Here is a 72,089-nt window from a genome sequence, read left to right on the forward strand (position 1 = left end):
CAACTCTGATTAATTCAAATAAAATATTCAACTCTGGATAATTCAAATAAAATATAAAATAAAGTAACTGCAGACAATATAAAATATTTGGGAGTCTACTTGTTAAGACAAATCCAGGAACATAATTACAAAACACTTTTTACACAAATTAAAACAGGTCTAAACAACTGGAGAAATATTGTGGACAGGCCTAACTAATATAATAAAAATGACAATTTACTTACATTAATTTGCTTATAAATTAAGACAACTCTGAGATACTACTACACACCTGTCAGAGTGGCTAAGATGACAGGAAAAAATAATGATGAATGTTGGAGGGGATGTGGGAAAACTGGGACACTGGTGCATTGTTGGTGGAGTTGTGAATGAATCCAGCCATTCTGGAGAGCAATCTGGAATTATACCCAAAAAGTTATCAAACTGTGCATACCTTTTGATCCAGCAGTGTCACTTCTGGGCTTATATCCCAAAGAAATACTAAAAAAGGGAAAGGGACCTGTATGTGTCAAAATGTTTGTGGCAGCCCTGTTTGTAGTGGCTAGAAGCTGGAAAATGAATGGATGCCCATCAATTGGAGAATGGCTGGGTAAATTGTGGTATATGAATGTTATGGAATATTATTGTTCTGTAAGAAATGACCAGTAGGATGAATACAGAGAGGACTGGCGAGACTTACATGAACTGATGCTGAGTGAAATGAGCAGAACCAGGAGATCATTATATACCTCAACAACGATACTGTTTGAGGATGTATTCTGATGGAAATGGACCTCTTTGATAAAGAGAGCCTTAATTGATCAAAGATGGACAGAAGCTACACCCAGAGAAAGAATACTGGAAATGAATATAAACTGCTTGCATTTATGTTTTTCTTCCCGGGTTATTTATACCTTCTGAATTCAATTCTCCCTGTGCAACAAGAAAACTGTTTAGTTCTGCACACATATATTGTATCTAAGATATACTGCAACCCATTCAACATGTAAAGGACTCTTGCCATCTGGGGGAAGGGGTGGAGGGAAGGAGGGGAAAAATCGGAACAGAAGTGAATGCAAGGGATAATGCTGTAAAAAATTACCCTGGCATGCGTTCTATCAATAAAAAATTATTTAAAAAATTAAAAAAATAAAAAATAAATAAAATAAAATAAAATAAAAAGTTATTATAAAATAAAATTAAATTAAAGAAAAAAAAAAGAAAAAATTAATTTGCTTATTCAATGCTATACAAATTAAACTACCAAAGAATTCTGAAAAACAATCAAAATTAATTTGAAAGAATAAAAAGGTCACGATTATTAAGGGAATCAATGGGAAAAATGTGAATGAAGTGCTTTTGTATTTTTCTTAAATTTGATCAGAAAAAACACCATTTCCAAAGTACTAAGTAGGGCATAAAAAGAAGATTGTATCTGAAACTATGGATCTCTATTCTGTAAAGCTTGTCTCTTTAAAAGCATGTCATAAGGGGGCAGCCAGATGGTGCAGTGGATAGAGTACTATCCCTGAGTTCAAATCCAGTCTCAAACACTTAATACTTACTAGCTGTGTGATGCTGGGCAAGTCACATAACCCTAATTACCTCAGCAAAACAAATAAATAAATAAACAAAGAAAAAATAAGCATGTCATAAATTCATAACATTACTTTTATCCTAGTTTTTTTTTTTCTGTTTCCTTCTAAATTTCTTTGTGACTCTTTCTGTGGATTAAAAAAAGTTTCAATGGCCTTTTTTTCTCTATCATTATTACTAATTCCCATCACCTTTCCAGTCATGCCTTCCCTTCTCCCAGTTAAATATATTAAATAATCTTCACTCTCCAAGGCTAGACCAGATCTATCTCCCTATCAGGATTCTAGGCCCACTTAGGAGGAGTCAAAAATAACTTCTCTACCTTGTCCACTTGAGCCACCATTATGGGTGTGTTCATCTCACTGATAGCTGCCAAAACTAGTAAACCAGTTTTACTTTACCAACAAATATAAATTAGATTTTACAAAGGGATATTTATTTTAAATATGTAGAAAAAGTACAAATATTTACTCCCTATCATCTCCATCTTTAGTGAGACTGAACTCAGACTTAACTCAGTTTCTTTGTAACATTAGTCCTATCAAGTTCATGTCCAAATTTAGCATCAATCCTGTATGAGTTTTTGATCAGCTACCATTTTGACTACAAAATATAGCATGGAATCAATTCCCAGACGCATGAACTCCAGGATGACTTACTCTCTTGAATTCAAAACTCAAAAGATTATAGCTTCGAACTTCTTACATCTAATACCAAAGAATAAATACTAAGGCCCATATTAATGGGGCTACATATTGGCTTCAGAAGAAGAAGATCCAAGGCCTCTTTGCTTATAGCATTGTCTTTCATCAGATGTCATTCATTGGCAAAAGAATTAAAACAAAGGAAGAGATCCACCAGAGAGAGGCCAAGAAGCTATGTTTGGTTATTGCCCTTTGAAAGCATTCCCAGTTCTTGTTCTGAACCTGCAGTCAATCAAAGAGATTGCTATTCACCACCTGGTTAACAGATATGAACTAATTACATAATATCTGCACGTGCTCCAAAATCTTCAAGGCACTTCCAATACACAACATCATGACTCTCCCCAAAACTCTCTTCCTCTTCCACATGGGGAATTACATCATCAGTATTCTGTGCACTCTTGTAAAGACTTCTGTCATTGGTCAATCCTCTATCACATTAAGAAAGCACATTGTAATAAATAAACATAATCAAGCAAAACATCTACACAGTGGCCATGTCCAAAAATATATACTTCTTTCTCTGCCTTGAGTCTATCATCTCTCAAAGAGATAATTCTCACACTTTTTTAAAAAATGTAAGATGTCAACCACATATGAAAAAATGTTCTATTACTAAAAATAAAAGAAATATGAATTAAAACAACTCTGAGGCTTTACCTTTTACTTATCTCATGGTCAAAGATGACAAAAAGGAATATGGCAAATGAAGGACTGAAGAAAGATAGGCCCAAAGAGATACTAAAGAAGGGAAAGGGACCTGTATGTTCCAAAATGTTTGTGGCAGCCCTGTTTGTAGTGGCTAGAAACTGGAAAATGAATGGATGCCCATCAATTAGAGAATAGCTGAATAAATTGTGGTATATGAACATTCTGGAATATTATTGTTCTGTAAGAAATGACCAGCAGGATGAATACAGAGAGGCTTGGAGAGACTTACATGAACTGATGCTAAGTGAAATGAGCAGAACTAGGAGATCATTATATACCTATATATGATACTGTATGAGGATGTGTTCTGATGAAAGTGGATTTCTTTGACAAAGAGACCTAACTCAGTTTCAATTGATCAATGATGGACAGAAGCAGCAATACCCAAAGAAAGAACACTGGGCAATGAATGTAAACTGTTTGCATTTTTGTTTTTCTTCCTGAGTTATTTCTACCTTCTGAATCCAATTCTTTCTGTGCAACAAGAAAACTGTTCGGTTCTGCACACATATATTGTATCTAGGATAATGTAACCTATTTAACACGTATAGGACTGCTTGCCATCTGGGGAGGGGGTGGAGGGAGGGAAGGGAAAAGTCGGAACAGAAGTGAGTACAAGGGATAATGCTGTAAAAAAATCATCCATGTATATATTCTGTCAATAAAAAGTTATTATAATAAAAAAAAAAGATAGGCACACTAATGCACTAATCATGGTCTTTGAAATGATCTGACCATTCTGAAGAGAAAGGTGGAACTAGAACAAAAAAAATCACTAAACTGTGCATAATTTTTAACCCATTACTAAGCTTATATCCAAAGATGGAGGGGAAAGAATCTGTATTTACCAATAAAAAATTTTATAACAGCATGTTTTGTTAAAATAACAAATTGAAAACAAAGTGGGTGGCCACAAAACTGGATAATAACTGAATGTTATTACATATGAATGGACTGGAATATTAATTAGCTACAAAAATTATCAAAAAATTAATTCAGTTGTAATATTTTATATTCTCTGAGAACTTTCAAAACATCTCACATACAGTCATAAATTTTCACTCTGAACAAGGTTAACAACATCTCCTCCTCAGTGTTCTAGGTGTTCACTTGAGGAGTTGAAGTTATTTTTCTCTAAAACTGTTAGCTTGAATCCCTAATGTGGTGGGTTTTCCTGAATACTTGCCAATTATTAGTCCTTTAACAATTAATAATATTTTCCTATTCATTTAACAACAATTAGCTTTTAACAAAGGGATATTTACTGAGTAAATATAATAAGAACAGAGGTTACAATATTGGATGGCATTATCCTTTATACTACCACATTCACTGGGAAGAATGGACTCAAACTGAACTCAGCTACTCACTAAAAAGTTCACTTTTAAATGTGATGAAATCAATGAATGGATGAGTCTGCATTTCTGCTACTGCTGGGCTGGTTCAATTGAATTCAATGCTGAGCTAGATTCAATTGGCGACTATATCACCTTTCCATCTCCAAGCCTGCCTTTCTGCCTCCATCTGATCCAGACTCTCCTTCTCTAAATTTCCTGCCTATCTCAGCGCAAATTCAGGTCATGGATTATTGGCTCAATATTCTGACTCTTCAAAGTTCACAAAGTTGTAACTGTCTCCAGTATCTCTACTCCAAATCAAGAAAACTTAAGAGACAAAAGCAACAAGAAAGTAATGTATTTATGGGCCATTTGGTGGAAGCTCACCAAGGTCTTAATAATCTTTGTCTCCTCATTTAAACACGACCAGGCAAGAAAGAGAAAGAGATAAAAGTTTAGCATCCAATCAACAATGCCTTTTCACTATCTGATTAACAAACCAAAACCAGTTACAGAATGTTTGTAAATGCTCCAAATTGGGAAACTGAACTTTTCCCATTACGTCATCATATCTTTCAAGTAGCAGGTTCCTAGCACACTTCATCTACTCTGGGTATATGTGAATGTCATTGGCCAGATTTGACTTACAAAAAAGGACATGGGAAGACTTTTATGAAGCAAGAAGAATGAAATGAGAGGAGCTAGGAGAACTATTTATACAGTGATTACAATCTTATAAAGAAAAACAATTGAAATACTTAAGAATGATGATCCATGCAATGAATAATCAATAGATCAAAAGCCTAATTCCTACCTCCTAGTAGAGAGGGTGAAGGATTGTAAATACAAACTGAAATATGACATTTTCAGACATGGCTGGTGTGTGTATTTCTTTTGGTAGACAATAATTATTTGTTATAAAGAATTTTGGTTTTGGTTGGGAAAAAATGATTTAGGAGGAATCGAGTATTTGTATGATTATTAAAAAAAAAGAAGGAAGGATAATTGAAGAGGAATGGAAAAGAAAGTAATACTTTTTTTAAAAGAAAGAAAAGTGTCAATGAATCATTATACAAATAAAGAGCAGAAAGTTCAAAAGGGGATAGGCAAATAAACAGGACAGTGTTGGAACAACCATGTTAAATTTTAAATATACCCCCCCCAAAAAAAATTTTTTAAGCCAAACCCTATGTAGTGGAAAATTGTGGTTTCATATGCACTCCTTTTTTCTGTTCTTCATTTTATGGGGAAATGTCAATGTCTGCGGGTGTTTGTCAAGTTCATAATAATAAAAGACAAATTTTTAAAAACCTGTCACCTCTCTCAATAGGCTAACCTTTAGTCAAAGGGGAAAAAAATTAAAAAAACAAAAAACAAAAAAAAACAATCTCACAACTAGAAAATCAGTTGAGCCAGCAAGAGTTAATTCCAGGGCTAGATTCAATTGGAGACTATACCACCTTTCCATCTCCGAGCCTGCCTTTCTGCCTCCCTCTAATCCAGATTTTCCTTCCTTAGTAGGAATTAACCAGCTGTTTCTAATGATCTGTTTTGCATTTGAAAGTGGCTTGGCCCTTTAAGAACAGAAGTGGACCTCTCTCCTCTCCCCTCTCCCCTCTCCCCTCCCCCCTCTCCCCTCTCCCCTTTCCCCTCTCCCCTCTTCCCTCTTCCTTTTTCCTTCTTCCCTCTCCCTTCTCCCCTCTTCCCCCTCTTTCCCTTCTCTCAACTCTCCCCTCTCCCCTCTTTCCCCTCTCTCCTCTCCTCTCCCCTCTCCCCTCCCCATTCTCCCCTCTTCCCTCTCCTCCTCCTCCTCTCTTCCCTCTCTCCTCCCCCTCTCTTCCCCCTCTCCTCCTCCTCTCTTCCCTCTCTCCTCTCCCCTCTCTTCCCCCTCTCCTCCCCCTCTCCCCCCTCTCCTCCCCCTCTCCCCTCCCTCTTCTCCCCCTTCTCCTCCCTCTCTCCTCTCCCCCCTCTCCCTCCCTCTCCTCCCCCTTCTCCTCCCCTCTCCTCCCCCCTCTCCCTCCCTCTCCTCCCCCTTCTCCTCCCCTCTCTCCCCTCTCTCTCCTCTCTTCCCTCTCTTTCTTCTCTTCCCTCTCCTCCCTCTCTCCCTTCTCCCCCTCTTTCCCTTCTCCCCTCTCTTCCCTCTCTTCCCTCTCCCCTCTCTCTCCCCTCCCCCCTCTCTCCCTTTTCCTCTCTCCCTCCTCCCCCCTTTTCCCCCTCTTTCTCCTCTCCCCCCTCTCTCCCCTCTCTCCCCTTTCTCCTTCTCTTCTCTCTCCCCCTTTTCCCTCTCTCTTTCCCTCCTCCCCCTCTCCCCTCCCTCTTCCTGTCCTCCCTTCTCTCCCTTTTCTCCCCTCTCTTCCAGCTCTCTCCTCTCTCCCTAACCCAACCACCTCATCACCCCCATCACCCTCTTTGAAGTAACTGGAGCTGAAAAGTTCCAAGTGGTGAGATCTAAAAGTTGGCTCTTTGCTTTTCCAAAGGCCACATGTGGATCACAAGTGTGGGAGGGAAAGTCAAAGGTCACATGGCTAGCCAGAGTCACTTCTAGATTAAAATGGGTTGATCAAATAAGAAACATGGGGCCCAGAGGAGGAAAGAACCTGGAGAAGAACCAGGTCCTAGATCTAGAGAGAGAGAGAGGAACAGGTTGAAGACTCTTCCTGAATTTCAGTTTGATGGAGTAAATAGAGCTGACCAACTTAATGTTCTGTGCCCTGGTAGAAAAAAAGATTCTTACTCCATCTTTGCTGTCCCACGATTCCCATATTGTATTAGATCCTACTTTTTCTGGCATTTCTCCTCCAAACTGTATATTCAGGATAATTCAAAATCCTTTTTCCTAGGCCCTTTATTTCTTCTTCAGATTTGGTCCTAGAAGGCAGTTGTTCTTAAGTAAGGAAATGGAGATTTGAAGAAATTCAGAAGAGGCTCTAGGGGAGGAGTTAAATAGCTTGCCTGAAGTCTTCCATAAGATCAATGAAATAGATAGAAACCAAGAGGCTTTATTTCAAGTCAGGCTTTTGGTTATCTGCCTAGTGCAGAGATACTCAAAGAATGAATGTGGACTGAACCATGGGCTAGGTTTGGTAGGAGATCTAAGTGATACTGTGTTAAATATGTGAGTGGGAGAAAGATGCTGAGGAAGACAATTTTAATACAGACGCATGTCTAAATAAGTTTGTCTTTTAGAATATGAGATCTTCCTTTGAGAAGAAGTTAAGCGCTGCTTCTCTAAATGTATAGAATGGTATCTCTATTAATGATGGGGATGTATTTCAGCAAGGGAAACTGATTTCAATTTCACCTTTAACATTTGATACCTATATAAATTTGGGCAAGTAATGCCATCTTTCTGCACTTCAGTTGTCTTATCTATAAAATGAAGGTATTGGATCAGAGGACCTCAAAGGTCTTTTATAGTTCCTAATCTACAACCCCACAGACAGACTTCATTGGCAGAAACTTCACAATCAGATATAGGGTCCAGGGACAGATATAGGGTCTATCCACTTGGATAGACTTGGAATCAGCTTGAATTCCATCTTCTAGATTTATTAGCAGTATAACCCTGGGGCAAGTCACCTGATTTCTCTCAGCCTCAGTTTCCTCATCTGTAAAATGGGGGTAATAATAGCACTTATCTCATAAGGTTATTGTGAGACTAAATGAGGTAACATATGTAATGTAGTCCATTTTGACAACAGGTCCTCTCTTCCTGACTCCAGAGCCAAATGTAATTGAGAGACCAATCCTAGGTTGTGGATTCACTCTTTGCCTGAGCTGGGCCATATGACCTTCTAATCAAAATAAATTGCTTTGTCTTGACCTATAACATGGAGGTCATATATGCTCATCATTCTGGCCTGTACAATCCTTTCCCCAACCCACCTTCAAAAGTCCTATACTTGGGAAAATGCTATCTCCTTTTGCTCCAGCTCTGTCACTTATTACTGGTAAAAACTTGGACAAACCTCTTTAATTCTGCAGGCCTCAATTTCTTCGTCTGTAAAATGAGGAGGTGAAAGCCGATGACCTCCCATGTTAAATATCCTAGGATAGTGAGCAGCCAAACACATTGACCTGTCACTAGGAAGATCTGAACTTTCTCCTGATGCTCTAAAACCTAACCAACTTTGTCAGGAGTTTTATTCCCAGAGGACTTGGTCACTGAGACAGGACAGTAGTGTAACAAAAGAAAGATATCCTGTTTATCTAGAAGTAGGGAATATTCTGCAAAGGCCATGGAGAATCATAGAATAAGAAGGGATCCTAGAGGCCACCTAATCTGACCTTTCCCTTTCCCTCTACAGTATCTCCAACAAATGATCATTTATGGGGGGAAAAAAAGACTTGGGAAAAACCCTCGCAGGTCTTCACCATAGTGACTCCTTGTTATCATGGACTAGAACCTCAGAAGCAGACAAAATTGAATGGATTGTTGAGTAGCTAAAGGATACTAGAGGACTCAGAGAAGGGTAGAGGAAATAAACATAGGAGAATAGGATGGCCTAGCCTGAAATAGTATTTTTAAATGAGACTTCTGAGCTTCACATAGAATGAGAGAGATGCCTAGGTGGGTGACATACATATGGTTGCAAAAATGTCCCCTCACATAAGGCTAGGAGATGTTCACACAGCTGGGGAGAGGCCCTGAGAACTTCACTGCCCCAAGGCAGCCATCTGGCCTCCCACTTAAGAGGCAACAAGAAAAAAACAACAACAAATAAGACTTCTAAGCTGAGCTTTGAGCTGTTTCCTAGAACTGCAAGTTTCCTTGCTTAGATGTCCCTCTGGAGAGGCCCCCAAGAGAGAACAGTGGCGGGACCCAGAGACAAAGCTTCGGGTGGGATCATAAAATGGGCACTCACAGCTTACTGGATGACAGACATCCCAGGCCTTCAGACATATTTCTTCTGATCAGCACATCTGTTTCAAATTCTCCCAGTTCCCACCACAATGCCCAAGGCAGAAACCCCACAGAGTTGTTGACAGCCTCCCTCCACATCCCACCCTACCCCATTACCCATTATCCTTAGTTCACTATATACTAGGACAAGCCCCAGGGACTGCCCCAGCTCTGAACCCAATTCTTATTTTCCAAATCACCAGATCTCTAACACTTCCCATCTGACTCATTCTCAAGGTAGATAGGATAAAGAATCCATCAGTGACTGAAACAAGGGGCCAAGATTTAGCCATTTCCCTAATGCTGGATATCCAGAGGCTGTAGATATAATGAAAAGGAATTTTACATTTAGGATGGGAAAAGACCTCAAAAATCATCTAATCTTATTCCTTCATTTCAAAGATGCAATAATTGAGACCTAGGGAAGTTATACTTTACCCAAGGTCACAGAAATAGTGTCAGAGGCAAGATTTGAACCCTGGCTCTCTGATTCCAAAATTAGTGCTTTCTACCATGCTGCCAGGCTTGGCCCTGAAATTTACTGTGTGACTTTGGGGAAATTTTTTTTTAGTTTTCTGACATCCCACGTCCTATTTGTAAAATGAGGAGAATACTTATCTTGACACACTTTCTTTGCAAGGTTGTTGTGATGAAAGAGTTTGCAAACTTTCAACTCTTACTGTATCAACGTGAATTGTTTTCAAGCAAACATAATCCAATCCTTCTTCCATCCCACTTTCTCACTCACTTTAATGATTGGTCTGTTTCTGATTTTAAGTTAATTCTGTAGCTCTTAGAGTTTTACCTTCTTCCCTTAAAATTGGGGTAAATGTACATCTCTTCAAATATTTTCCTGTCTTGAAACAAAAGAATTGGCAAGATGATCTCTCATGGCCCTAAGAATGGGCTAGATGATCTCTCATGGCCCTATCCACTTCTTGGATCCCTTAAAAATGTCCAGGATTGAAAATTCTGTGGCAGGTGATTGTAACATGTAGAAGGGACGCTTGAGCTTATGTGACTATTTTATGTGACTCTGGGAGGAAGGGGGTACAGGAATAGCTAAATGCCACTGTATTTCTAGAAAACTTTCTTAGAATCCCTACTACAGATTTACCAATAAATTAGTCGACATCATTTCTAATGAAAATTTTGTTATTTCCACATTTTTATTGCAGCAAAAAACAGTCAGGAGATCAAGAGTACAATGGAAATTCATCTTTTTGGACCTCTATATCCTCATTTCTATAAATTGAAGGAGTTGAACAAAACCCCAGCTCTAAATCTATGGGTTTTTTTAGGATTAGATCTGTATATTTACAATTAACCAGCTCAAGATTCACTCTCTTAAGGAAGCTTTCCTAACTAACTCCCCACCTAATTCTGATCCCTTTTGTGCCAGACCAAGTTTCTCATTTGGCTTATAAATATATAATTTATATCTTGTACTTCCCCATATCCAAGTTTATAATTATTCTTTGGTTGTTTCATATTTTTTTTCTAAAGTTTTCTAAAAATATTCTGTTGGTTGAGCTATTTCAGCTCAATTCCATTCCCAGTGGCAGAGTTCATTCACTCTGTGTATTGTCTGGTATATTCTCATCTATATAATTTCTATGATGTCTATTTGTTATAGGCTTGAATAAATAGGTTTATTTGCTATTTATTAAAAAAAAAAAAGAATAGTCCTTTTGTACCCTATTAGTACCTAACTAGGACAAAGTTGTAGGAAAAACTACCCTTCAATAAATACTAGATGAATGTTATGACTATCATTCATTTCATTGGTCTGGGGAGGCTGAAATGAGGATGATTATGTTGACATTCAGAATCTTGGTCCCAAATGAAATATTGTTGACATTGAATAAATCTGTGGGAATAAGAGTTGTCTATCACAGGAAGCAGCCGCATTGAGCAGGGAGCAGACTCTGGTGCAACCAAGCCACAAAGAAGAGAGGAGGGAATCATGTTAGGAAATAGGAAGCCAGGGTCTTCACCGCTGTCATTACCTATAAATCATATTTCAGAGTTTCTCCACATAAAGGATTGAGCTACTAATTCTAGAAAAACCAAAAGAGTTCTGGTCTTCTCCCAAAACACCTTGGCTAGAGATTCTCCACCCAATCTGTGAGGAAAACCTCAGGCAGTCTGAAGAGGTCTAGTTGCAGAAGCAGATGTCAGCCTATTACAGAGAGGTGAAAATATCAGGTAAAGTGGTCCAAGAATCAGGTAGCAGTGCTCTTGCCTCTCTGCCTGAGGTATTTTCTTATCCAGCCTTTGCGAATTAAGGAAGCATTTCATTGACTCACAATATGACCTAAATAAGACTTCTTTTCTTTGCCTGTATCTCCATGGAGGAACAAATAAAATAGGGAGGCAGTAGAAAAATTGGTGATTCTGGAATCGAAGACTTGGGTTAAACAATATAATAGCTGTAAACAATGGAAGGAAACTAGGAAGCCCAGTGAATAGAACACTAGAGGGGGAGTCAGAAAAAAACAGGAGTTCAAATCTAGTTTCAAACATTTACTAGCTGTAACATCCTGGGCAAATCACTCAACCCTCAATTTCTGCATGTGTAAAATGAACTGGAGAAATATCGTTGCTAAGAAAATCCCAAATTTTCAAGAATTTTGAATTCAAGAATTTGGGGTCAAGAAAATTGAATATGACTGAACAACAACACATATGAGAAAGACCTATCAAAATGAAAATGGAAAATGAATGTGTAATTATAATATCAGACTTATGAATATGAAAATGCATCTCATTTCCTTAAAGATAATTAATAATAATAATAGCATGTATATAATGCTTTAAGATTTTTTGCAATTTTAAAGATTAAAAATTTAAGATTGCATATTATCTCATTTGATAAAAGGTGAAAGATTATAGGTGTAGAATAAAGGTACATACATGCTTAGACTTAGTTAATACTAAAATGCTTCCCCTACTCCCCAGAGTTTACTTTTGCTAAAATGCTTTCCTCCTTTTTTTTCTTTTCTTTTCTTTTTTTTTTTAAATTTTTTGTTATGAGATGGCATTTTGGATGGAGTAGGAGAAAGGAATATTTTGTGAAATATAAGTGATATCAAAATAAAAAGTACCAAAAATGTGTAGAACTGACTACCTAAACTATAAAACACTTAATGTGGCTAATTCCTAGGATTAGTTGTTTCAGTGTCAGGAGAATTAGAAAGAAAATAATAGTGTCTCCCCTACTGACAACTTCTCTTATGTATTTATTTTAGTCAGTGTCTGACTCCTTATGACCTCATTTGGGGTTTTCTTGTCAAAGATACTGGAGTGATTTGCTATTTCCTTTTCCAGCTCATTTTATGGATGAGGAAACAGAGGCAAACAGGATTAAATGATTGACCAAGTCACACAGCTAGTGTCTGAAGCCTGGATTTGAACTCCTCTTCCTGATTCTAGGCCTAGTACTCAGTCTGCTCCATCCCCTAACATGCTATGTATGCAATGAGTTGATAACTGTTAAAAGCTGGAAGGATAGAAGTGGGCCCCTTAAGGTTCATCTGTTCAAAGCTTCCATTTTACTTTTAGAAGAAGATAAGAGCCTCAGGTCACAAAGAATTGGTTACAGGGCTCCTGGATTTCAGCCCAGTGTTCCTTTCACTGCGTTGTCTCAGAGTCAGAGGTCAGATGAAAGCCCAGCTTTGCTGCACATTATTTTGTGTGACCTTGTGGAAAGGGCACAAGATCTGGGGTCAGAGGATCTGAATTCTAATTTTAGATCTGCTATTTACTAAGGAGAAGGGGCTTTGGACAAACCACTCAACCTTTCTGCATCTCAATTTTCCTAATCTGTAAAATGAGATGGTTGAACACGGCCTCTAAGGTTCCTTCCCGAATATACATTTTTTGATCCCATAGCATTGAATTCTGAGGACAGGGACTGAGGCGGAAGATTCCTCACAGTCAATTAAGAGAGGATAAAAAATCATCCAAAGGGCACTGAGTAGTACCAAATAGCAGTTCTCTATGTCATTGTGGTTAGGGGTTTCCAACACAGTCCCCCAAAAAAACCTTGTGCCAAGATTTAGTTCAGGCTGATCCTAGCTTGCTCACATCGGGATTAAGAGGTTTCTGTTCCTATGTGATGTCTTTCCTCCCTACCAGTCTTTCCTCCCTACCAATGCTCCCCTTATTGTTCCAGCACCTTTGCTCCCAACTACACCTGTCCATTCTTTCCCCCTCCACCCTTTACCCTGGCTCAGATGACTATTACTATCCCCCACCCCCACTCCTACCCCGCCACACACACCCAAGACTCGGAGAAGCCCAGGGCAGCCGTCGCTTTGATCCGGGGGCCCTAGCTAGATAAAAGTCCCCGGCGGCTGTCCGCCAGCGCCAGAGGGGAGAGCGGAGCCGGGAAGGGGAGCGAGGTAGGAGGAGAAAGCCAGTGGCCTAGGAGCCCCATCAGCAGGGCAACTCCGTGCAGGGCACAGCCAGCGGTGAGCTCGGGGCTCCAGTGAGTCAGGAGCTAGAAACTCCTATTATGTCTAGGGTGGAAGGGTGGGGATGTCGGGAAACTTTCTCAGGAGCTGATTCCCGATTCCCGAATCCAGATAGGCAAATGGGGGCGGGGACGAGGGTACGCAACCCTGGGGAGCTTGGTTGTCAGAGGAATCTTCAAGGCTAAAAGACCCGCGAATTAAAGCAACGAAACGCCCCCTTCCCTCCAGATGTTGCTAGCGCTCTGAAAATGCCAGCGGCCCCAGGTGCTGCTCGCGCTGAGGTTGGGTAGGCTGGCAGAAGTGGGGAGGGGGCCGGAGGAGTTTAGAGGATTCCAGGGATGTCATTGTCCTATTGCTCCAGGTGCGCTCTCCAGCTGTGCCCTCCCTTAATCTTTCAGGGACCGTTCTCCAAACTTGAGGTGAAAGGAATGGATAGGGGATAGAGAACCAGCGAACTCCAGTCTCCAAGCTTTGTCCCCGCCCTGGGAGATGTTTTTTGTTTTTGTTTTTTGTTGTTGTTGTTGTTGTTGTTGGGTTTTTTTTTTTTTGTTTTTGTTTTTGTTTTTTGATTTTTGTTTTTTTACCGCCAGCTCTTAGGAGTTCTGGGGAGAGCGGGGAAGAGAGTTATTTTTTTCTCCCGCAGGTGACTTCCCCCCTTCCCGTAAGAACAATCCCCTCCTTACTTTTCCCTCAGCCCTCTGTAGGGGGAGGAAGGGGCGGGATAGGGGAAAGGCGCCTGGCTGGCTTTCCCTTAATGGGAGCCGCTGTGGCAGCGCTGGGAGCCACAGCCGTGCTGCCCCACACCAAGCCGGGGCCGGGAGCGCCTCCGGCGGTCACGGCGGGGTAATCCAGGCCCCCTCTGTCATGTTTGCGGTTTAGGAAGAAAAGAGGATGCCTCCGCCTAGAAAAAAGCTAGATCACCGCCTCCCCCGCCACCCCCACCCCAGACACACACCCCCCACACCCCCGCCCCTGAGCTCCGTGAAGGCCCGGGAGGCGGTGGCTGCACATCTAACGCGTGGGCACCGGGACAGCCGCGGGCCCCGCAAACTACGCCCAGGCTCTGCCCCTGCCGCTCATTGGAGCGGGACCGAGCCAAAGCGCCCAGACCCAGAACTGCCCTCCTCTAGACGCGGAGCTGGGAGCAGGACGCGGGGAGTAGGGTGCGGGGAGAGAGTAAGCATCTGCCTAGGACAGCCTAGCCCAGCCCAGACCAATCCAGCCCAGTCCAAGTAGAGGCTACCCAGTGCCTGCACAGCTTGGGGTAAGAGGACCGAGCCGCGGGGGCCAAGGAGATCGCTTCGACGCCTAGCGGCTAGCGTAGAGCCCAGAGCCCAGAGCCCACCGGTGACACGGTGGAGCGGAGTGGATCTGGACACCTTGGGAAGGATAATCTCTTCGAAAGAGTAAGGATCTGGCTGGAGCCCAGAGCCCAGTCCAGGACAGTAGAACTACAGCCGGGTATCCACAGACCTTGCGGCGCCCGGGTTCAGATTTCAGAGTCCGCGGGGGCTCACCCGCTGATCCGCTTCTTCTGCAGGTGGCCCCGAAAGACAGGACCAGCGCTGGCATGGGCCAAAGAGCGGTGCGAGTACTGCTCCTCCTGGGCTTATTGCACTGGGGCCCCGGCAGCGAGGGAAGGAAAACCTGGAGACGGCGTGGTCAGCAGCAGCAGCAGCAACAGCAGCAGCAGCAACAGCCGCCTCCGTCTCAGCCCCAGACCCAACCCCAGGCGCTTCCTGGCCGGGAGCTGGGCGAGGTGGCAGGGCAGCCAGTGGAGAGCTTCCCGCTGGACTTCACAGCCGTGGAAGGCAACATGGACAGTTTTATGTCTCAGATCAAGAGTCTGGCACAGTCTCTGTATCCCTGTTCCGCGCAAAAGCTGGATGAGGACTTGCGGCTTCATCTCCTGCTCAACACCTCGGTGACTTGTAATGACGGTAGCCCCGCCGGGTAAGTGACTTCAGAGCCTGAATCCTCTCATCTTCTCCCCTTCCTCCAAACCCTAGTCCCACGATCCCGATCTCTGCAGGTCCTTCGGATCTCCAGTGGTTGCACATTCACCTCTCCCTAGTTTGCAGCCCTCTTCCAACTCCACTCCTTTCAGCAGCAGGTGGACGCAGTTTCAACCTTCTCTCTCCTAAGGAAACTACAAGAGAACAGAAGCAGGATCTCAGCCCATCCCACACCAGTCTCTGCCCCCACTCCCCCCCTCCCGCATACATCCTCCTTTCCCCACTCCTGCCTCCCCCCCCCATCTATGTAGTAGTAGCAGAAGACTTTAGTCAGCTCTTTTTTTAGAGACCCTGGAGTTTTTTCCCCCAAGAAAGAGGGGGAAGAAAGTGAGCTAGAGCCCTTTCCCCTCTGGTCCTAAGTCCATTCCTTTTCCTGGAGTAGACTCTAAGTAGAAAAGCATCCTTCAGATTTTCCCAGTTTATGATACTTAGGGAAAGACCCTAAACTTTGAAGACTTTGAATCCAGTCTAGCTCAAAAGTCCTGAGTCTACCCATTATCCTTTGTCTCCTCCAATACGAAAGTAATCCACTCAGTTTCCCTGCAAGAAAGTTAGTTGCTTCGAAAGGATGCCAAGATATCTTAAGAATAAATTCAGGTTCCTTTCCATCTGAAGAAAGTAAGAGAATGTAGAGAAGAAAGTCAGTGACAGAGGTACTTCCTTATCTGAAGACTGCTTCATTAATCTACCTGACTTGGCTAATGAATATTTTTTAAAAAAGAAAAAGAAAAAAAAAGGGGGGGGGACCTAAATATCCGTATCTTCAGGGCCCAGCACAGTGTAAGCCCTTGGGTTTGTTGGAGTCCAGTATTCCACCTTCTGAAACTAAATAACCAACATTGGGGATATTATTTCTTCCTCTAGGTGAAAGAACATGACTGTGTGTTTGGGGTGGGGGATGGAAGGTGGGGAGTGAAGAAAAGATTCCATTAAGTAGTACCTTGAAGAGAACGGAGGGGAAGTAGGACCTTTCTATATTTTGAGAGTCAGAAAATGAGGCTCAAAGGTAACTTGGTGAAGATTATGCAGCAAATTAGTGACAGTCATCATCAACAGCTGTTTACCAAATGTCTTTCAACCCCATGAATTGAATATCCATGAAGTGCACAGATTTGGGGACTGGAGGTAAGGAGTAGGAGGAATAGGAAACACTCTGCTCTGGCAGAGAACTCTAACTAATGAGGTGGGGGGGGGAAGGGAAGAGAAAAGACTGGACAAACAAATGACTACATCGTGGGACACAGCGGAGAGGGTGGTGATAAGTCTGTGAGCAAAACTGAACCAGGATTCCCTCCCCTAAATTCTTTTTCCTACTCTTAACTCTCAGTCATTCTTTTCCATCCTATCTTCCCCTACTTTTCTTCTCTTAGGACCATGTTTGTCCTTCCTAACTACACCTCTGACTGGCTGGAATATGCAGACCACTCCTCTTTTTCCTCCTTTAGTTCTCATTCTAGGATTAACTGGAGATCAATGTAGAAGGTACCCCTTGCTTCCTTCCCCTAGCAACAATGTTCCAATGTAGAACACAGCTTTGTAGAATATTCTCAAGTTTCCATCACAAGTGTAGGGCATGAAGAGTGGGTTATTATCTATTTTATTTTATAGCTAAGGAAATGGGATTTTAGAGGTCAAATTAATTGCCCAAGGTCACAAACATTTTTTTTTCAGAGCTGGCCTGGGAACAAAAGTTTTGGATTGCCTCTACCGGGTTCCTTTAGAACAGGAACACCCTTTTGTCTTCCCTTAACAACTCTTCCTTTGACCTGGCTCTGCCCTTCCCTGGTATAAGGAATCTGAACCTGCCCTAACTTCTTCCTAAAACTAGCCCCAGGAGACCTGTTTCTTTCCTTTCCAAAACTTATCCTTCTTAAAAGTTTTTAACCTTCAACTTGCTACAGGTTTACCTAGTCTCTTGCGCCCCCATGTGGCACAGGGCTGCCCTGACTTGGTGACAGGTGGAATAACCCTTTCTTATCTGGTGATAGAGCCAGGGGAGATCTAGTTGACCTACTAATCCTATTTCTTTTACAGCTACTACCTCAAGGAGTCTAAGGGCAGCCGGCGCTGGTTGCTCTTTTTGGAAGGTAGGTCTTGAGGTGAAGAGTGGGGGTGATGAGGGTGGGAAGAAGAGGATAGCAAAAGGAAGAGGAAAAGGCTAAAAACTGGGGAACTCAAAAAGGGTAAAGAATGATAGTGAGGGAAAATCCTTTTGAAGGAGGGCTAAAAGGCTGGCAAACCACTAAATATGGATCTAACCTGGCAGGCGGCTGGTATTGCTTCAACCGGGAGAACTGTGATTCTCGCTATGACACCATGAGGCGCCTTATGAGCTCCAAAGACTGGCCCAGAACTCGCACAGGTCAGCAATCATACATACACACTTTCACTTTGCATGGCTATCTTTTCCTTCACTCTCCTTCTATGTGGCCTCTCTTTAATAGCTCCCAATCTTCCTTTGGACTCTAGACCCCTTTCCCTGAAAAAAGGTAGGAACTAGGTAACTTCCCACTGCCTAGCCCTAACTCCATGATTTTTCTCAGGAGTTGTGTTTAGGAAAGTAAGAGAATTGGCAGCTTTCAGCTCTATTACTAATTTTTTATGACTCTGTCAGTTCCTCAATTTTTGCAGCTATAAAAGGGAATCACCTTACATTTTGAGATCTTTGGACTAAAGAAATGAGAAATTCTCATTATTAACTTTTTAAACTATTCTGTCTAAAAAGACTTCTCAGGTCCTCAGAAGCATCCTCTGTTTATATAGCTTTTCTTCATCACTCCTAATCTCCTGTTTTTTCTAAACTTACAAGGTTACCAAATATCCTTTGATAAGGATAAAAACACAAAGTGTCTTTTTATATAGTTAATGTTTGTCTTAGGCTAGAGGTAGCAACTGTTCTAATATTCCACTATCCCTAGAGCCTAATTTGACATCTCCCTATAGTGCCAATATATCTGCACATCTTCTATCAAAAATTTCAAGCCTGACTAAAAGTCTCCCTGTTTTTCTCTGCTCCACTCTAGGCACTGGCATTCTCTCATCTCAACCAGAAGAGAATCCACACTGGTGGAATGCCAACATGGTGTAAGGGATAAGTATGGGGGATAAGGATTATTCCTTATGGGAGATGGGGTAAAATCACAACATGGAGAAATTTTAGAGGCATATCCAACAGAAAAGCAGAGCTTAAGTTTCCTGAGGGAGGTGTCAATTTGGAATACAGAAATGCTACTTCTTGCCAGTCTTATAAACATTTTCTTTTGCAGCTTTATCCCCTATTGCTCTAGTGATGTCTGGAGTGGAGCTTCCTCAAAGTCTGAAACCAGTGAGTTCTCTTCTTCTGTCCCTTCTCTCTCTTTTCTTTCACGGCCATAGGGATCCATAGTTATTCTAACCTAGTCATGATTCCCCTAGTCTTAAAATCTTTTAAATCTCCTCCTGGGTCTTTGTCCTTAGTACTATCTTCTTCATTTAGGCAAGTAGTCCTGACTTTTGTGGGGCATGGTAGACATAGTTTTGTCTTCAAAATGTGGGCACTTGGGATAGCTAGATGGCACAATGGATAGAGCACCAGCCCTGAAGTCAGGAGGAACTGAGCTCAAATTTGGTCTCAGACCCTTAATACCTCCTCCTATCTGTGTGATCCTGGGCAAGTCACTTAACCCTAATTGCCTCATCAAAAAAAAAAAAATGTGGGCACTCAATTTGGCTTTGTTCACCCAAACTTAAAATTCCCAAAGAGCCCAATTTTCCAAGTGAGGGATAGCCGTTTTAATGAATGAAGCCTAACTCTTCATAGGGCTGGAGTAGAGAGATGGCATTGGAAGGACCATTACTGCTTATAAGCAATAATGCTTCTCTCCAGCAGAGACACTTCCTTTGATTTACAGATGAGTATGCTTTCATGGGAGCCCTTATTATCCAGGAAGTGGTTCGAGAACTCCTGGGCAAAGGGTTGACCAGTGCCAAGGTACTGCTACTTGCTGGAAGCAGGTGAGTACCAGGAGGAGGAACATGAGGCTAAGAGCGGGGAAAGAATAGAATATGTAGAATGTAGGGGAAATGATTGCCAGGAGCTGCTAACCATCCCAAGGATTACATTAAACTGGGGGCAGGGCAGGATAGAAAACAAAGGGAAGGACTGGTCAATGCTCAAATAATTTGTTTCATAGGAATTCATTTTTTTAAAAGCACATGTTAGAGTTATCTTATTTTACCTATTATACCTGTTACTACTATACTTTTAATGCCATCCCAGTAAAAGCTTTTGTTTTGAGTTATTTGGACCAACTAACTAACTATTCTAGCTAAGCCCATCAGTTACTAATCCCAATTGGTTTTAAGGATATGCATATCTTTGAAAATGGTAAGGGCTTGCTCCAAGTACTTGACCTACAAGTACAACATGAAGATTTTCTCTGGACTTTAGAGATCATCTAATTCAACTCCCTGATTTTGCAAATGAGAAAGTGGGCCCAGAAGAAGGGATAGAGAGCTAAGAATAGGACACAGGTCTCCCCATTCCCAAGATGGTGATCCTTCTATCCCACTAGGCCTTACTTCTGAGGAAAAAAACACAATTAGATATGACTATGTTCTGAGAAAGTATGGGATGGGATGAATGAAGAGAAAGAAAGAGATCATTAAAAATCACTGGATTTACACTTGAACAGGATCATATAAAAATTCTAAAAATAAATTTTGTTGATATATTTGTTAGGGTTTGGTTTGGGTTTGGGGTTTTTTGTTTTGTTTTGTATTTGTATTTGTATTCTCATTGCTTAGCACAGTATCTGGTATGTAGTAGACAATAAATGAATGCTTGTTGACTAACTGATTTTTTCACATTACCAGAATTTCTCCCATGATCCCTCTTCCCCAATCCTCATTTTTAAGGGAAAATAATAACTAAAAAAAAAAAAATTACATGTTTTTACATGTACATTTCAATACATTTTAAAAGTCTGAATCTATATGCAACGTACCACAACTATGGCTCTCCTACTTCTGCCAAGAAGTGGAGTGGTGGTGTCTTTCCATACATCTTCTTGGAGACATTTGTCCAGTGCTATCATTTTATAGAGAGGACACAGCCAGTGAGGTGAAGTAATTGTTCAAATTCACATGGCAGTGAGTAGCAAACCCATTCAGGATTCAATTTGAGTACCATTATTGCCAAATTCAGAGACTTTTCCAATGACTCTCTTAAAATAAATGACATCAAAATATGCAATGACCCCAAGACTAAGTGATCTTTCTAGAAATGGCCTTGGCTTACTTGTTTAGCTGGATCTGCCAACCCTGTGTCTTCTCCCTCACTTGCAGTGCTGGAGGCACTGGTGTTCTTCTGAATGTGGACCGTGTTGCAGAGCAGTTAGAGGAGTTGGGCTATTCAGCCATCCAGGTTCGGGGTCTGGCTGACTCTGGATGGTTCCTGGACAATAGGCAGTACCGACGAACAGATTGCATTGACACGATTACCTGTGCACCCACTGAAGCCATTCGCCGAGGGATCAGGTGACAGCCTTCTCTGCCCTCCTTTACTACCCCTCCCAAGTTATTGACATCCTGCTGCAGATGCCCATACCCCTCCCCTTTTTTAGCATCAGACATTACTGCCCTTTGAGCCCTTCTTCCCAAAATAGAAGACCCATCCTGCCCAGAATACAGCTGGGGCTTGAAGAATGACACCCCAATCCAGGGCTTGGATTTGGAAATGCTTTGTGTTTCCAGTCTAAGTCAGGGATGAGTGCCTAGAAGGAAACTCTTAGCAGTAACAAAGACCGAATCAAGTACAAATTCCAATAGTTGAGTTCTTTGGATTTGGGATAGTGTTGGATTAGGACCATGGCCCCAGTGATGGGAGGTGAGTACCCATAGAATGGTGGGCAGAGTTGATTAGAGGGAAAATTATCTAGCTGTCACCCTATATGGGATCCTTCTTCCCCCATCCCACAGTTGAGGGATTGGAAGAGGTTCTCAAGAGCTGGCCTGATTCCAAAGTTCCTGGCCTTCCAGGTACTGGAACGGGGTCGTCCCCGAACGCTGCCGGCTACAGTTCAAGGAAGGCGAGGAGTGGAACTGCTTCTTCGGATACAAAATCTACCCTACCCTGCGCTGTGAGTGGGGGTGGAAGCTTGGGGCTTAGGAGGAGGCATGATGGCAAAAGATCTCAAAGCCCCCACTTATTCTCCCTGAAAATTCGGAATACAAGTAAACAGTTGAGAAATCAAACTCTGGGAATGTGGGAAGGAGCTCATAGTCAGCACAGAATCAGTACTCTGTGCATTGTTTAAGGGATACAGAGGAAGAAAAAGCCGTGGCCCCTATGCTCAGGGAGTTAATAGTCTAGCTTTGGTTTGGTTTCTTTGGTGTGTGGGTTTTGTTTTGTTTTAATCTGGACCTGTAATATAGTTGGTATAAAGGGACGTTTAGAGTGAAAACTCTCTCCAGTGAATAGCTAGGCAATTCACCTACAACTTGGAGAGTTATCTAAGAGATTAAGTGACTTATCCTTGATCACACAGCAAGTAAATGCCAAAAGTAGAATTCCTGATTTTGTGTGTATGTTGGGAAGTGGGGGGGGGGGGGGGGGGGTTGAGGTGTCACACAGATAGTAAGTATCTGAGGCTGATTTCAACTTAGTTCCTCCTGACTCCAGGACTAGTGCCCTATCCATTGTACCACCTAGCTGCCCTTACACTCATTATTCATCCCTATTTGAGATAGGGTGTGAACTATTTGATTAAGGAGACCAATATGCCTCAAAGGAGTTAGTGTATACTTAAAAAGAACCAAGAAATTTCTAGCACCCAAATGAAATAAACTGATTTCTGGGGTAGTCAACTCTGAGCTAAGCAATCACTGAAGTTGTTTTGATTGCTGTAGGAAGCTTCAAATGAGGAATCCAATACAAATCTGTACCTTCTCTTTCAATTTATAGCCTTAGAAAAGTTAATTATTGTTACTTTCATCATTAACAATAACAGACAATTAATTAGTACTTTAAAGTTTGTAAAGCACTTTTGTATATATTATGATTTGGAGCTCACTTTGAAGAAAGAGAAGTACTATAGGCTTTAGTGTCCCTATTTCTTACATAAGGAAATTAGAGTTCAGAAAATTTATCAATTGCGTAGGATTGCACAGCCAGGAAATATTTGAGATAGGGTGTGAACTATTTGATTAAGGAGACCAATATGCCTCAAAGGAGTTAGTATATACTTAAAAAGAACCAAGAAATTTCTAGCACCCAAATGAAATAAACTGATTTCTGGGGTAGTCAACTCTGAGCTAAGCAATCACTGAAGTTGTTTAGAAGGAATTGTCACTGAGGGACTACCACTGAGGATGTTTAGAATTGGAGGGAATAGGAGTTCAAGTAAGGGGTAATGTGAGGCTCAAATGAGATAAGAGATGTGAAACACTTTGCAAACCTTAAAGTACTATATAAATATCAGTTATTATTAGCCTTCATCCTGTTGATAACTTTATTCCTTGAGCCTTTTAATGCATTTGGACTCAGCTCAAATAATGACTTTACAACAACATAGTCTCTGATTTGTAGTAGTTGCCTATTTCCAAAGTGTGGATCCTCACATTGAAAATTTAACTATGGGCTCCAACAGGAGTAATTCCATTAGTACTTCCAACAGGAAGTAATTCCAACTCCTCCCTCTTCCTACCCTCCCACCCCTCATTCCAGAATTGTCACTCGTTCTCTAAATTTCCTTTCAGCACTAATATTAGAGTGTATAAGAGAGGCATTGTGTTAGAATGGAAAGGACTCGTGAATATAGAGCCCTGAACCTAAGTCTTATTTTTTAGTCTCAGTTGTACCACTTAACTAGCTGTGTGACCTGGGATAATCATTTTCCTTTTTCTTTGCCTCTATTTCCTCATCTGTCAAATGAAGGGATTGCATTAGATCCCTTCTAGTTCAGACATTCTGTGGTTCTAGGGTTCTAAAACCCAAAATAAGGGGAAATTGGGTTTCTGTATATAAGGCAGGAGGGTGGGATGAGGCTGGGATGCAGGATAAAAGATCCATCAAAATGGGGTAAACTTTCCAAGAAGATAGGTCCTCACAGTCAAATTGTAAAGCAAGGAAAAGATGCTTTCAGAAAGAAATTGGAAAGATCTTCCAAGAGAAGGGTGTGGAGCAAGAGCATGGACCCAAAGGTGGGAATAATTTTAGTTGTAGGCAGAGGACAATAAATACTTCCCATCCCTAAAGGAAGGTAGGAGAAAACTAGTAGGGTATTAGGGGGGGAATACTTGGAGTTGTCTCTAAGGAAAAGCAGGTGGGGATGTAGGTGTGGAAAGACTATACTCTGAGACAATATATGCCTTTGCCTTGTCCTAGGTCCTGTGTTTGTAGTACAATGGCTGTTTGATGAGGCCCAATTGACTGTGGATAATGTACATCTGACGGGGCAGCCTGTGCAGGAAGGGCAATGGCTTTATATCCAGAACCTTGGCCGGGAGCTTCGGAATACTCTAAAGGATGTGTCGTGAGTATCTTCAACATGTAGGTGGGGGCACAAGGTGAAGGACAAGGTCAAAAAACATGGGGGTAGTTTATCCCAATCTCCTAGATACCATGCCCAGATCATCTACCGTTGAATTCCTAAGTGGTTAAGTAGAGAAAGCAAGACCCTTCAAGGAGATTAAATATTTTCCTAAATTGAGACAGAATATGGTGGCAGGTGAGAGCCAGTTATTAGCCACTACTTCTAGTGCTCCTTGTATGAAAACCCCTGCTCTGAGTTCCCTGGTTAGAAAAATATCTTAGAATCATTCAGAATACAGTACTGGCCCTGGAGCCAGAGAGACCTGAAGTTAAATCCAGTCACATATGTTTCTTAGCTGTATGAGCCTGGGTAAAGCACTTACTCTGTTTGCCTCAGTTTCCTCAGTTCTAAAATGAGGATTTTAATAGCAACAGGGTAATTGTGAAGATCAAATGAAATGGTTACATTGTTCAGTCATTTTCAATCATAGTTGACTCTTCATAATCCCATTTGGGATTTTCTTGGAGTGGTTGGCTATTTCTTCACCAATTCATTTTACAGATGAGGAACCTGAGGCAAATGGAGTTAAGTGATTTGCCTAATGTCATACAATGTCTGAGGCCATATTTGAACCCAGGATTGTTGTGAAGATTAAGAGTAGTTCCTGGTACATAGTAAACACTATGTAAATGTTAATTTTATTATGATTATAATTCCCTATCACATGCCCCTGGTTCAATTTAGCAAGTTCAACAAAGATTTATTAAGTAGCTGTTGTATAGAAAGCCTTGTGCTACCTGTTGGAAAAACAGACAAAAACAAACTGATTCTTGTCCTCAAGTAGCCTATAATTTATTAGATAATATGAAAACTCTTTAAAAGCAAATTGAATGAGAAAATATGAAAATAGTAGTATTTACTGAATGCCTATAGAAAGGCTGAGCAAGGACCTGAGTAAAGGAATGAGGTTTCCAATAGGATAATTCAGATGAGATCTCCAGGAGAAAATAGATTTTGAACAGAAATTTGAAGGTGATGGAGTGATGTATTAGGGAAAAAAGAATATTCCTATTGTGGAAAATAGCATGTGCAAAAGCATTGATATAAGGGAAAAAAAACATTCATAAGTGGAGGTCAGTGAGCAGATTCATATGAATGGAAGAAAATAAGAATTTATTAAGTGCCTACTATGTACCAGGCATTGTGCTAAACACTTTTTTTGGAGACTATCTGGGTTAAGTGGTTTGCCCAGGGTCACTAGACTGATTTGAACTCAAATCCTTCTGACTTCAGGGTTGGTGCTCTATTCACCTAGTTGCCCCATTGCACTAAAATTTTTACAAATATTATCTCATTTGATTCTCAACAAATCCATAGGTAGTAATTCTATTATTATTCCTAATTTATAATTGAGGTAACTGTGAGGCAGACAGAGAATCACACAATCACTAAATGTCTGAGACTAGCTTTGAACTTCACTCCTCTTGACTCTAGGCTCAGTAGTCTAACCACTATACCACCTAGCAGCCTCTAACTAGAAAGAAACATCTTTGTGGAAAAGATCTTTATTTTCTGTTTTAATTTTCTCGTGTTCTAATTTTTCTCTCCCAACATGACTCATAAGAAAATGTGTTTTTTTTTATGTATATTTATAAGCAGAAAAAAACAAGTTAAAAAAAAAAAAACAACAGAAAAATGAAGTTAGTGTTGATATGGTGTACATAAAGGACAATGAATTTGGAATGAGAATACTCAAGTTCAAATTTTAGATCTGTCAACTATTAGCTGTATGAAATTGTTCTTTCTATTTCTTTATTTGTAAAATGAGAGCATTGGACTAGGTTATTTCCAAAATACCCTCCAGCCTTAAATCTGTGATTCTACACATAGGGGGCAAAGAACTGGTAGAAGAGCATGAGAGACTGGCCAAAGAATTTGGAAGATAGAATGCATCTGAGTACATTGTAGTAAGAAAGAGGTTGAAGTTGGCCCCAGTGGTGACTGATAATCACTGATTATGTCTCCCTTCCCCCATATAGGGCTAGTTTTGCCCCTGCCTGCCTATCCCATGAGATCATCATCCGAAAGTAAGTATCTCAGGACAATAATTCAATTCAGTTCTCCCTACGAGCTTCCCTCTGCTTTTTCTCTTCACCCATCTTTCTGCCACCCCCTTGCTCATTCATCTGTATGCTTCAATCTTTGCAGCCACTGGACAGATATTCAGGTGAAGGGCACTTCATTGCCTCGAGCACTTCATTGCTGGGACCGAAGTCTTCATGAGAGCAACAAAAATGGCAAAGCACCCCCCTTGAAGGGCTGTCCAGTTCACCTAATTGACAATTGCCCCTGGCCCCATTGTAACCCCTCTTGTCCCACCATCCGAGACCAATTTACAGGACAAGAGATGAACATAATCCAGTTCCTCATGCACATGGGCTTTGATGTACAAAAAATGGCTCAGCAACAAGGGTTAGAGCCAGGCAAGCTCCTGGGGATGCTTAGCAGTGGGACCTAAATGAAATCAGTATGTGGAAATGATTCATGGCCAGCACAGGAGAGGGTGATCTCCCCCCTGCCCCAAACTCTTTGCCTCCCTCCCTTTTTCCACCTCACCTCACACCACCAGGCTCACATTCTTACTCTGTGCCTATTGCCTCTTAGATCTAGACACATGTTTCCCATTGGGGCCAACGGAGCATTAAACCACCTCTTTGTCCTCCACTGGGCCTTGGAATCACAGAATGTTTAAGGAAGAGCTCTCAATGGACAGTCAAAAAAAAATCTTCATTATAACCTGCTCAATGTGGATTATTCAGTTTACTCTAAGACCTCCAATGAGGATAGGAAGAGAGCCCATTCCCTTCTGAAGCGTCCCATTTCAATTTTAGATAGCTTTGTTAGGAAATTGTTTTCCTAATAGCCTAATATTTCCTAATAATTTGTCTGATTTTAACTTTTACCCATTGCTTCTGTTTCTGCCCTCTGAAAGTCAAGCAGAGAAAGTCTAATCTGTCTTCCATGACAGTCCTTCAAATACTTGGAACTATCATGTGTTCTCCTTCCCTAACCCTACTCCAAATCTTCTCTTCTACAGGCTAAACATTCCTAACTTCTTCAACTGCTCTCATGGTATGGACTCTAGGCTTCTTATCATCCTGTGTACCCTTCCCTGGACATTATCCAGTCCATCCTAAAATGTGTCATCCAGTATTGAACACAATATTCCAGAGAGGATCCAACAAGGGTAGAATATACAGGCCCAGTCCCCTTCTTATATCTTTTTCCTCTTAATGTAGACTAGTATTATATTAACTTTATTATCTACCATCTCCTACTTTTGACTCATCTTGAACTGGCAGTCAAGCAGAATCTCCAGATCTTTTCCCAACATAGCATTGTAAAACTATGCCCTTTCCTCCATCCTATCCTTGGAAAATTGACTTCTTTAATGGAAAGGTGAGTCTTTACATTTAATCTTACTTCAATTTAGTTTGACTTAATCTTATTGGTTTTCAACAACTGGTTTCTGTCTAGCCTATCTTTTTGGATCCTGCCTGTCGTAAATGACAGTGTTGTCATTAAATTCCTGCTGTGTCACTTAAAAATTTGATTACTATGACTTTGTCCTACTCATTGATAAAAATGTTCAATTGGACAAGGCCAAACTCAGTTCCCTGGGGGGTTTTCCTAGATGCTTCCTGCAAAGTTTTATCATTGAATTATGAATGACTACTATTTTGAGTTTTGCCACTCAATTTTGCATCCACTTAATTATATTGTTACCTATCCCACATCTCTCCAATTTTTCCATGAGAAAAATGTGGATATTTCATCAAATGCTTGACTAAAATCTAGTAAATGGTATCCATAGCATTCTAATTTGCTCTTTCAGTAATCATGTCAAAAAAAAAAAGGAAATAACATTTGTTTGGTATGACCTGTTCTTAATGAAGCCATGCTGGCTCTTTATGATTGATATCCCTTTTTCTAGATATTCACTGATTGTTTGTAATGTTCAGGCTAGCTTTCTGGAGGTCTTCCAAAAGGGCCTTAGTCTTAGCAAGATAGACACCACAAGAATGGACAAGAATAGAGTCCAAAGTCTTATATTGTCTCTTATAGTCTATGTCTGTCACAGTCTGATCCAGTCTCAACCAGTCTCCCCCTGAGTCTGACTTTGTCTCCACTTTAAATACCCTATTACATCATTACAGTACACTGAGTATGTGTGAACTAGAGAATCATTATATCACCATGCCAAGTACTAAGTATATGTATACTAGAGAACCATTATCTCATCAATTCCATTGAGTTAACACCTTGTTTCAAGTATACTTCTCCAGAGTTCCAGGTCTCTACAGTTGTTCTCTTTAAGATTCATTCTAGAGTTTTCCCAAGAAATGAAGTCACACTTGCTGGCTTGTAGACAATTTTTCCAACCCTTTTTAATTGGGCTAATGATTGCCCTTCGTTAGTCTTATGATATATTTCCCATTTTTTAAAGTCTTTCAAATACCATTGACAGATGGTTCTTCCATCACTGGAACCCCTTTCAGGATCCATGGAGTCCATTTTGGCCGTGGTAACTGATTAAGGACATCTAGTTATTCTTTTACTCTTCCCTTCTTCTTCTTCAATATCAACTCCCTGCTGTTTCCCTTTCTCTGTTATTATCAATTCAGAGTTCATCTTCTTTGTCAGAGAATATAAAAGAAAACTAGAATTAGAGACCCCTATTTTATGTTATCAGTTATTTTTGTATATGTCAGTCATATACACACCCCTCAAGAATCAGTCCTAGGTCCTATTTAATCTTCTTTTGTCTGAATAGATTTTTTTAAAAATACCATTTGCTTTTTTTTATCTTTAGCTTTCCTAGCTATCCTCAGCCTATTCTGAGCCTTAGCACTTGCTAACACTATATTTATGGGATAGTGTCTTGTTCTTATATTCATTCTCTATCCCTTTCCCTTTTTTTTCCATCTTTCTATATCTCTTTGAAATTTCATTTGGCTGGTTCACAATATATCCACATTGTTGTCTTTGGTCATCTATTTTTATTCATTGAAATTGTTTCCCTTAGTGACTTCAATCACCAAGAAATTCTTGAGAGTATTTCATTCCCCTAGGCAGATATCCCCCATAGAATTTTAGTCCATGGGATCCTACACAGTCTTTTCTCTGAGTCCTTATTACTGTTTTTCAAAAATCTAGGATGCATTTCAGTCCCTACTTGCCTTTCATCTTTTTCTTGATCAAAAATTCTAGGAGGGAGTAGTTATCTTCTGTATAATATTCCCATCATTTCCACTCACTCTTCCTACTTCCTTCCCTGGCTGAGGTGTCTGGTCTTAACTCTTCCTCCCATTGCTTCCAATGCAATCTGTCCAGAGACTGACTGCTCATCAAATGAAGCAAGACCCTCATTGAACCCCCACCTGGCTCTGCCTCTGACACCAGCATGGTTTCCCCTGTTATCCTTTTCTATATTTTCTTCCCAGAACCTTTGATCCATGGGGCAGAGCCTAAAGCACTGGATTCCTCAATTCCACCAGAAGCCCTAAATCAATCCCTTAGTCCTCATCTTCCAGCCCTCATGCCCTTTTGTATTATTTTATAAAGTGACTTTTTTATTACTATAATTTTTTAAAAAGGAATTAAGCAAGAATATAAGATGAATGATATTGTTTTGTAACATATTTTTTTTAAATAATAAAAAACCAAAGAACCTCATCCTACTGCCTTGTTTATTTGAAAGTGCAGTTTTGTTTCCCACTGGTTTTCTTATTAAGAGATGATAGCAAAGAGAAGCCTAAAGTCTACTTTGGAAAGCCTAAGATTAGAGCATCATCCCTTAATAGGTTTATGGCATCCTTGCTACTCAGTCTGGAATACCAAGAACTGGAATGGCATTTACTTCAGGTGAAACTCTCTTGCTTTTAGACCCTGCTTTTTTTCTGGTAGGAAATTCAACTTTGTCAAGTTTCAGATGATGCTTACTTTGTTAGTTCAATTGAACAGATATCTATTAAGCACTTTCTTTGTGCAAAATATTGTCCTAGGTTCTGTAGATACAATGATGAAACAAAACAATGGATGTATGCTAATAACTATCAGAAAAAGCCTAAATTCCTTGGAGGAAGTTTAAGCATGGACTGAAGCTTTCAGGGAAGATGGTTCATTTCTGACTGGGAAAATCAGAGGATGTTTCGTAGAAGAGACACCACCTGAGTTGGTCTTTGAAAGAAGATAAGAGTATTAATGGACAAAGATGGGGGTGTATGTGGTAGGAGGAAGACTTTTCCAGTTATAAATATGGTGGTGACATGTCTACTACAGAGTGACATAAAATAAAACTTATTACTCTAGTTTTGTTAGAGGCAGACTATAGAGGGTTTTGAATGTTAGGCTAAGGGACTTGTATTTTATTCTACAGGGAGCTACTAAAGGATTGGGCTACTAAAGGATGTAATCAGACCTATACATCAGGAGGATTACTTTGGCAACTGTGTGATAGATGAATTGGAGAGAAGAGAGATCAGAGTCAAGGAAGTCAATTAGGGGGTTGTTATAAGAGTAAGAGGGATGAAGCCACTACCACTAGTAGTGGTAACAATGGAACTTGAAAACAAAAGATAGATGCTTGAGATGCAATTGCCAAAATTCGGCAACTAGGAGGGTGATAGGAGAAGAAAAAAGAGTCAGGAATTGCTTCCTAGTTTTAAGTCTAGGTAACTGAAGAATAGACATTATCAATGGAAATAGGAAATTAAAAGGAGATTCAAACTTGAAAAAAAAAAGATGTTGAGTCCAGGTTTGTATATATTGCATTTGAGGTTCCAGAAGGATATCTAGGCAGTTAAAAATGCAGGCCTGGGAACCCAGGAAATAGATGAGCTATATATACACAAATTTAGGAGTCATTTGCACAGAGGGGATAACTGAAGGCAAAGAAGAGAGTAGAGAAAGAAAAGAGGGTAAAACATAAAACTTTTGGAGATACCCACAATTGGAAACTGAAAGGAGAGAAACCAGTGAAGAAAAACCCAAGAGGAATTTGTCTAAGCAGAACAGGAGAGAAGATAGTCATAGAAGCCAAGGGAGGACAGAGCAAGGAAGAAAGGATGGTCAATAAGGATGTAGAATGAATGGATGATAAAGTTGTACCTAGCAATTCTGGTCCCTGGAGTAAGAGTACAAAATATGGTGAAATGAACTTTTTTTTTCAGGTTCCTTATCTTTATTTTTCAAACATTTGGGGTTTTTTTTTGTTTGTTTTCTCCAATTATAGATAAAAACAATTTTTACCATTCTTTTTTTTTTTTTTTCAAATTTTGGATTCCAAATTCTCTTTCCCTCCTTCCATTTGATGTACAATCTTCTCTGTATTAGGAGTTCTGGAGGTAGGTGTGCCCATTGACCTCTTGTGGAGGGTCACATACTTGTACTTTTGGAATAAAGTAATTTCTTATTGGTCCTGTAATTAGACGGCATGTCAAAGAGAAATGGCAATCTGGTCAGAAAGAATGGCCAGTTCTATGGGCCTTAAGAAACTAAGAGAGATGAATTCTATTCTCTTTGAAAGTGACCCCTATGAATGACTGAACAAGTTGTATATGATTGTGATGGAATATATGTGGCAACGGAAAACACATTTCAATAAAAGTTATTCTGTGAAAGAAAACACAGACCAAAAAAACCTCCAACACAAATGATAGTTTTTAAAGACAAATTCATTAGGGAGCAAAACCTCTGACCCCAGGTCACAAGGTTCTATTGAGGGGACATTGAGACTCTTGCATGCAGTTCATCTGCCAAGAACAAGAAAGAAGAATGGACTGAGGAGGAGCTCACCTAGGAACATGGAAAGGAAAGAGATTAGTAGCTTTCCTTTTAAACTAATTATTCTTGCTAAGTGCTAAGTTCAATTGCTTCTTCCTTCTGAAGGTCACTGTACTATCAGCATCTTTTTAACTGTATTGCCTAGCAAAGCACTGTCACCCGGTTCTATTTATAACTTTAATGAGTGGTAAGGAAAAGTTAGGAAACTCTTTCTAGAAGTTTAGTCAACAGGAAGAGAAAGATTAAGTGGTAGCAAGTTGAAGGGGAAAAAATTGTGGAAGTCTAAGCTTGTTGATAGATACAAGGGAAAGAGAAACTGAAGATGAAAGTTTGGAGAAATGATCAAGAAAGCAGGTCTGAAGGAGTTGGAGGAGATGGGATTAAGGGCACAGGGAGAAAAGTTAGCTTTAACAAGGAAGACCATTCAGCTCCAAGTGGACACATCAGCCTCAAATGGCACAAATTGGTGTCCATCTTGGTGACATTTTTCTGTGACTCAATCTGCTGCCATACCAATTAACCCTGCGGGTATTGATTATCACCCTATTCCTTTGAATAAAGCATTCAATATCATATCCATATCCATATCCATTCATCTCTAATAAAAAACTGTTATCTGTAAAGTGGTCAAAAACCACTTCCATCTTTCCTGGATCCTAATGAGTCCCATTAAAGTTTCTGCCTATCATTCCATATCAAATAGGATCTTAAATGATGCTGTTAATAATGTACTCTTCTTGTTACTAGGAGTTCTGGAACTCCTCTTGCAGAGAGTCACACATTTGTACTTTTGGAATAAAATAATTCCTTTTTAGTCCTGTGATTAGAGGTTATATCAAAGAGGAATGGCAATCTGGTTAAGAAGAACTGTTACTTCATTGCACTTTGAGAAACTAAAAGAAATGGCTTCTACCCACTTTGAAAGCAATCCTTTTAAATGTCTGAATGACATGTATATGATTATGATGGAATACTATTGTGCTGTAAGAAATGATGAGCAACTCTAATAAAAACTTGGAAAGATAATACATGAACTGATGCAAAGTAAAATGAGAATCAGGAAAACATTCAATATAGTAACAGCAATATTGTATAATTATCAGATGTGAATAACCAAGATATTCTTAGCACATAATGATCTAAAACAATTCCAAAGGGCTTATGATAAAAATTGCTATCCATCTCCAAAGAAAGAACTGATGGAGTCTAAATGCAGATCAAACCATACTTTTTCTTTATTTGCTTTATTTTCTATGTGTATTTTCTTTCACAACATGATTAACATGAAAATATGTTTTGCATAACTGCACATATATAACATATCAAATTGCTTACCTTCTCAGTTGGGGAAAGGAGAAGAAAAAAGGGAGAGAAAAAATTGGGAACTCAAAAATAAAAAAATAAAATAACTGTTAATTGTTTTTATATGTAATATGAGGAAATAAAGTATTAAATTTCATTTTCCTTTTTTTTTTTAGTCATACACATACATTAATTTTTAATACACATTTCTTTATGAATCAAGTTGGGAGAGAAAAATCAGAATAAAAGGGGAAAACCACAAGAGAAAAAAAGCAGAAGAAGAAAAAAAAAGTGAATATAGCATGTATTGATTTACATTCAGTCTCCTTGGCTCTTTCTTTGGATGTAGATGGCATTTTCTATCCAAAATTTATTGGGATTGCTTTGAATCACTGAACCACTGAGAAGAACCAAGTGTTTCAAAGTTGATCTTCGCACAGTATTGCTATTACTGTGTCCAATGTAACCCTAGTTCTATTTATTTCACTCAGCATCAATTCGTGTAAATCTTTCTAGGTCTTTCTAAATCACCTTTATCATCATTTTTTATAGAACAATAATATTCCATTTCTTTCATATACTATAACTATTCAGCCATTATGATGGGTATTGATGGATATCTACTCTTTTCCAATTCTTTGCCACCACAAAAAAAGTGGATCTTTTTCCCTGTTTTATGATTTCTTTGGAATATAAACTCAATAGTAGCACTGCTGGATCAAAGGATATGCACAGTTTTATAGCCCTTTGGCACAGTTCCAAATTGCTCTCCAGAACACTTGGATTATTTCACAACTTCACCAACAATGCATTAGTGTCCCAGTTTTCCCACATCCCTACCTACTAAAATATTAAATTTTTAAAAAGAAAATGACACCTTTTATTGAGCCACAATCAATATCTATTCTCCTATGGATTTCCAGCTGGAGGAATAGGAGGATATTTCTTGTTCTTCATCTTCCAAGGGCCATTGCAACTTGAGCACATGTGCTTCCAAAAAAGAATATATACTCATTAGGCGAATCTGAGACTGACCAGATTAAATAGGTTAGGTAGAGAAGTGGTACAAAGTAGGATTCAGGATTTGAATATCACTTAGTCCTACATTCAAATTCTGCCTTAGACACTTATTGACTAAATAGCTCTTGGCAAGTCACTTAAACTTCTTATTCTCAGTTTCCTAATCTGTAAAATGGAGATAATAATAGCACTTACCTCTTTATGTTGTTGTGAGAATCAGATCAGATAATATGTAAAGAACTTTGTAAATCTTAAAAGTTATATAAATGAGAGAGATCTGCTACTACCAGTATTGGACCTCAAGTCCTTGCTTGCCTCTTCTGCCTTGCTTTATTTACCTGAGTTCAGGTTATCAAATGAAAATCCTGAAAGATGGACATTTCCTAGCTTTAGTTATTAATCTGTAAATTTGAGAAACAGCAAGTTCCTGAGGCAAGGATAACTTTCTTAACAGGAAGTGCTTCCTGAAAGTATACTGCTTCTTGGAAGAGACAATGTAACTGCTAGGAGAAAGGATCAAGAAATTCTAAAGCTGTACTCTGCTTGCTGGAAGATCTAGATTTGTGAGTTTTAAAGACAGCTAAAGATAAAGTTTTAAAGATTTTTTTTTAAGTTTCAAAGATAGCTGACTAAACATAGTCAGTGGAAAAAATATGTTTATTTTGTATCTCCACTAAGTAAGTGCCTTTACTATTTGGGAGAGTATAATAGGAATCAGCTTATTGTTTTATATTTTAAACATGCATAACTATATGTTTGGGACAGCTAGGTGGCACAGTAGATAGAGTGCTGAAATGAAAGCCAGGAAGACTCATTTTCCTGACTTCAGGTCTGGCCTCAGATACTTACTAACTGTGTAACTCTGGATGTATCACTAAATCTCTTTACATCAGTTGCTTTAGCTCTAAAATGTAAATAATAGTCACACCTACTTTACAGGGTTATTGTGAGGATCAAATGAGATATTATTTGTAAATGCTTAGCACAATGCCTGATACATAGTAGGTGTTATTCCCTCTCATTCCCTTCCACTTATCACTGTTGGTAAAATAAAGTTTTTTTTTCATTTGTGAAAAATTAGGTGTATTGAATCATCCAGCCCAAACTCATACTTAAAATTTATAATCCACATTTTTGTGATGTTTACTGGGGTTAAGATTAGGACAGTTGATTTTGATGTAATTTTTCTCTGTGCAGTGCTACCATAATCTTGGTTTCATAAGTATCATGAAATAATCCACGGAACTCAAGTGGCTCAGAAAAAATGATAACAAAAAATATGGTGATTAAAAATTATAAAGAAGGAGAGGAACTCATCCCAGGGAACAGAACTGGTCTAAAGGTGCCCCAGAAGTTACATCTGCCAGAATTCTGGTCTAAAAGGAGGACTGGAAGTGATGAGGTCTAGATTTGGGGTACCCAAATGAAATTAGGGTTTAATTCAGGTCTAGTGGCAGGTTCGGGGTACAGGGAATCAAATACAGCTCCCCTGCAACCTCTTTGGATTCAGCACAAGGATATAGAATTAAATGAGGTTTAATAGCAGTAAAGGAATTTACAGACCCCAAAACCTAGATTGATAAAAGAGGTTTATTATGGAGTTTGGAAGTAAGGTTAAAGTATAGTTAAGGAAATAGGTGAAGGTAGAGAGAAGAGGGCACCAGAAACAAGATTTCAGTGGGCAGAGAGTCCTTGGTGCCAGGCATGGTGCTGGCATGTTTTATCCATGTGCAAAGAGAGGACTCCAGCTTGACTCTTTTATAATGAGAGATTCAGCTAGAGGGGCCCATGGATGGAATCCCAAGTTGACTCCTCGATAGATTTTGGTGACTGGGACAGCCCAAGTTGACTCAGATCCGATGGGAGGCTGGGAGAGCCTAGATCTCCTATTGGAATTCAAAGGGGTGCTTTTGACCAGGATTTGTGAATCCAAGGTCCTAGCTTCCTGAATTGATAATGCATCAGCTGGGAGGGGTTGGGAATCAGAAAGGAATAAATCATTCTGAAAGGACTAGTTTCTTAAAGGTCCCACAACTTGCATCAGAAGAACTCCATGCTTTTGGAATATAATTCTTGGACTTGGTTTCCCAGAATGCTAAGGACTTTGAGATGTAGACAATGGGAAATGAATCCAAGAGAGAGGTCAATAGGGAGAGCTGAAGTTTGGAGATGAGAAGAAGACTCACTTTACAGAGCCTTTTTATCTGATAGACTCTGAAACTACAAGAGATTTCCTGCCCATCTCCAGACAAGTATGCGAGAAATGGTAAGAACCAGGCAAAACATTTAAGGCAGTACTACTATTTATTTGGATACTTTTATCCACTGATAATCCCAATAGAGGAATTTCTTCCAATAATGAAGGTTGCAACTCTTCCACAACATCTCATTTTATGCAGCTCTCACATCCTCCAATAAATTTTCCAAAACAGCTTAGCCAGGATAATGGCCTTCCCTTGGCCTTGCATGGTCACCAATGTTTCATATTTGTATTCCTCTGGTTATTTATTGCTCTTGCTATATGACCATCCCACTCTAGAAATCAATTATTCTTCAGATGTTCTCTAAAATGGCAAGCTACCATCAATGACATCATTGCAATTAGAAAAAACTTATTTCTTTAATGAAATAGGCTGAAAAGACCATGATACAACTTTATTCATTTTATGCATGCCAATTTCATAATTTTTGGAATCATTTATCTAAGAAAAAGGAAAGGATCTCATGCTTCCTTTCAAATGATTATTCATTTCATGCTCCCTAATCTGTATTTAGTTTTGTGGGAAGAAATGAATTAGATAAAATAGGGCAGATGTCATTATACTCTTCTATTTGCACCTTTATTTTAGGGGAAATTTACTTCTACACACTGAATTTTTCATAAAGATGTTTTGATTGCCCCCAATTACTAAGTCACTCACTCACAAGTCTGTCTCTTCCAAATGAGGCACAAAATAGTCTACAGTCTTGGAAGACCTATATTGCACCCTTCACAGCAGTCTCTCCCCATAAACCTATGTAGATGTGGCTCTAATTCCAGACTCCTGGAACATGTTCATTGTTGGCATTAATTGAGTCATTCACAAATCTGTGAATATTTAACAAAGAAAAATTTCAACAATGATTCAACAGCACTTAGCTTTTCAGGATATGGGGATTTCCTCATCTCCAAATAGTAATGTGTCTGGTCAATAGATAATTAGAATATGATGACTGGTGTGGTTTCAGGCAACAAGTCTAAGAGACCTAGACTACAAGTGGCTGGAAATTTTTATGCCTATTTATTAGGAATCTATATCAGGGAGCTAATCAGATTTTGTGTGGGAAGGAAGCTTTATCAGCTTTATCAAGAAGCCCAGAAGAAGTTGTGTCAGGAAAATACTGGTTCTATTCTAAGATCCTTTTGATCTGGTTATTCCATGTTTTTAAAGATTTTTGTTCATAAAGACCAGGTTAAGTGAAGTCTTTGGCAGGCATCCAGAAATACCACATCAAATAACCATTAAGGTTATGGAGGTACTAGCTCCCCAAAGGAGATACTTTCTACACCACTTTTGAAAAACATTTGATCATCTGCTTTGGGGCCCTAGTTGCTATTGAATGAATACATGATACAGAGTCATATAATCACATTCCATCCAGAGTTACGTGTTATGAGTAGAGGAAAACAAGAAGTTGTATAGGACAAAAAAAACCAACCAAACAAAAAACCAACCCTATTGTTGAATTTAAATTCTGTATTTAAAGTCATGCTCAGCAAAGTCTCCCAGGTATTAATGACCTTTAGAAATATTGTCACTCTGCTAGAGATCCTAATACCTTGTATCCTTGGATAGCCCAATGAACCTATAAGGAAAGACCTGGCTTTTGGAATACCACTTTGTCTAGTTCACAGAAACCTCTCATTTTGAAAAGCATGTGAAACTGTACTTCATTGACTATTGTTGATCTGCTAAACGTTGATATTGTGAGGGATGGGGTCTAGACAAGTCCTCCCAATGGGCTAAGCTATAAATTTCATGAGTTAAAGAGTTTTGAGAATTGGGTCAGATAAATCTTTATCTATACTAATTCTTAGATGGTGTCAAGGTGTAGTCTAATGGCCTGGGGCCTGGAGTTAATAGGACTAGACAATAAAAAACCCTTCCTTTTGGGGTCAAGAGGAATTTTATCAATGTCTCCAATTGCATACTATTATTAATAAGGCACTTCAATATTACTCAGAGACATTCTAGTAACTCTATTAAACTAAGCAATTACTACAAAAACAGCAGAAAATGGGCAGTGGATTTATTGTTAATTTGTTAATGAGTACCATGATGCCATACTGTGCTGAGGATAAGACCTTATAATTTTCTAATTAAGGATGAGGCTGCTACTTTTATCCAACAGAGCTTCTCTTTTCAAGGTTTTGTGTTAACTACTTTCATGGTTTGACCTATTCCCAACTGAATAAGAGGTATACCTCTACTAAATAACAGTTTTGTCATTATGCTCCTAAATGAAGTGAACTGTGAAAGCTGTCTCACAAGATGGAGACAGTGTTATAAAAATTGAGTGAAGGTCGGCTGTGCCCCAAGGCCACATTTCTTTCTCCAGAGATCACATGGTTTACAAGAAGTGGGTTCTTTTCTTTGTGAGATTAAGTTGGGGCCACTTTGGCACTGAAACTCCCATATAAGGTAATTTAGTAATCCTAAAGATGTGGTTGGGTTGAAAGTTTTTCCTCATTTATGATTTAGAATGTGAGGTCATTTGTCCTGGCTAATCAGGGCAAAGATCCAGCTTATAGGGAATGTTACCCCAGGTCCATATATAATTCTTGTCTGTTAACTGGGTTTCAACTATCCTTGCCTAACTGCTTTTTGGAAGGGAGACACCCTTTCTCATGAAAGCATAATAAAATTCCTTTCTGTTTTTATTTTGAGAAATCGCCTTAATTTATTCAATTTATTTGAGCCAGTGGCCCTTGTCCCACACACTCCTAACTATGGGAGTTGTATGGCATGCATCTTAGGAAGTCATATCTATGACAATTCAGTGCCATCTTATTAAAGAGGGAAATTCTCAACTCCAGCACTTTTTCAAACTTAGCCTCCAGAATGAGATGAAAAATTGTTGATGAGACTTTTTTCAGTACTTCAGAGCTTACAGGAATTATTAGATTCCTGGCACATGAACTAATGGACAATGGATTCCTTATGGACTATTTCTAGGACTTATGGACATGTGTAAATTTTCAGGTTGATTCATGCATGTTACATTAATACTAGCCTGTGTTATATTGCTATGTGCTTATGTAAATTATGTATAATGCCTCCCATATTGATGAATTTATGTATACCATGTATTCAGGGAAGGCGTGATCACCTTTTAGGTGGGGTTCTCACCTCCTTGAGAAATCAGGGAGGTCATGACCACCCTATGTTCTAAAACAAAAGAAAGAGGGAGATGTTGGAATCTTTACAAACTGCTAACTAATTAGAGTTGATCTAATCTTACAAGAAGATTTTGGCCAGAACCTGAAACAAGGTACTAAGTAGAACTAATTAGTACAATGCTTGTGTTTACACCTTTGTGTTCACACCTCCCTTAAAGCTCTTTGGGCCAGAGAGCGCTATGGGAGAAAACCCATAATCCCATTCTCTCAGAAGATTCACATATAAGGCCAATGAAGAGAGAGAGCTATTCCAGAATATATTTTCCACTTGGCTGGCTGGTCGCAGAGGAGAGTTCAGCTGGACTGGAGAGGAGCAACTCTGGTGCAGACAGAGAGCACTTTGACAGATTTCAGCGGAATTATGCCAGAAGCCCTCTCTCCCAGGCAAGGCAGAATATTTTCCACTTGGCTAGCTGGTGGCAGAAGAAGAGTTTTCAGAGGAAGAAGCTACGAGTGGAGAGTTCAGTGGACAACCAGATTCATCTTCATCTCACACCACTGTAGTTGGTGGCTGGGCTCCTGCACTTCCTCCACTGAGACCAAGCTGGTCTGAAAGACTCATCAGAAAGCTAGCCGAGCCCCAAGTGAAGAAGACAAGAGATAGGTGACTATCTCCATCTCTTCTTTATTCTATTTCTGGCTCAGACTCTTCTGTCCTTCAAGGTTCTTGCTCCCTCATATCAAAAGATCTATGAACCCTGGTGATACAACTTAGATATCCTTTTGAAATGTCTTTTTTTTCCCTTTAAATGGTTTGGATAATTTCTTTTCAGAAAGGATGCTGTGGACCAGGATGGTATTGAGAAATGTTTTTCTTTCTAATGTCATGAGAAAGGAGAGACCATCTCTAAGTAATTATAGTAAATGTGTATTTTTCTAGGGAGGTTGGGGTGGGAAACTAGCTTCGTTGTAGCAATACTCAGTTTCTGGATAAAGGTAAGGGAGAGTCCTTACCTAGCTCTTTTGAAAGAAAGAAAAAGTCCCTCAGGCAAGGCAAGAAAGATTAGTATTTGCCACCCATTGTGAGACTCCTGGTAGGAGTCCAGGGAACACTGAAAGGGTAGTGGTTAGAAAAAGTCTTAAAATTAATACTGGCACAAGGACAGGTCCAATCTATTTTATTGAAATGACCCTGGCCCATGATGCAAATCAGTCACTATGCCAGAGATGACATCATCGGTGCTATGGCCTTGATGTAGTCTGGATTTTTCTAGATAATATTGTTCACTGTTACTCCTTTATAAGGAAAGATCCACTATGAAATTCAGATTTAACAATTTCCTCTATATGGACTGCATCATTAAAATACAGGATTTGGTTATTCAGAAAGGAAAAGCAAAACCCAGGATTTCTGTTTTCATTCTTTTCCATATTTGTTCATTCATTCAGGGACTATTATATTACTGATCATCTTTACAGCCATAAAGATCATCTTTATTGCTGTTTTTCTGTATTATGCTAAGTTCTCTCTCCAATGCTACTTACATACTAGACTTCATTAAACCCCAAGATTAGTATTGTCAAAATAAACAGCACTAAAATTGATGATAAGTGCTAGTAAATTATTTAGAACAGAGACATTAAATTTACAGTCTGGAAGCAATAAGCAGTCTGCAAAACTTCTGAATAGAACCCAAATCAAATTGAAACTTAATTGGGAAATAGTTAATAAAAAATAACACAATACAGATAATGTTAATATCTAAGTATTAACTTAGTGGTATGCTAAGTCAATATGCAGCCCATAGGGATACATTTCTATTCAAGTTTGAGACCATGCTCTAGACTTTATAAAACTCATGCTTTATGCCCTTGCCACCAAGGGATGTAGTAAAGTAGGGGAAGTACTATGACAGAGACTGGTCAATGATGTATCCTTGCCTTAGCAAAATAAATCTCCTCTTGTTAAGAAGGACCAGAATTTAAGAATTCTTCAAAAGTGTTCATTGGAACATTGCTTTTTTTTTTTTAATCTATAAGACAAAGAAAATAGATATAGGATGGAAATTTTTATTCAAAATAAAATGATATTTGCTTATAATTATTTGTATTTAAAATTCATTTAAGCAGATAGGAGAAAGAAAATATTTATTATCAAATATATTTTTGTAACCAATAATATGGAAATCACATTTTAATGTTTATACTTTTTTCTTGTTCATATAGTGTAAAGTTTTTTTGTTTTGTTTTGCTTTTGTTCAAACAACAACTGTGGTCCTGTTAAGGTACTTTCTTGTGTTAAAGTATGGCACATTTTGGCTAGAAGAGCATCTGTACCTTCAACCATAGTTGTAATTTCCAATTTCCCTAATAACCTCATCATATATTCTTGATGGTTGATGTTTGAATCACATACTTAAAAAAAATTATCATACAGCTATTAATGAGGTTCTGTTGTACAAATTTTTGTTTTTGGTGTTTACTACCAATCCAAATCTTATTTTTTTTTGTCTTTTAAAAATGTGAGCTTTTCTTTTTATTATGTTCTTGATGACACACATATATTTCAGTATGCAAGGAAGAATAGGTAACATGGATTGAATTGCTGGTTGCACCCCAGGGAACACAGTTGGAGTTCCCCTGGAAATTTCTTTTTTTTTTTAATAACTTTTTATTGATAGAACCCATGCCAGGGTAATTTTTTTTTACAGCATTATCCCTTACATTCACTTCTGTTCCGATTTTTCCCTTCCCTCCCTCCACCCCCTCCCCTAAATGGCAAGCAGTCCTTTACATGTTGAATAGGTTACAGTATATCCTGGATACAATATATGTGTGCAGAACTGAACAGTTTTCTTGTTGCACAGGGAGAATTGAATTCAGAAGGTAGAAATAACCCAGGAAGAAAAACAAAAATGCAAGCAGTTTATATTCATTTCCCAGTGTTCTTTCTTTGGGTGTAGCTGCTTCTGTCCATCTTTGATCTGAATTAACTCTCTTTATCGAAGAGATCCACTTCCATCAGAATATATCCTCAAACAGTATCGTTGTTGAGGTATATAATGATCTCCTGGTTCTGCTCATTTCACTTAGCATCAGTTCATGTAAGTCTCGCCAGTCCTCTCTGTATTCATCCTGCTGGTCATTCCTTACAGAACAATAATATTCCATAACGTTCATATACCACAATTTACTCAACCATTCTCCAATTGATGGACATCCTTTCATTTTCCAGCTTCTAGCCACTACAAACAGGGCTGCCACAAACATTTTGGCACATACAGGTCCCTTTCTTTTCTTTAGTATCACTTTGGGGTATAAGTCCAGTAGAAACACTGCTGGATCAAAGGGTTTGCACAGTTTGATAACTTTTTTGAGCATAGTTCCAAATTGCTCTCCAAAATGGCTGGATGTGTTCACAATTCCATCAACAATGTATCAGTGTCCCTGTTTTCCCACATCCCCTCCAACATTCCACATTATCTTTCCCTGTCATTCTAGCCAATCTGACAGGTATATAGTGGTATCTCAGAGTTGTCTTAATTTGCATTTCTCTGATTAATAATGATTTGGAGCATATTTTCATATGTCTATAAATAGTTTCAATTTCTTTGTCTGAGAATTGTCTGTTCATATCCTTTGACCATTTATCAATTGAAGAATGGTTTGATTTCTTATAAATTAGAGTCAATTCTCTCTATATTTTGGAAATAAGGCCTTATCAGAACCTTTGATTGTAAAAATGGTTTCCCAGTTTATTGTTTCCCTTCTAATCTTGTCTGCATTTGTTTTGTTTGTACAAAAACTTTTCAATTTAATATAATCAAAATTTTCTATTTTGTGGTCAATAGTGATCTCTAGTTCTTCTTTGGTCATAAATTCCTCCCTCTTCTACAGGTCTGTGAGGTAAACTATGCTATGCTCTTCCAATTTATTTATAATCTCATTCTTTATGCCTAGGTCATGAACCCATTTTGATCTTATCTTGGTGTATGGTGTTAAATGTGGGTCAAAGCCTAGTTTCTGCCATACTAATTTCCAATTTTCCCAGCAATTTTTGTCAAATAATGCATTCTTATCCCAGAAACTGGTGTTTTTGGGTTTGTCAAACACTATATTATTAAAGTTACTGGCTGTTTTGTCCTTTGAACCTAACTTATTCCATTGATCAACTAGTCTATTTCTTAGCCAATACCAGATGATTTTAGTAACTGCTGTTTTATAATATAATTTTAGATCTGGTACAGCTAGGCCATCTTCATTTGATTTTTTTTCCCATTAATTCCCTTGAAATTCTTGGCCTTTTGTTTTTCCATATGAACTTTGTTGTTATTTTTTTCTAGTTCATCAAAGTAGTTTTTGGGGAGTCTGATTGGTATAGTGCTAAATAAATAGATTAATTATGGTAGTATTGTCATCTTTATTATATTTGCTCGCCCAATCCAAGAGCATTTAATATTTTTCCAGTTGGTTAGATCAGACTTAATTTGTGTGGAAAGTGTTTTGTAGTTTTGCTCATAAAGTTTCTGATTTTCCCTTGGCAGATAGATTCCTAAATATTTTATACAATCAGTAGTTACTTTAAATGGAATTTCTTTTTGTAACTCTAACTGTTGGGTTTTGTTAGTGATATATAAGAATGCTGATGACTTATGTGGGTTTATTTTATATCCTGCAACTTTGCTGAAGATGTGGCCAATCCAAATCTTAGGTCAAATTTGTCTGGCTTGTTTGATATATATTGGATAAATTTACAATGTACTTTGGCAAGGCAGCAATGGCTCAGTAACCATTATGTATACATTGGGAATATTATCGCTGACATGTTTCAATCATGTCAAAGTCTTTGTGACCCCACTTTGGGATTTTCTTAATAAACATATTGGGGTGATTCACCAGTTCCTTCTCCAGCTCATTTTACAGATAAGAAAAATGAGGTCAAGTGATTGCCCAGGATCTCATTGTCTAAAGCCAGATTAAAGTTCAGGAGTCTTCCTGACTCCAGACCTGATACTATGGCGCCACCTAACCACCTTCTGATAATTTTAATAAAATTTAATTTGTAGTATTCTAAGTCAATAAGCAGTCTACAGGGATGCATTTCTATTCAAGTTTTATGTCATTGCTAGATGATTCTAGAAAAAAAAAACTTGTTCTAAGATAGATTTTGCCACTTTTCAGTTTTCTAGTCAAAGGAAAGATACTTCCTTATATCTGGGAGTTGATTATGTGACATGATTTTATTGAAGAAAGAACACACCCAGATGTTATTCTACATACTTTTTATGGATAGATTCTTTCACCAACACCATCACAAGCAACAATAAGACCAATAAATATTTCTAAATAATCTAGAGTAATGGATCATTTAGCATTGCCTATTATAGCTTTTTGGTCCTCAAAACTTGTACATTTTTGAATAATTCTAAGCATTGATTCACCAAATAAAACTTTTTTAAAGGAGAACTGTGCTCAGTAGCTGTGGAATTACAGGAATATGAGCTGTGGAATTCACAGTAAGGCCAGATTGAAGTGTAATATTAAGCTGTTGCAAGAATCCTCACATTGCTTGAGAAGTTCACCTATCACCAAAAATTACTTTTACATTTGAATTGTGGCTCTTCATTTTTTTTTTTTACCATCAACTTGGGTCCAATAAGCATCATGTTGCTTATTATCTTTCAGATTATTAGTTGTTAAATAATTTTATTAACACTGAACTTAGATGAGAAATGCTCTTCTGCTTTACTTTCTACAAATGTAGCATTTATGTCATTGAATTCATTATCTGAAAGCTAACCATTGGATAAGTTGAATGAGGTATTTCTTATTAGTTCTAAAATCTCTTCATGAGACAATCTTTTGAACATTTTATCAATGAAGATGCAAACAAGGCTAAATTATTCCAAAATACCAGAAAAATAAAGTAAATAAATTTGCAAAATAGTGGATATAAGAAGCTAAAATTTTACTTATATAGAGAGAGTATATATTCTATATATATTCACAAACTGTTACAAATATTTAATAAATTCTACCAATGCTCCAAAGGAGAAAGATTAAGCCCACAGTCACACAGCTAGGAAGTGTTAAGTGTCTGAGGTCAGATTTGAACTCAGGTCCTTCTAATTTTAGGACTGGTGTTCTAAAAATTGTAACTCTTAAAAAACACAGCTTTAATGACTATTACAGATATCATAGAAGCTATTGGATATGTTTCCTAATTTAAACCTATTGTAAAACCTGTGGGCTATGATCAAGGTTCAATTTGGAAAAAAAAAATGAATGGGTCTTCAAAAATGTATTTACTATCCAAGGTTATAAAAATATAGTTTCATAATAAAAAATTAAAGAAAATGTATCAGATCTTGTGAACTCAATGTCAATGTAAAACAAGTAGCTGTAGAAAAAGAAAGATATGTTGCAAGTTAAAATTTTACTTATAGATGTAAAATTATAAAAATTATTTTGTCTCAAATAATTAGCAAACTATTATATGCTCATGAAACATGGGATTTATCAGAGGAACAGGTTATTTGGTTTTCTATGTCTCCTCATTCTTTCTTCTTTTGGAGAAACATAAAGGGGCTACTACTGTAAGTCTAGAAGACTGTAGATCTCTGCAGAGACAAAAACCCACTAAAGAGAAAAGAAAAAGGGAAAACAAGAGTCTTTGCCTCTTAAAAATTGGGTTAAAGTCTGATCTATATTCCAAATATTTCTAGACCAAGTACATATGTCTGTCTATATAAATATAGGAGAGAGAGAGAGAGAGAGAGAGAGAGAGAGAGAGAGAGAGAGAGAGAGAGAGAGAGGAGAGAGAAACAGGCAGAAGGAGAATCTGAGGATTTTTCCCCTTTTCTATAAAGATTAGACATGGGATAAATTCTGGCATTCCTTGAAGCAAACTTTAGATGAGGACCCAAGTCAAAAAAGAGATTTTAGTATGTAAAGAGAGTTAGTGACTTGTGCAAAGAATATGTCTGCTAAAATGACATCATCCATATAGAAACTACTAAGTATCTACTTCCAAGAAATGGGAGGCCTGGAGTATATGCAGATGGTTTGTGTTGGCCTGCTACATGGTTGTAATAAGCCTTTTCCCTTTGACTGTGTGCTCAGAACAGTTGGCACCTTTGTAACAGGTTGAGTCAATACTTGTTGAGGCTTTGGCTGAATTGGAAGGAAAGGGTGAAAGTGGCTCTTCACTGAGCCATTGAAACAATGTGACCATGCTGTTAGAGGGAAGGGCTTCCTCCCTCCCTCCCTCTACTTAAGCCCTGGGAAACCAAGAAATGAACCTGGATCTTTGGCCATTTTGTTCATTCTTTCTTTTCTAGATACAGGAAGTAAGGTATTTGATATGGTCAAGAACACAAGACAAGGATTATAGGAGACTAAGAGTCCAGGTAAGAAGTTGCAGTCAACCCAGTAGTGACACATTCAGGAGATGGTTCCAAGAGTCCAGCCCAGCAGAATCCAACAGTGCCAACAACAAACTTGAACTTGGTGGGCCTAATACTTTGCAGGAACTGAGCTAAACTGTGAGCCTAAATTTCATCCCCCTCCCCAGAAACTGAAGTGTTACAGTATCAGGGAGGCATTGGGGCAAATTGTGTGTGGGGGGGGGGGATTTGTTTGTTTTTTGCTTTTTCTATATAAACAAAAAAAAAAAGCAAATTATAAATTGTAAAAGTTAATCTAATGCTAGGTGATTAAGTAGAACTAGGTTTTAGTACCTGACACCCTAAAAAATGGGGGAATACAGTCAGTAGGGCTTGACCAGTTTACAGAAGAGGCAAATCAAGTATTTATTAGTTGTGGATTGTCTATATAAAAGAACAAAATTATTATAGCATAGAAAATGTTGGTTTTAATACAATAGAGAAATAAGGCATCAAAATATTCTGAAAAGATAGGGGAAAAACACTGAAACTTTGTAACTCAAAATTTCACCTTATCAACTTAGTTTTTGAAGTTGTCACTATCAACAATTTCTACTTCTTCTGATGCTTCATTAAAAAAAAAATCAGTTCTCATTGTTTTATAGTCACAAATTACAAATACCATAACTTATACTTGTGAATTATAAGCAAACTTCCAAATCTGGCTAACATTTGTTATTTTTAATGTAATTATTTATTTGAAACTTAAATATAAAATAGGAAAAGAAAAAAATGTTGTTATGCACATAGCAAAATACAAGAGAGAATTCAAAATATGTAACATTTCCAATTCAATAAAGAGTATATAATAATAGAAAACATTGTATTCAGAACTGTCCATCTTTGCTTCTTTATAGGTTTTCTGAGATGCTTCATTTTTACCATCTTTATGAAATTCTGAAAACCAAAGGTTTGTCCTTATTGAAATAAGATTCTATATATTCTTTTCTTCTCTGATAATGCTATGATTTCAATTTGTAGTGCTTGCTCTGAGATAATTCTCCCAACCAACACTGGCAGTGATGCAATGGGTCCCTAGAAACGAGGGTTTCTAGTACTGTATTGCCACTCACAAGCCTCCACCAGTATATTTTTCATTAACATTTAGTCCACAGGCATAAATTAGTTTTTTTAAAAATGATTTACAGCTCTTTTAGTGGTGGAAAAGAATTGGAAATTGAGGGTCTGTCCATCAATTAAGGAATGGCTGAACAAGTCTTTGTCTATAATTGTGATAGAATACTATCATGCTTTAAGACAGGGTTTTTTAAACTTTTTCTACTTGTGACTTCTTTTTGCCTGAGAAATTTTTGAGCAATCCTGGATATATATGTATGTAAAATAGGTATACAAATTAAATATTTACTGATAATAAATCATAAAAAATTTATTTTAAAACAATTCTTTTATATGCATATTATTTTACCATTTATTAAAGATGAAAGTAAATTGTCATATTAATAAGATGGATGTACTTGTGTATTGTATTGCACTGTGCCTGGTACATAGTAGGTGCTTAAAAAATGTTTATTGACTATTAATTGTTTGAACATTGTAAAAACAAACAACTTTGAAAAACTTAAGATCTTTCTCCCACCAATACAATGATCAACCACAATTACAGAAGATTGAGGATAATCAATGTTATCTATCTCTTGACAAAAAGGTGAATTTGGGGCAGCTAGGTGACATAGTGGTTAGAGCATCAGCCCTGAAGACAGGAGAACCTGAGTTCAAATCTGACCTCAGACACTTATCAGGAAGTAATGTATTTGATATGGTCAAAAACACAAGACAAGGATTATAGGAGACTAAGAGTCCAGGTAAGAAGTTGCAATCAACCCAATAGTGACACATTTAGGAGATATTCCAAGAGTCCAGCCCAGCAGAATCCAACAGTGTCAACAACAAACTTGAACTTGGTGGACCTAATACTTTGCAGGAACTGAACTAAACTGTGAGCCTAAATTTCATCCCCTTCCCCAGAAACTGAAGTGTTACAGTGTCAGGGAGGCATTGGGGAAATTAAATGTTGGAGCAATATTTGATACTTTTTACTGTTGCCAACTTTTTCCTGCTCTCCACATTCATTTGCTCAACACCACAGTTTAAGAAGCTTTGCTTTAAGAAATGATAAGCAGAATGCTTTTAGAAAACCTGAAAAGACTGACTTGAACTAATGCTAAATGAAATGAGCAAACCAAAAGAACATTATATACAGTAACAGAAATATTGTATGAAGATCTACTGTGAATAACTATTATAATAATATAATATTATGTTAATATTATATATGATATTAGTATATTATATATTAACACGATATATATTAATAATATAATAATATTATTATAATAAGATTTTTTAGCTAGACAATGATCCAAGACAACACTGAAGGATTTATGATAAAAGGTGCTGTTTATCTCCAGAGGAAAACCTGATGGAACTTGAATATAGATTAAAAAGATATTTTCTTCTTTACTTTTTTTTTTTTTTGGGGGGGGGGGTTCATCTTACTGTGTTGTCTTCTTATTTCTTTCACAGCGTGGCTTACATGGAAATGTGTTTTGTATGACTATACATGTATACCTATGTCAAATTGCTTGCTTTTTCAACGTAGGGAAAGGGGAAAGAGAGAATTTGGAACTCAAAATTTGAAAAAAAAAATGTTAAAATTGTTTTTTCATGTAATTGGAAGAACATTAAATTTTTTTAAAAAGTGATTTGCTAAAAGTCTTAACCCAAATTGTTGGCACAAAAAAATTTTCCCTCAAATTGGAGACATATTTTCCCTTTGCACACTAGGTCCCTATGGAAATTTGGGCATTAACTGAAAATACAAATGTAGTGAACCACAGGCATAGAGAATAAATATAGTAAAGAAATCCTAGCCCTTTAAGTTCTTTTCTCCCTTTTAGATAAAGCTCCCTATTGCCCTATCAGATAGTTCCAAAGTTTATTAGTTCAACTGAATCCACATAAGGAACATTTGTCCACCAAGAGAGAGCTCTTTGAAGCTGCCAGTGTTCTTATGCAACTTCCTATATATATATATGTAGACAGATATATATATATAATCCGTTATCATCAGGTTCCTATGATTCTGATGACTTCTATTTCTGATATCCATTAGTTCTGGCCACTATTATGATCTTTGTTTTGCCTGAACCCTCTAGGTTATTGTTTATATATATGTACCTTAGAGTACTCAATAGCCATATGTTCATTGCCATAGGAGACAAGGATGATACCTCACCCCTATCCCAATCTGGGGAGAAGCGCCTTTCCTATTTCTTAGTGTCTCTCTATATATTTTGGAAACGAGGCCTTTATCAGAACCTTTGACTGTAAAAATATTTTCCCAGTTTATTGTTTCCCTTCTAATTTTGTCTGCATTAATTTTGTTTGTAGAACCAGTATTCCTTTTGGAATATATTGATTTTATTTTATTTTTTAGATGTTATTCCCTTCAAATTCAAATCACACCTGTGTCCTCTGTCTATATATGAATTTCCATGTAGGAATGTAAACAGATAAACATTATTAAGTCATTTATAATTTCCTTTTCCTGATTATTTCTTTATGTTTCTCCTGAGTCTGCATTTAAAAATCAAATTTTCACCACAAATGCTTGAAAATCCCCTGTTCCATTGACTATCCAATTTTTCCCCTGAAGGATTATACTCATTTTTGCTGGATAGGTGATTCTTGATTGTAATCCTAGCTCCATTGCTTTCTGGAATATCATATTCCATGTCCTCCAATCCTTTAATTTGGAAGCTGCTAAACCTTGTATTATCCTGACTGTGACTCCACTATACTTGAATTGTTTCTTTCTGGATGCTTGCAACATTTTCTCCTTGACTTGGGAGCTCTGGAATTTGGCTATAATATTCCTAGGAGGTTTTATTTTGGGAATATCTTTCAGGAGGCGATTGGTGGATTCTTTCAATTTCTATTTTACTTTCTGCTTCTAGAATATGGAGGCAGGTTTTTTCCAAACATAGTTTTCAAGTAGACCAATAATTTTTAAATTCTCTCTCCTGGATCTATTTTCCAATGAGATATTATAATGTCTGGGCTAGCTTTCTGGAGATCTCCCAGATGGGCCTTGGTCTCAGCAAGATAGTCACCCATGAGGATGGTCAGGGATAGAGTTTAAAATCTTTATTGTCTTCTTCACAATCTGTTCACTCTGACTGACTGTGTCCCCAGTTCTCTCAGTCCTTAAATGCCTTATTACAGTTACATGTTTACAGCATATTGAGTACGTGTGAACTAGAGAGCCATTACATCACTATACTAAGTACTAAGTATATGTAAACTAGAGAACGATTATCTCATCAATCACACTAAGTTAACACCTTGTTGTAAGTATTCTTGTTTCAAGTATACTTCTCCAGAGTTCCAGCCTCTACATCTCCCGCTTTCTTTTGTTTTAGAACACAGGCGATCACACCCTCCCTGACTTCTCAGGAAGGGAGGTGAAAACACCCAAAAAGAGGTGATCACACCCTCCCTAACTTCTCAGGGAGGCAAGAACATCAAACCAGATATTGTTAACAGGTTTCCTCTGGACTGAAGGGTCTTACTTTAAACAGGTATACATAAATCCATCAGCATAGGAGGTATAACACAAGCACATAGTAATATAACACAGGCTAGTAGTGATGTAACAAACAACATGAATCAACATGAGAAATTATACATGTCCAAAAGTCCTAGAAGGAGGGTATATAAATAATAATCACATATACACTTCCTTCAACAGCCAAGAGATAGTCCAAAACCAATCTATTCTCCATTACTTCATGTGTCAGAGAATCCAATATTTCCTGTAGATTTTGAAGTCCTGCAGCAGTCTCATCAACATTTTTGATGTCCGTGAGTCAATTGCCATACATATTGGGTTAACAGTCATGTTTTTTCAGTGGCACATGAAGTCAGGGATGTAACTATCTGATATTTCTTGGGTCTTTTGCTTTGTTACAAGGGTCTTCTCCATTTCTGTCTGATGGACAAGATGAATATGGCTCGTTGACATCCATTTGATTCCTTCTCCATCTGTAGAGATATAAGCAAACCCTCTCCTCCAAGCAGATAACCTATCTGGTCCCTTCCATTCACCACTTTTTAGATCTCTCCACATCACCTGGTGATTTAAAGATAGTGGAGCTACTCGCACTGGACACTGACTTTCTGGTGGGTTATAAAACCTATCTGTTGAAGCCAGTGCATCATTAGCAAAAATTAAAAAATTAATATTGTAAAGAGCTAAATTTTAAAATTCTCTAGGGTTACCTGTGGCTCTCCCTTTCTTTTATTTTTGGAGGAGCATCTTGATGTCTCTGTTTCTCCTCTCTACTATCGCCTGTCCTTGAGGATTAAAAAGTATGCCAGTAGTGTGTAAAAGCTGATACTATGCACAAAAGTGTCAAAACGTTTAGAAGTATATACAGATCCATTATCTGTTTTTATTGCTTGTGACACACCCATAATTGCAAAAGCTTATATAAGGAATTCAGTGACTACTTGAGCAGTCTCTTTTGCTGTTGATATTGCAAAAGTAAATCCTGAAAAAGTGTCTGCTACGACATGGATAAAAGACAGATGACCAAAAGAGTTATAATGGGTTACATCCATTTGCCAAATTTCATTGGGTCTCAAACCATGAGGGTTCTTCTCTGGAGGGAGTGTAGGAGCATGGAAAAGAAGGCAAGCTGTATAGGCTTTTACTATACTCTTAGCTTCCTCTTTTGTTATTCCCAAATTGCAAACGTAAAGCTCAAGCAGCCTGATGATATTTAGAATGAGATTCTTGGGCTCAGTGAAATAATGGAGTATTGGCTAACATAGTTAGAAGGTGATCCGCCTTTGAATTTCCATAAAAAATAGGACCTGGAAGTCAACTATGAGAGTGGACATGCAGATACAAATCTTACTTGGATGCTTTCATTTGCTCTTGAAGTTCCTTAAATAGCTGATATATATTGGAAGTTATAAATTTAATTTCGCTGTGGCAATTCTTTGTACCACACCTGCTGAATTGGCTAAATCAGATATTATAATTACATCTCCTGGATAAAAAGTAAGAGCTAGCATGATTGCATACAATTCATTCTGTTGAGTGGACTGAAAAGGAGTTCTGATTATTCTCTTTATAGTTAAGTCATAAGAGTATATAGCACAAATGTTATGGTTGGATGCATCTGTAAAGATAGTTGGTCCTTTAAGAGGAATCTTTTTTCTTCAAAAATCCACTGCAAATTATGTAATAGCTGGGTTATCTTTAATGGAAACCCGTGTGTAAAATTTGGAGCTGTGGCCAATAAAATTTGCCATTCTGGGATGTTTTCACAGCATACGTTAACTTGTGCATTGGTATAAAAGGTGTATATCTTATCAGGTCTTATCCCAGATAATTGTACTACTCACTTAATGGCCTTTAATAAAATTCTAACCACAAGCAAGTAAGGAGTAAGGCTTTGGTCTGGTTGTGCTGGGAGGTTCATCCACTCTATCACATGTGTCCTTGATGAAGAACTGCTATGGGTGCCTCTTTTGCAGCAAAAACTGATAATTTCCAAGGGTTTTTGAGTGACTCTTTCAATCACATTGGATAAAGCCAGTTCAACCTCTCTCAAAGCCTCTTGAGCTTCTTTTGTAAGCTAGTGTGATGAGTCTAAAGCATTATTTCCCCTTAAAAATGTCATATAATGGTTGTAATTGATAGGTAATTACTGGATGCATCCATTGGATATCTCCTGCCAATTTCTGAAAGTCAAAGGTGTTCAACTTCTCTGTTCTTAAAAAAAGTTTTTTTACTGTAAGCACCTTAGGATATACTTCATATCCTAAATATTGAAAAGGAGAGTGTCTTTGAATTTTTTCTGGAGCTATAGGCAATTTGTAGTTCCTTAGTATTTCTATGGTCTTTTGTAGACATGCTTCTAACATTTGCTCCTCAGGTGCACACTCTAAGATATCATCCATGTAATGTAACACCATAATTTTTAGAAATACTTTTTTTACTGGAGTAAGAGCAGCAACAACATACATTTGACACATAGTAGGGCTATTTTTCATTTCCTGTGGCAAAACTGTCCATTCATATCTTTTATATGGCTCAGCTAAATTAATGCTGGGTACTGAAAAGGCAAATATTTTCATATCCTGCTTATCCAGAGGAATAGAATAGAAATAATCCTTAATGTCTATAACCCCAAAAGGCCATTCTCTAGGCAGTTGAGTAGGAGATGGAAGTCCAAGGTGAAGAGTTCACATAGTTTCCATCTATTCATTTGCTTTTCTTAAATCAGACGATATCCTCCCTTTTCTTGATTTCTGTTTTACAAAAAATACAAGGAAATTCCAAGAACTTAGAGAAGATTGTAGGAATCGTTGGTCAAGTTGGTCTTGTACTATATCTGATAAGGCCTGATTTTTTTTTTTACTAGTTGAGGGCCACTGTTCCACCCACACTGGTGTATCAGTTTTCCATTGAATGGAAACATATGAGAGTGCAAGCAGGCCTTCAATTGCAGCCCTGACTAAAAGTCAAAGTACTCATTGTAATCCTAGCTATTATAAGATATCTCTTCTCCATAGATTGATGGGGATTTTTTCAACTACAAAAGGAGTAAAAACTCCTATTTCACCTTCAAATATCCATCTCAAAGGGGTAGCACCAATTTCAGCTACTATATGACAGACATTTAGGTGTCTGTTTAATCTTTGGCCAACGACTGGGCCGATTGTTATCTCTAAAGACTGTACTATCTACACCTGTGTCTATCAATCCTTTTAATGGTATGCCATTTACATAGATAGTGAGCTATAGGATGGTCAGCTGTAGGGTCAGCTGCAGTCCAGAATATTCCTGGATTCTGTTGCTGGGAGTCAAAATCTAGATAAATATCACCAAATTGCCTATTAGAAGTATGTATCAGTAAACTTGATGCTACTATTTCTCTTGGGTGGTAAGTCACACATTGTCTACCTGTATTAGTAACTGGGATATTAGCTACATATTCCACAGTTTCTCAAATCAATGTATGGATAGACACTGTTTTGTAAGCACTCTCAGGAGGTGAAATGGTCAAGCCCACTGTGCCTGGAGGCAAGGGATCCATAGGCCAGAGAGGAACAAATTTCGCCTCTTCAGGGGATATCTCAGTAGTCCCAGCTGCATACAATTCTATTCTCCCCAACTGTAATCCCTTTCTCCCATCAGATTGCTTGCATAAGAAAAATAAGATCAAAAAGAAAAAAATGAGAACAAAAACAAAAAGCAAGCAAATAACAACAAAAAAGGTGTAAATACTATATTATGATCCACATTCAGTCTCCATAGCCCTCACAACTAAATACAGATGGCTCTCTCTATCACAAGACTATTGGAACTGGCCTGAATCATCTCATTGTTGAAAAGAGCCACTTCCATCAGAATTTATCATCATATAATTTTGTTGTCATGTACAATGTACTCTTGGTTTTACTTACTTCACTCAGCATCAGTTCAAGTAAGTCTCTCCAAACCTTTCTGAAATCATCTCGCTGATGGTTTCCTATAGAACAATAATATTCCATAATATACATATACCATAACTTATTCAAACATTCTCCAACTAATGGGCATACTCTTAAGTTTCCAATTTCTTATTGCTACAAAAAGAGCTGCAACAAATGTTTTTGCACATATGGTTCTTTTTTCCTTTTTTTATGATCTTTTTGGGATACACACCCAGTAGAGACACTGCTAGATCAAAGGATACTTCAGCTTGATAGCCCTTTGAGCATAGTTCCAAATTGCTCTACAGAATGGTTGGATCAGTTCACAATTTCACCAACAATGTATTAATGTTGCAATCTTTCCACATCCCCTCCAGCATTTATCATTTTTTTTTCATGTCATCTTAGCCAATCTGAGAAATATGAAGTGGTACTTCAAAAGGTGTCTTAATTTGCATTACTCTTATCAAAAATGATTTAGGGCATTTTTTCATATGATTAGAAATAGTTTTAATTTCTTCATCTGAAAATTGTTCATATCCTTTGACCATTTATCGGTTGGATAATAGCTCATATTCTTATAAATTTGAGTCATTTCTCTACATGAAAAATATGTATTTCTAATAGAAGAGAAGACTTTCAAATATCCTGATGAAAAGAGCAGACCTGAGTAGAAGCTTTGAAATGTAAACCTGAGTCAATAGAAAGCTATAAAGGTGGATCTTTTGAAAAGGGTTATATGAAAATGAAGTACTTATATTCTAATGATGGAGAGGAAATTAGTGTCTTTTCAGATTTACTAAGGGTTTGTCTATTTTGTTGGTTTTTTCATAGAACCAACTCTTAGTTTTATTAATCAATTCAATAGTTTTTTTACTTTCAATTTTATTGATCTCACCTTTTACTTTTAGAATTTCAAGTTTAGTGTTTGACTGGGGGTTTTTAATTTGTTCCTTTTCTAGCATTTTTAATTGCAAACCCAATTCATTGACCTTCTCTTTCTCTATTTTATACAAATAGGCCTCTAGAGATATGAAATTTCCCCTTATTACCGCTTTGGCTGCATCCCATACATTTTGGTATGATGTCTCATTATTATCGTTTTCTTGGGTGAAGTTATTAATTATGTCTATGATTTGCTGATTCACCCAATCATTCTTTAGTATGAGATTATTTAGTTTCCAATTATTTTTTGGTCTATTTCCCCCTGCTTTTTTGTTGAATGTAATTTTCATTGCATCGTGGTCTGAAAAGGATGCATTTACTATTTCTGCCTTACTACATTTGAGTTTGAGGTTTTTATGTCCTAATATATGGTCAATTTTTGTATAGGTTCCATGAACTGCTGAAAAGAAAGTGTATTCCTTTCTGTCTCCATTACATTTTCTCCAGAGATCTATCATATCTAACTTTTCTAGTATTCTATTTACCTCTTTGACTTCTTTCTTATTTATTTTGTGGTTTGATTTATCTAATTCTGAGAGTGCAAGGTTAAGATCTCCCACTATTATAGTTTTACTATCTATTTCTTCTTGCAGCTCTCTTAGTTTCTCTTTTAAGAATTTAGATGCTACCCCACTTGGTGCATATATGTTTAATATAGATAGTGCTTCATTATCCATGCTACCCTTTAGCAAGATATAGTGTCCTTCCTTATCTCTTTTAATTAGGTCAATTTTTGCTTTAGCTTGATCTGAGATCAGGATGGCTACCCCTGCTTTTTTGACTTCACCTGAAGCATAGTAGATTTTGCTCCAACCTTTTACCTTTAACCTGCATGTATCTCCCCGCTTCAGGTGTGTTTCCTGTAAACAACATATTGTAGGATTCTGGCTTTTAATCCATTCTGCTAACCGCTTCCTCTTTATGGGGGAGTTTACCCCGTTCACGTTTATGGTTAGAATGACCAATTCTGTATTACTTGCCATCTTGTTAACCCCGGTTTATGCTTTCCTCCCTTCTTTCCCCTTTCCCCCCTTCCAAGTATTAAGCTTGTGAGCACCCCTTGCTTCTCACAGCCCTCCCTTTTTAGTATCCCTCCCCCCGCCTTAGAGTTCCTCCCCCTATCTTACCCCTTTCCCTCCCAGTTCCCGTATTCCCTTCCGCTTAGCTTATTCCTTCCCTTTCCACTTTTCCCTTCTCACTTTTCAATGAAATGGGAGAAGTTTCACCAGATTGAATATGTCTTAAGATTTTTCACTTAAAGCCAATTCTGAAGGCAGTAAGATACCCACTATATTCATCCCCCTCCATTCTTTCTCTCAGATATAATAGGTTTCCTATGCCTCTTCATGAGATGTACTACCCCCACTTTACCCTTTTTCTGGTACAATGTCCTTTCCACATCAATTTCTAGAACAAGGTATACATGTATTCTTTATACATCTATATAGTCAAAATATAGTTCCCAAGATTAATCTTTACCTTTTTAGATTTCTCTTGAGTTCTATATTTGTAGATCAAACTTTTTGTTAAGTTCTGGTTTTTTCATCAGAAATAGATGAAATTCGCTTACTTCGTTGAATGTCCATCTTCTTCCCTGGAAAAAGATGCTCATTCTCGCTGGGTAAGTTATTTTTGGTTGCATACCAAGTTCCTTAGCCTTTCGGAATATCATATTCCAGGCCCTTTGATCTTTTAATGTGGATGCTGCCAGATCCTGGGTGATCCTTATTGTGGCTCCTTGATACTTGAATTGGGTTTTTCTAGCCGCTTGCAATATTTTTTCTTTCATCTGAGGGTTCTGGCATTTGGCCACTATATTCCTTGGTGTTTTGATTTTAGGATCCCTTTCAGTGGGTGATCGATGAATCCTTTCAATGTTTATTTTTTCCTCTGTTCCTATGACTTCTGGGCAGTTCTCTTTGATAATTTCCTGGAAGACAGTGTCCAGGCTCTTTTTTTCATCATGTTTTTCTGGGAGTCCAATGATTCTCAGATTGTCTCTTCTGGATCTGTTTTCCAGGTCTGTTGTCTTCCCCAGAAGGTATTTCACATTTTTCTCCATTGTTTGATTTTTTTGGATTTGCTTGACTGATTCTTCTTGTCTCCTCGAGTCATTCAATTCCACTTGTTCAATTCTGATTTTCAGTGAAGTATTCTCTTCACTCACTTTTTAAAAATCTTTTTCTAATTGTCCAATTGAGTTCTTTTGTTCTGTGGAATTTTTTTCCATTTCGCCAATTTTGTTTTTTAGAGAGCTGTTTTCTGTTTCCAGTTCACTAATCCTATTTTTCAAGGATTTTACTTCTTTATCCACTCTCTCTTTAACTGACTTCTCCAGGCTCTTTTCCCATTTTTCTTCTAGCTCCCTTGTGAGAGCCTTTTTAATCACTTCTATGAGGTTCATCTGTGCTGAGGAACAGACGATCTCCTCCTTTGGGGATTCACCTGGGGACTGCCTGTTTTTAGTCTCCTCAGGATTTAGAGTCTGCTCTCTATCTGTATAGAAGCTGTCAAGGGTTAAAGTCCTCTTCAGCTTCTTGCTCATTCTGTCTATTAATCAGAGACAAACTACCAAAGAAAAACAGAAAAAACTGGAGTCTTTCTTTGGGGGGGGGGGGGCTGGGTGTGTTATCGAGCTTCCTCTACAGACTGCAGGGGGCAGCAGTGAGGCACTAGCAGGACTGTGCTGCGCCTGCGCTCTGAGATCCCAAAGCATGCTGAGTCACTGAGGAGGGGGAAGGGGGGGGCAGCCAGGTCCTGAGAGACTCCAGCTGTTTGGGGTTGTATTCTTCAGCCCCGGTGTTTTTAGCTTCTCTGCTGGGCTGTTGACTTGCTGCTGGAGCAAAGTATCCAAAGCTGTAGCGAAGCTCTTCCCGCAGAGACGGCTACGATCACTCTCCACCCCCTCTCCAGTCTGCTCCTGTGCCCTCACTGCCGCTGCCCGCCGCCTGCGCCCGATCTAAAACCGCCCCAGCCCTCCAGTAAAGACAGACCTTTCTTGGCGGATCTCAAGGATGGCTTCTCTTGGTAACTATTTGTGGGTTTTTTTCAGTCAAGCATTGATTCAGAGGCTTGTAATGAAATGGATAGTGAGAGAAAGCGTGGAGCTTATGCAGCTGTGAGCCTCCTCTCCGCCATCTTCAATTAGTGTCTTTTCAAAACCCTAATAATTTCAAGGATCAAAGATGGAATTAAATAAGACAAACAGAAAATAGAGGGTAGTTTTTAGTTCAGTTTTGATGGTATTGATAAAAAATAAAGAGAGAAAATGAGTATATGGGAGAAAAGAAGAGAAAGATGAGGTTATATTTTTCACATAATAGAAGTACTTGAAAAATGATGGGTTAGTGGAATAGAAGTGGAATAGAGGAATAGAAGAAAAGGGTTGGGGAATAAGAATTAGTCAATTTTATCTGAACTGAAAGAGGGTGGAACACACACACACACACACACACACTTCCTGCCTATCTGACTTCTCATTTTAATTCTCCTTTGCTGGGTCTTCATCCATGTAACAACTGCTAAGTATGATTGTCTCCAAAGCTCTGTCTTGGCCCTTTTCTTTCCTTTTATATTATTTCTTTTGGTGATCTCATCAGCTTCCATGGATTCAATTATTATCCCTATGAAGATTATCCTCAGCTTTATTTACTCATCCTTAAGCTCTCTCCTGATCTCCAGTCTTGCAAATCCACCAGCTTGTTGGATAGCTGTAACTAGATGTTGTGGGACAGTTCCCTTTTGATGTCCTGACCTAGTTTCCCCATTGTCCTATCTGCCTCAGGTTATAACCTTTCCTTCTTAATGTTTGATTTAGTTACTCTGCCTCAGGTTATAACCATTCCCTTTTAATGTTTGATAGGATAAAGGTCTTATATCTTAGACTTTAGGCTATACTTATTCCCTCTTAATGTTTGATAGGATAAAGGGATCCATTTTAGACATCTTTAGGATATCAGGAGCTTCTCCAGTACCTCCCATTATGTCATCCTAGGTGCTTCCCCCCATTAGGTTATCCCCATCTAGGTACCTTCCCCATTATGTCATTGTTCTTGTTATCCTATAAAAAAGCTTGCTGTCTGATACTTAGTGCCGGATTCTTTGAGATGATAGTCTTGTCCAGCCCTGGTACCAACCATGGATCCAATTGGTCCCAATATATCTCTCCATTTAATAAACTATTAAATTTGTCTCTAATCTCTGTCTTGCTCAGTTTCTTTGGTATTACCAAGTCTTGTAGAGATCTTAAACTCAGCATATCCAAAACTGAACTCATTATTTCTCCTCCCAAAATCTCATCTCTTCCTAACTTCCCTATTACTGTTGATGGCATCATCTATCTCCCGGTCATTCGCTCCAAACTTAGATATTGCTCTTGACTTCTCATCCTTTCTCATTCCCTCTCATATTCAATTAGTTGCCAAGTCCTGTAGAGGTTTCTCTCCTCTGATATTGCTACCATATTGGATCAAGGTTTCATTTCCTCATTTTCCCAAGCCCCTTCCCCACTCCGGCCCATTCTCCACTCAGTGGTCAAATTGATTTTCTTAAAACTCTGATCTGACCATGACACCTCTCTCCACTTCCTCTCTCAATAAACTCTAGTAGGCTCCCTATCATTTCCATAATCAAATATAAAATCATCTCTTTGGTATTTAAAGCCCTTCAGTTCATCTTGTCTCTATTGGAAGGAATGATATAGAACATTAATTGAGCCCATCCTGTTCCTACTGTCACACACAAAGGTAGTCTAAATTCCTGACTGTCTTGTCAGAATATCTAAACTGTTTCTCAACTGTTTCCTCCAGCAGCTACTCAGTAGTCATCCCACTCATTAAAATTTGTTCTCAACCAGGACCCTCCCCAGTTCCTCCCTTACTCTCTCAGAACTCTCTGAACCCAGAAAATCTCCTTCAACTCTGCCTCAGTGAGGGACCCTGCCCGAGGGAACTAAGACAAACAGTTTCATTTTGTTATCTAGGTGGGGTTGGTTCAATCTTGAGCAAAAGAATTCCAACCCCATTGAATTAAAGAAACTCATTCAATTCTTTTCAAATTCCAGCTCAAACTGAAACCTAGTTTGTTGATGAGCCAACTTGGGATTCCACTCATTAGCCCCCTACAGCTTGTAGCCAAAGCTCCTATTATAAAAGAGCCAATCTAAAATCCTCTCTTTGCTGAGGTTCTAAACATGCCATGCTTTGCCATGCTAGGCTATGCCATGTTTGTTATGGCAAGGAAGCCTCTGCTCACTGGAATAATATTCTCTTCCAGTGCTACCCTCTCTTTACCCTCACCTATTTCCCTAAGGAGACTTTATGTCTCTCTGTCAGGATTTTTAACCTTACTTCCCAATCCCTATAATAAGCCTCTTTTATCAATCTAGGTTTTCAAGTTTGTAAATTCCTTTACAGAGAATCTCTGCCCCGCCAGAAAAGAGTTCCTCAAAACTCCCTACCCTTGCAAAGAATCCCAAGGGGGTGCAGGGGAGCCAAACCTCTCCATTTGATTCCCTGACCCTGGAACCTGCCACTAGACCTTATCATTTACCTCCCTGACCACCAGAAACCCTAATCCCATTTTGGTTCCCTAAATCTAGACCTTATCATTTGGTTTTGAGTGGGACTGATTGGATGAAGTATTTCTCAGTATTGAGTCACATATTCCCAGAATGAGACCTTGGGAAGGTCATTTACTCTCTGGAAGAATGAACTTTGAACCTGAGATACAGGAAGTTGCAGGAAGTGATGAGACCTGTGGGAGGCAGCCAGCCTTAGTGATTATTATTCGAGAATGGTTAGGTCATTTTAGTCTATCCAATGAGAAGGCTCGAGTCCTTTGCCTTTTAAACCCTGGACAAGCCAGAAGCTGGCCAGGTTCCAGGAGCACATGGTGGGACTTGGGATGGCTCCTGGTTATGTGTCTGAGTCTCTCCCTGCAGGGATTAAATAAATGTTTTCTCTTTGTACCTGATGATGTCTCTGATTAGTCAATTGGATTGGGAAGGCAGTCTTGCATCTGACCAGTCCCACACAGTTCCTTATGAAAAGGAACCCTAAAACCTAAACCTCATCATATTTTTGGTTCCCTGAAAGGAAATCCCAAAACTAGACTTCACCTCATCACTCATGATTTTCCCTCTAATCTTTAAAAGGCATACTTTATGCACAACTCACTGCTAAATCATTTTTTATTTTGCCTGTGAGCCTTTTCATGTCAATAAAGGGCATCTTTTGGCTGCGATAACATCTGTTGTGAATTCTTCACATTCCAAATCGTTCTTCTACAACCTAGTATTTCTTTTTCTTTTTTTTTGCTGAAGCAATTGGAGTTAAGTGAATTGCCCAGGGTTGCACAGCTAGGAATTGTTAAGTGTTTGAGGCAGATTTGAACTCAGGCCCTCCTGACTTCAAGGCTGGTGCTCTATTCACTGCTCTCCCCCCCCCCTTTAATCTCCCTCTGCCCACCCCCAACCTAGTATTTCTTTACCTATACTTACTCTGTAATCCACTGATACTAGTCTCCTTACTGTTCGTCATATACAAAACTCTATTTCCCAATTCTAGGCCTTTTCATCAATTCTTCCCCAAACCCAGAAATTTCTGTTTCCATCTTCATCTCCTGAGTTTGCCAGCTTTCTTCAATTCTCAGTCAAAGTCCTACATTTTAAAAAATCAACTATTTTGATCTATCTTGATATTCTAATCTTCCTGTCTTTCTTCAGAGACTATCTCTTATTCATCTGGTACTTATTGTGTTTTGTGTTTTGTACAAAGTTGTTTGCATTTTTCTCTCCCATCAGACTGTGTGGTCCTTGAAACCAGGGACTTTTTTATTGTTGTTGTTTGTTTGTTTGTTTTTGCCTTTCTTTGTATCCTTAGTGCTTAGCACAATGTCTGTCTTGTAAACAAAGGATCATTATGGAAATAGGCAGACAGAGAAAAGCAATATAAGTGTGTGTGTAGGTTGTTAAAAAAGAAGTTAGTATTGGTGAGGAATCAATCATAAGCAAAATAAATTCTAGTATTGGAGGCTGGTGAATGATAAAAGAATAAACTAGAAGATTAAAAACCTGTGATCAGGAGTGGGTGAGAGAATGAGAATGAAATGGAAACAAATCATTTCAATGGTAGAATACTGGTATTAAGCATTTTCTCTTTTCACCACCTTTCTCTTCTTTATAATAAATAAGATAGGGAACAAAGAGAGACAAAAGCAAAAGAAGAAAGAAGAAAGTACAGAATTAACAATAACAACCATGAACTAATCCATAAAATGAAAGGTGAGAGGTTAGATTAGTAAGTAGAATCCAACCATATGTTGTTTATAAGAAACACACTTAGAACATAAAAATTCACTTTAAAAAAGAAGCTGGAGCAAAAAACAATTACATCTCAGGCACGGTCCAAAAAAGCAGAGAAAACATTCATGATCTCAAACAAAGCAATAGTAAACTTTTTTGGTTCACTCATTTTAGTCATGTCTGACTCTGTCACCTCATTAGGAAAAGATACTGGAGTGTTTGGCCATTTCCCTCTCCAACTTATTTTTGCAGATGAAGAAACAGAGGCAAGTGGGGTAAAGTCACACCACTAATAAGAGGCTAGATTTGATCTCATAGAGATGAGTTTTCTTGATTCCAAGCCCAGTGTTTTATCCACCATGATAAAAAGAGAGAGAGAGAGAGATTAAAACAGAAAAACTACACTATATTTAATGAAATGATAGATAAGGAATAAACATTAATAATGGTATATTATTAAAATACTTTAAAGAAAAGTTTACAAAGTTGCAATGAGAAATAAAGAATAAAACTATGATTGTGGAGAAATGTAATGTACCCCTTTTAGATATAAACCTATTAAACAGTAAAATAAACAAAAAAGAAATTAATAGAATAGATTTTTAGAAAAGTTAGATATAATAGATCTCTGGCAACTATTGAATGGGAACAGAAATAATTATACATATTTCTATACTGAGTATACTTTTATACTTAGTATATGACATGTTTACACTAATTGGCCATGTATTCTAGTATAAAAACTCCTCAAAATGCATATTAAATGTATTCTTTATTGACCATTGTAATGCCAGAGAAACTGAGCAAGATAGAGATTAGAGAACATTTTAATAATGTATTAAATGGAGAGATTTACTGGGACCAATGGATCCATGGTTTGGGCCCAAGGCTGCATGAGACTATCTTCTCAAAGAATCCAGCAGTGAATGTCAGATACAAGATTCTTTTATAGGGTAACAAGAACAATGACATAATGGAGAAAGTACCTGGATGGGGATGACCTAATGGGAGAGGTAGCTAGGATGACATAATAAAGGGAGGTACTGGAGAGGCTCCTGATATTCTAATGATGTCTAAAATGGATAAAGACTTTTATCCCATCAAACATTAAGAGGGAATGATTATAGCCTAGCAGGGGTCCTCAAACTATGGCCCGAGGGCCAGATGCGGCAGTTGAGGATGATTATTCCCCTCACCTGGGCCTATGAAGTTTCTTTATTTAAAGGCCCACAAAACAAAGTTTTTGTTTTTACTATAGTCGGGCCCTCCAACAGTCTGAGGTGCAGTGAACTGGCCCCCTATTTAAAAAGTTTGAGAACCCCTTAGACCACTAAAGTCTAAGATATAAGATTTTTATCCTATCAAACATTAAGAGAGAACAGTTATAACCAGAGGCAGAGTAACTAAATAGGACAATTAGGAAAACTGGTCAGGACATTAAAAGAGAACTGTGACACAACACCATAATGTGAAAAAATTATATTCTATGGCTTTTAATTAATAATTATATTTAACACATTTAATTATAGGCTATATAAATAGCACAATGTATGTAATTATGTTTAATAAATTATATTTAATACAATTTTTGCGATTCTTTGTAGAAATAATTTTAAATTAGTTGGATCCAAAATAATTTAATCCTAAAGTATTAGTAGATCAAAGAATAAATCACACAAATAATAGAAAATTATCTTTAAAAATGATACTTTGGGGATGCAATTGAAGTAGTTCTTAGGGAACCCATTATATTTCCAAATAGTTTCATTAACAAAAGAATAAACAAATCAATGAATTTATCATAGAACTAAAAAAAAAAAAAAACCATAGAAAAGCAGCAAATAAAAAAACTCAAGTATGGAAGTAGAAATTTTTAAAATCAAAAGATTAGCAAAATGAGAGAAAAATCCATTTTACTGACAAGTAAAACTAGGAACTTAAGGAAAAGTAATAAAGTGAATAAATAATTAGTAAGCCTAATTTTAAAAAGAATAAGCAAACCAAATTGTTGGTATCAAAAATGAAAAAGAATTTACAACAATTGAAGATAAAATAATGAAATTTCTAAGCTTCATAAATAACTTTTTTTCTGTTCTAGCTTACATATGGATATTTTATTTGATATTTGTTAAATTCAAAAATTTTAAGTGAATTTTTAAAGATAAAATTAACTGGATGTTGTTACCACTGTCCAATTGGACAATCGAGAGTTAAAAGGTCTGGTGCCTATTCAATAGTATCTAGATTAAAACGCAAAAGGAGGAGGCCAATAAGGAAAGAAAACCTGAATTTTTCTGCTGTTTCTCCTGGAAATGAATATGCTCTCTGGAGGCAAGAAATGTACCATGACTTTTGTATTTGAGAGCAATGCATCTATGCAGATCCATCAAGGTATCGAAACTGCAAGTATCTGATATTGTAACTAGTTTTAAATAAACTATTATTTAGTCTGAGGGACAATATAGTACACAGTAGTATGCTTGTTTACTATTAAAGAACTACTGTTGGACACTAGGGCTATTAGCACAGTGGACAGAGTCCTGGGTCTGGAGCCAGGGAGATCTGGGGTTCAAATCCAAACTTGGAGACTTACTAGTTGTATGACACTGGGCAAGTCATTTAACCTCTGATTCAATTTTATCAATTAAAAAATGGGGATAATCTAAAAACACCCATTTCTCAGGCTTGTTGTGAGAATCAAATGAAATGAGATTTGTGAAGCTCTTAGCACACTATCAGGCACATAAAAGATGCTATATAAATATGTATTTCCTTCTCCCTTTCACCAATAACCTACTCTTCTCCCTAAGTAAGATAAAATAAGCATATCCATATTTACATATGAATGGTAGAATAGAAAAAGGTAATGTATGAAACTTACAATTTCCATTATGTCATCTTTAATTGTTGTGAATTCTTTTTTATTTTTGATACCAACAATTTCAACTTCTCTGGATCTAGGCACATACTTGGGACCAATTTCAATCTTGGTGGAGTCTGGTCTTTAATAAAAAGGAGATAAGCTCTCATTTCTTTTTTATAATAGCTTTTTATTTTTCAAAGCACATGCAACAATAGTTTTCAATGTTCATCCTAGCAAAATGTTGTGGCCATATTTTTCTCCCTCCCTTCCTACCTCCCTTCTTCCCTGACAGTAAGTAATCCAATATAGGTTAAACATGTCCAATTCTTCTAAACATATTTCCACATTTATCATGCTACATACAAACAAACAAACAAACAAAACAAAACAAAAAAACAGATCAAAAAGAGAAAAAAAAAAAAAGAGAGAAAAACCAAGCAAGCAAACAACAAAAAACAAAAGGTGAAAATACTATGTTGTCCCCATAGTCCTCTCTCTGAATGCAGATGACTCTCTCCATTACAGTTCTATTGAAAATGACCTGAATCACCTCATTGCTGAAAAGAGCCAAGTATATCACAACTGATCATCACATAATCTTGTTGTTGCCATGGACAATGTTCTTTTGATTCTACTCACTTCCTTAAGCATCAGTTCATATTAAGTCTCTCCAGGTCTTTCTGAAATCATCCTACTGATTGTTTCTTATAGAACAATAATATTCTATTACATTCATATACCATAACTTATTCAATCATTTCCCAACTGATGGGTATCCACTCCATTTTCAGTTCCTTGCTACAGCAAAAAGGGCTGCTACAAATATTTTGTACATGTGGGTCTTTTTTTTTTCTTTTTTATGATTTCCTTGAGATTCAAGTCCATTGTTGGCACTATTGGATCAAAGGGAATGCACAATTTAATAACTCTTTGAGCATAGTTCCAAATTGCTCTATAGATTGGTTGAAGAAGTTCACAACTCCATCAACAATGTATACCTATTAGTTTCACAGAAAGAATCCAGGGACCACCTAGGATTTTCCATGTCATACCAAAACAAGTCCTTTCAGTTCTGAGTCACCCAGATTGGAAACCACCAGAGAGTTCTTCATCTCTGACAACACCCAAATGCTGAGCTAGAGCCTGGCCAGGATCAGGAAGAAAAACTCTAAGATAGTTCCTTGGGATGGCCTTCTTTTGATATGTTCTATTTCCATTCCCCCCCCCCAAAAAAAAAAAAAAAACAACTTGATTTCTAACATAATTTTCTTCATTTGGAAAATGAGTGTTGTGATCTAGTTCAAATGGATCTGAATCTGTTCTTGTTCTTCTCAAAACACAGCTGGTTTAGCTTAGAGCCCTCCGAATATCTCCAAATCCAAAGGTTCTGTCCTTCAGCCTCTGCCTCTGCTTTCTTCAGCCTCCAACCAGCACAGAGATGGAATGAATCTCTTGTCTCCTTCACTTGGGGCTCAGCTAGCTTTCTGGTGAGTCTTTCAGACCAGCTTGGTCTCAGTGGGGGGCGTGCAGGAACCCAGCCACCTATCACAATGGTGTGAGTTCTCCCAAAGTGCTCTGTGTCTGCACCAGAGTGCTCCTCTTCAATGCAGCTGAACTCTCTTCTGCGACCAACCAGCCAAGTGGATTATATTCTCTCTTGCCTTGCCTCGGAGAGAGGGCTTCTGGTGTAATTCCGCTGAAATCTGACCGAGAGCCTCTGTCTGTTTCTTTTATACAAGAGGGATGAATTGTGGGATACGAGAGAATGGGATTATGGGTTTTCTCCCATAGCGCTCTCTGGCCCAAAGAGCTTCAAGGGAGGTGTGAACACAAAGGTATAAACACAAGCATTGAACTAATTAGTTCTACTTAGTACCTTGTTTCAGGTTCTGGCCAAAATCTTCTTGTAAGATCAGATTAACTCTAATGAGTTAGCAGTTTGTAAGGATTCCAACAAATGAGGATTATAATTTTTATCTAGAAAAACAAAATAGCTCTGAGGTACCATCTCACATATATTAGATTGACTAATATGATAGAAAAAGAAAAGAACAAATATTGGAGGGGATGTGGGAAAATTGGAACACTCATGCACCTGTTGGTAGAGTTGTGAACTAATCTAACCATTCTGAAAAACAATTTGGAACTCCAATTATCACTTCCATATCATGGAGATGGAAGGTTGAAGGTAGGGTTAAAGGCAACCCAGCAATCTAGAAAATTCAAGTAAAATTTTTGGCTCTTCTTTTGTACTAGAGAAGAAAGTTGAATTTTTTATTTTTATTTTTTGGAATATTTATAGAATTAAAACATAGAACATGTTGATTTTATATAACACTACACACATATTTTATGCATTTCATACTTTCTAAATTTTTTATGTGTTATCTTCTGGCCTTCACATGTCACCGTGGCTTCCACAAAACTCTCTCAAAATTCCTATTTAATTACTTTTGCTGATTTGTGATATTCAAAATCATGATGGGGTAAAATTGTGATGTGGAAGGGATAACTGTATGCTATAAAACCATGCATAACCTTTGATCCACCAATAACACTACTAGGTCCAAAAGAGTGGGGGGGGAGAAGGAAAAATGTATTTGTGTATAAAAATACTTATAGCAGCTCTTTTTTATGTGACAAAAAAAAATGGAAATTAAAGAGATGCCATCACCTGGGAGAAGCCTGAACAACTTGTAAATGGCTGTGATGAAATACTATTGTATTATGAGAAAGGATGAGCAGGATGCTTTTTTTTTTTTTTTGCTGAGGCAAGTGGGGTTAAATTATTTGCCCAGAGTCACACAGCTGGGAAGTGTTAAGTATTTGAGGCCAAATTTGAACTCAGGTCTTCCTGACTTCAGGATGCCACTTAGCTGCTGAGCAGGATGCTTTCAAAAAATCTTCAAAACCTTACATGATCCAGTCCAAAGTGAAGTGAACAGAACTAGGAGAACATCATGCACAGTAACATCAATATTATAGGGTGATCAAATATGAATGGCTTAGCTGTTCTCAGCAATACAAAGATCCAAAATCCAAAGGATTTATAAGGAAGAATACTATTCATCTCCAGAGAAAGAACTGATGGAGTCTGAAAGCAAATACAAGCATATGATTTTTAAACTTTTATTTGTCCGTTTTTTTTACATAACTAATATGGAATTATGTTTTGCATGACTCCACATGTAATACCTATATCAAATTGTTTGCCTTCTCAATGAAGGGGGAGGAGGAGGCAGAGAGATTTGGAACTCAAAAAAAATTTTTAATGAAATGTAAAAAATTGTTTTTCATATAGTTGAGGAAATTTTAAAAAACTTTTTTAAGGCTTTTTATTTTCAAAACATGTGCATGGATAATTTCTCAACATTAACCCTTGCAAAACCCTTGTGTTCCAGTCCCCCCCCTTCCCGAGACTCCCTCCCCTGAATGGCAAGTAATCCAATATATGTTAAACATGGTAAAAAAAATTGTTAAATCTATTATATATATATATGTATATATATACATAATTATCTTGCTGCACAAGAAAAATCACACCAAAAATGAAAAAAAATAAGAAAGAAAATAGAATGCAGGCAAACAACAACAAAAAGAGTGAAAATGATATGGTATATATTCAGTTCCCACAGTCCTCTCTCTGGGTGCAGATGACTCTCTTCATCACAAGATCATTGGAACTGACCTCAGCCACATCCATCAGAATTGATCATTGTATAATCTTCTTGTTGTCATGTATCTCCTGGTTTTGCTCATTTCACTTAGCATCAATTCATGTAAGTCTCTCCAGGCTTCTCTAAAATCATCTTGCTGGTCGTTTCTAATAGAACAATAATATTCCAAAACATTTATATGTCATAACTTATTCAGCCATTCTCCAAATGTTGGGCCTACACTCAGTGGGAAAACTTATTTGTTTGTTTGTTTGTTTTAATTTTAAAAGAAGAAAAACCAAGTAACAGTGAAAAGAGATCCAGCTTTGGAATCAGGAGTTAATGAAACCCTTACTGTGTGCCAACTCCTGTGCTAAACACTGGAGATGCAAAAATAAAAGCAAGGTAGTCTCTGCCTTCAAGGAGCCTATATTCTTGTAGGTGAAAACAGTATAAGGGAATCAGGGCAACTAGATGGTGAAATAAATAGAGTGCAGGGCCTGAAATCAGAAGATGGATCTTCTGGATCCAACTGGAAAAGTTATTTTGGTTTGGAAAGTAACAAGGATGATACCATTTGGAAGCAATGGTATAATTGATTTGATTGTTATTTCCAAAGATAGGTATAAATATCTGGAGAGAAGTGGAATGGGCAGGAACATGGGAGCAGGGAGATAATCAGAGTAAATGATCAAATAGGATATAAAACATGATCAGAAATAGGGGGCAACCTAGATATAGAGAACCACAAGCATTTGCACTGCCTTATTCACCAATCAGGACAACACAGCCCCAAGGTTATGATTCCCAAAGTGAGTAGACTAAGTTATCTAGGGCATAGCCTCTAGAAACCTGGAAGGAGTTGGTGCAAAGCAGATGGCAAGGAGCAGTCTAGAATAGATGGTCAAATGGGATATAAAATCTTGTCTAATCTCTGGCTCCTTATAATTCAGGCAAGTAATTTAATCTCTCAATGTCCTAGGCATCACTAAGAGAATACAGTTCCACTTTGGTATAGAATGATTCCTTGTTGGAAATTTCCTATTATTCCAATGAAATCACAAGTCCAGTCAAAAACAAAAAACAAAAAACAAACTTTGAGTTACTTCTTTCACAAGAGTTGTTGTGAGTAAAGGATTTAGTGAACCTTAAAGTCCTATACAAAAGTGAGATTATTGTTTTTAGAATAACAACTCAAAATTTAAAACATTTCCCTCTGGCATTTCGCTGAAGTAGAAATTCTACAAAAATTAATATGTATGAAGTGGTGGTGATTATTTTTGGTTTTTGTTTTCCCTTTCAGTGTTCACAATTTTAGAAAGAACAGATAGATTAAAAAAAGATTCTCCCTCCTCTACCCCAAACCCTAATCTAATAAAGTGTGAAGAAGACAGGGAGTTGAAGACCAGGCAAGGAGGGGAATTATTGTTGTTCAGTTATGTCTGAATCATTGTGACCCCTTTTGGGGTTTTCTTAGCAAAAACAGTGGAATGGAATTTTCTTTGCCAGTGTATTAAAGCAAACAGAGGTCAGCTGCTCGGCTTCACACAGTTAGTGAGTGTCTAAGCTTATATTTGAACTCA

The 72,089-nt window shown here is 38.0% G+C and overlaps 1 protein-coding gene across 1 annotated transcript; it reads left to right on the forward strand.

Annotated features, from left to right (window-relative positions):
- Positions 1-13,547: 13,547 nt before the first annotated feature.
- Positions 13,548-29,972, forward strand: NOTUM (notum, palmitoleoyl-protein carboxylesterase). The gene is made up of 11 exons (XM_051995336.1): positions 13,548-15,661; positions 17,758-17,810; positions 17,990-18,085; positions 18,747-18,807; positions 18,990-19,048; positions 19,614-19,716; positions 21,049-21,240; positions 21,742-21,842; positions 24,089-24,236; positions 26,276-26,323; positions 26,445-29,972. The coding sequence occupies exons 1-11, from the start codon at positions 15,279-15,281 to the stop codon at positions 26,752-26,754; spliced, it is 1,554 nt and encodes a 517-aa protein (XP_051851296.1). The 5' UTR covers positions 13,548-15,278; the 3' UTR covers positions 26,755-29,972.
- The last annotated feature ends 42,117 nt before the right edge of the window (positions 29,973-72,089 follow it).

Source organism: Antechinus flavipes, chromosome 4 (genome assembly GCF_016432865.1).
Source record: "Antechinus flavipes isolate AdamAnt ecotype Samford, QLD, Australia chromosome 4, AdamAnt_v2, whole genome shotgun sequence".
NCBI classification, from domain to species: domain Eukaryota; kingdom Metazoa; phylum Chordata; class Mammalia; order Dasyuromorphia; family Dasyuridae; genus Antechinus; species Antechinus flavipes.

Coding starts and splice junctions, on each gene's coding strand:
- NOTUM (XM_051995336.1), top strand. CDS start 15,279: ATGGGCCAAAGAGCGGTGCGAGTACTGCTCCTCCTGGGCTTATTGCAC. Junction 15,662..17,757: donor AATGACGGTAGCCCCGCCGG/GTAAGTGACTTC, acceptor TTTCTTTTACAG/CTACTACCTCAAGGAGTCTA. Junction 21,843..24,088: donor AATCTACCCTACCCTGCGCT/GTGAGTGGGGGT, acceptor GCCTTGTCCTAG/GTCCTGTGTTTGTAGTACAA.